This window comes from Lactuca saligna, chromosome 9 (genome assembly GCF_052625555.1).
Source record: "Lactuca saligna cultivar CGN05327 chromosome 9, ASM5262555v1, whole genome shotgun sequence".
In the NCBI taxonomy this organism is placed as follows: Eukaryota; Viridiplantae; Streptophyta; class Magnoliopsida; order Asterales; family Asteraceae; genus Lactuca; species Lactuca saligna.
Window position 1 is genome coordinate 61702799 of NC_136425.1, and position 72089 is coordinate 61774887.

At 35.7% G+C, this 72089-nt stretch overlaps 5 protein-coding genes across 9 annotated transcripts; 2 read left to right on the plus strand and 3 right to left on the minus strand.

The window, feature by feature from the left end:
• Positions 1–15812: 15812 nt before the first annotated feature.
• Positions 15813–17404, minus strand: LOC145014131 (protein CURVATURE THYLAKOID 1A, chloroplastic-like). The gene is made up of 5 exons (XM_078972505.1): positions 17125–17404; positions 16594–16691; positions 16375–16482; positions 16176–16247; positions 15813–16091 (listed from the first exon to the last, which is right to left on the minus strand). The coding sequence occupies exons 1-5, from the start codon at positions 17282–17284 to the stop codon at positions 16026–16028; spliced, it is 504 nt and encodes a 167-aa protein (XP_078828631.1). The 5' UTR covers positions 17285–17404; the 3' UTR covers positions 15813–16025.
• Positions 17405–21300: 3896 nt separating this feature from the next.
• Positions 21301–22337, plus strand: LOC145014209 (tRNA dimethylallyltransferase). The gene is made up of 2 exons (XM_078972582.1): positions 21301–21812; positions 22097–22337. Exons 1-2 carry the CDS (start codon positions 21427–21429, stop codon positions 22200–22202), a joined length of 492 nt encoding a protein of 163 aa, XP_078828708.1. The 5' UTR covers positions 21301–21426; the 3' UTR covers positions 22203–22337.
• Positions 22338–25035: 2698 nt separating this feature from the next.
• LOC145018291 (uncharacterized) lies at positions 25036–26761 on the minus strand. 5 transcript variants are annotated; one of them, XM_078976192.1, is made up of 3 exons: positions 26657–26761; positions 25455–26564; positions 25036–25390 (listed from the first exon to the last, which is right to left on the minus strand). In XM_078976192.1, exons 2-3 carry the CDS (start codon positions 26447–26449, stop codon positions 25207–25209), a joined length of 1179 nt encoding a protein of 392 aa, XP_078832318.1. In that variant the 5' UTR covers positions 26450–26564; positions 26657–26761; the 3' UTR covers positions 25036–25206. The 5 variants fall into 5 exon arrangements, with proteins under 5 accessions (XP_078832318.1, XP_078832319.1, XP_078832320.1 ...); XM_078976193.1 differs by having other exon boundaries at positions 25455–26525; positions 26615–26745; XM_078976194.1 differs by having other exon boundaries at positions 25036–25348; positions 25455–26748.
• Positions 26762–43546: 16785 nt separating this feature from the next.
• On the plus strand, positions 43547–44721 carry LOC145018359 (small ribosomal subunit protein cS23-like). Its single transcript, XM_078976256.1, has 2 exons — positions 43547–43825; positions 44342–44721. The coding sequence occupies exons 1-2, from the start codon at positions 43586–43588 to the stop codon at positions 44612–44614; spliced, it is 513 nt and encodes a 170-aa protein (XP_078832382.1). The 5' UTR covers positions 43547–43585; the 3' UTR covers positions 44615–44721.
• A 2257-nt stretch (positions 44722–46978) lies between these two features.
• On the minus strand, positions 46979–48988 carry LOC145014213 (uncharacterized). Its single transcript, XM_078972585.1, has 3 exons — positions 48786–48988; positions 47401–48690; positions 46979–47317 (listed from the first exon to the last, which is right to left on the minus strand). The coding sequence occupies exons 2-3, from the start codon at positions 48648–48650 to the stop codon at positions 47134–47136; spliced, it is 1434 nt and encodes a 477-aa protein (XP_078828711.1). The 5' UTR covers positions 48651–48690; positions 48786–48988; the 3' UTR covers positions 46979–47133.
• Between the last annotated feature and the right edge of the window lie 23101 nt (positions 48989–72089).

A 72089-nucleotide genomic window follows, 5' to 3' on the forward strand; every position in this document is an offset into this window, starting at 1 on the left:
CTGCCTCCGCCAGCTTCTGCTAGCACCGCAACAACGACAACCTCCTATTGCAGGTAAGTTTTTTTTTTTCATGGCTTGTTCTTTTTTCCCCTAAAAACCGATTCTTAGAAATACATGGATTTTTTTGCCCTAGAACTCGATTATCAGTCCTTGATTTTGATTTTCTTTGTATTTCATGCCCGATCTTGTATTGGATCTTCATATAATACATGTATTTCTTTCTAGATTTGTATCTTAAATTTTTTGTATTGAGGTTCTAATTAATAGTATCAAGGTTTTACAAAATATAAACATTGATTGAAATCTTAATATAGAAGATGATAAAACAACCAATTGTTTGGTGAATCCGAAATAGACCACACAAATACATATGTTTGGTGAATGAAACTGTATATTTGAACTCTGAAACTTTGAAAAATCGAGTTTGAAAAATATGTTGATACATAATTGATGGTGCATCATTATCTAACAATTATGCATGAACTGTGTGTGAATTGAAAGTAATTTAGACAATTGGAGTTTTTGACAATTTATTCGATTCTAGCAACATACTTTGAAAAGTTGTGATGGATTTGGTATGCAATTTATATATATGTGTTTAAAGTGATTTTTAGAATCACTTGAATTTCAACCCAAAGCTACAAATGTAAAGATCATTCATTCAACTCTAAGTTAATGATTATATAACTTGCTATTGAGCTTATTTGTTTCCTTGTTGAATTTGGATATTACAGGTTGAAATGTTTGAAAGAAAATTTTAAGAGGCTATCATGTTTGATGTAATGATGAAGAAGTAAAGGAGTACAAATCAATCATCAATAGTTCAGTTGCAAGTTCCTTGTCATTTATGTTTCATCATTCAATGTCAAATATGTTATTTTTTAACTTTGAAATCCTTGGGATATAAACAATGATGTTATTTTTGTAAATATATGTCAAAAAATCATTATAAATTGTTGAAGATAAATTTTGGTTTATGTTAGTTTTGATTTTGTATGTTTTTTATAATTATTCAGTAAAAATTAAGATAAAAGGGTAAAATGGTCATTTTTATAATTCAGCAAAATAATTCAGAGGTTCCAACCAAACAACATGTTAAAATTTAGATCTTAAAAATTCAGACCCTCTTATAAATTCAGACCTCTTAAAAATTCAGATCCTGCCAAACAGCCTCTAAGTCTCGGATAGAAAAGAAGATAAAAGTTTCGCAATTGATAGGATATGTCGCTTTCGTGAAGGTGGATATGCATTTGTGGAATCGGGTTATTAAAATGATTTATGAAGATAATGGTTATTTTAAACAATCGATTACTAGATTTTTTATAATGGTCCGCGGTTGACATTGTACGAGATTCCATGCATCTTCAAACTAAAGGTATAGATCTTTTTGTTTGTTCAAAAAAGATGGGTAATGGCCAAAGAACTAAACTTTAGAGAGACTTTTGGTTGGGAGATTTGGCATTAAAGATTGGTTTCTACGGAATTTTGAGTTAGATTTCAATAAAGATGGCGTAGTTTTTTAGCACGTTCCAAATCATTTTTAGCCTATATGTTTATGTTGAGGTTTGAAGTGTTATAGAATAGATTGTTTGATTAATAATGAGGGTTAGGCCTAATATAAATAGGGATACATAAGGATCTTTGGCCTAACCTAAACTCTAAAGGTCTTGAGCCTAAACCATAGATGCTAACTAGCTAACATGTAGGGGAAGCAATGGTCCGACCCAAACGAATGATATTCTTTAATTGGTGATCCTTTATAATCAAAACGACAATGGCACTAGGAATTTGATGTTTCTAGAAATTAATTGTTTTTTTTTTTGGTATGGAAAATTAGTGATAATGATACTTTGGTAATGGGGGATATTATGATATTACAACTAGATGAAAGAGTTTTGTTCATGTCAAGTTGCTAATAGGGTGTCTGCTGGGGTAAATCCGGATAAAAAGAGATTGAGTGGATTACATTCTCTGCGCGATTTGCGATTGTAGTTAAAGGGTTAACCATCTCTTAATGTGGTTTCTTTTCTTTGGTGTCAAATTGAAAGATGGTGGCAATTTAATATGAAAGATTTTAAATTGGTCAGAAATTTGATTAGGTTGAGAGGTCATGTGAAGATTAAAGCTACTCAAATGAAATGTTTGGACATGATTATTCTTATAACATTTTGGGTTATTTTGAATTTATCGAATTCAACCATTTCTTGAGCGATCAAACCAAGGAAAGCAATATGATTAGATAATATTAGTTCATACTGTTACTTTGGGTTTTTTATAATTGAAACATTAAATGTAAAGTTTACTTTGGTTACAATTTGCATGGCTTCACAACCGTTTTCTTTTTAAAAACAAATTTTATTAAACACTAGCAAAAAGCTAGAAACAAGAATTTACAAATTATACAACCAACAAACTCGATTATATTTACATATTTTGCTTTTATTTGTATTTCGTGTTTTTTTTTTTTTTTTTTTTTAAACATCATAAATGATCCATGTGGTTTCCCGAGATATGAAGTTTAGTTCCTGTGGTTTAAAAACATCATAGATAGTCTCTGTGCTTTCAAAACTTTTGACGATTGGTCTTTATTTCTAACTCCATTAAATTTTGTCTGTTAACTGAAGAACATTTTTATCATTTTACTACCACAGAAACTATTTATGATGTTTTCTCTTATTTAAAAAAAAGGAAAAAAATAAATATAGTTATTTAATATGTAAAATCTCTCTCTCTCGTTGAGTTTTTACCATCTTTTGAGTTGTCATTTTTCATGAACCGATTTCCTGTGAGGACAATCGATTGATTGCTAATAATTAGAATTGAAAACCGAATGGTTCCTGATATGCTTGTTGAAAATTGAATTGCTATTGAAAATCGTTGCATTCAATTCGTAAACCAGTCACCAACAACGATGTTTCTAGATTTTGTAATTCGGTGTTTCCCTTTCTCCAAATCCCAACAAGAACAAGAACATCAACATATTTCTTGCTTTCATCTACATATGTGATTCCTATACTTGTTGAATTGAGTACTTGAAGACATGGATGGGTCTATATATGTTCAGTTGTAGAAACTTAACAAAGGTTTTAGAAAAAAGAGGAAAATGAATCCCTAAGATTAGGGTTGAAGAGTCGAGACCCTCGAGGATATGATAGCACTAAATGGCATCACTTCAGCTGCTCCTTTTCTTTGGATTCCATTCCGGCTTCTTCGGCCGAGACATTCGAAGGGTTTTCTGAACTGAAGATAAACCTTAAATTGATACCCTTCCTTTGTTTGGCTTTCTATTACTACCCCAATTTTTATAATGTATAAAACGAAGAGCATTCCTGTTTACTCCCCCAATCGATCATATTTCATTTTAGAAGTTCAGATGAAGAAAAAACCCAAATTGTATCTCGATACTCAGATGAAGAAATAACCATGCTTGTATATGTGTCATTCGGCACCTCCAGTTCTAGATTTTGCCATCGATTTTGGGCCTTTCAGATTTAGGTTCATCAAGTTTAAACCTTCTTGCTTTAGGATTCATCGAGTTTGCTGGTAACCAGTGACACAACCCCAAAGCTCTTGGGGTTTAAAAAAAAAAATTAAAAAAAAAAAAAAAAAAAAAAAACCTTATTGTGGTTGTCCCTTCCCTATTCCGATTTGATATAATTTAGGGAAGAAAGTGGGGATATGGAGTAGCGCAGCTTTAAAAATCATGTAGATCTTATTTCCAACAACATTCCCTTTAAAAATCAGCTTTAAAGGGAACTATTCTTAAAGTGTATGAACTAGCGAACATGAATATCAAGATGAAGATGAATAAATTGTGGTAGAATCATGGCCCTAGCTACTACAAAATTTACCCTAACTTGTGAAAATTGTTGCCAGTGATTCCAAATATGGGCTCCAATAACCCAGCTTCAGATGACTGTCTGTTGAGAGAGAACCTTTTACATATTAAATAATTATATTTAATATTTTCTTTTTTAAAAAGTAAGAAAAAATATCATAAATTGTCTCTCTAGTAGTGAAATGACGAAAATACCTTTCAGTTAACGGATAAAATTTAACGGAGTTTGCAATAAGGACTAATCGTCAAAAGTTTTGAAAGCATAAGGACCATTTATGCTGTTTTTAAACCATGAAGACTAAACTTCAAATTTGAAGAAACCACGGATGTTTTTTTTTTTTGTCAAGTTTCTGGTTAGCAAATAATTTTTTTTTCCAAAGATTCGCATGCTATTTTTCATATTATATTAGAATTCATTAAATGTGTTGGATTATCGATTGTATATCAATGCTGACATAAATGTTACAAGCTATAATCCATACACACCCGTCAAATTTCATGGAGTGTATACTACTAATTTATGTTATTATTTGATATAAATATATATATAAAATAGATAGTGTTGTCTCTCGAGTCCTGACCTTCAAATCTTCAATTACATAGTTTAATAATCAAATTTGTTAAGATGCCATTACACATGCAAGTCAAGAGCTCAAGTCCCACGCTTGCGCCATACTTTACGGGATAGGTATCAAATAAAACATTAGGATAAGCCACAACTTTTGATTATTGTATTTATGAATAGTATATTATTAACAGTTTGTGTTTGTATTTGTTTAAGTTGTTTTGTTTTCTTCGATTTAATAGAAAGTTTGATGGCACCACATTATTATCGTTTAATGAGAAAATAACAAAATATTTTTTTTAACTTTTTCCAAATTTAACTAAAACTTTAGGAAAATTTTCCAATTACCACTAATGATGTAATGACAATGGCAATGACATACTGCGAAATAATGAATGACACTACAAAACCCAAAAAATATCGTTGTGTATGTAATGGGGACACCACCCAAGAAACCCGAATAACACAATAAATTGATGACCGGATATACTCAATCCGGATAAGAAGAATGAATATCGAATAGCAAAAGGATGACAAAAAGATAACATACGAACACACACATAACAACGCAAACAAGTTAGACAAACCTAATCAGTAGAGAATCCCACCAAAGATACTCAAATCCCACAAATCTAGCACAAAGAATTAAAACCAACATTAATTAATAAAGAACCCACAAGTTTAGGGCGAACTCCACCTATAAACAAATACTAACCATGGTACTATATGTCTCATCTCATGCAAAACCTTAGCCTATAAAAGGAGCTAGGAAGGATACAAGACAAACTCACAAGCAAGATATTCATCCCGACTCATTTACATAGTAATATCACCATCTGATTGTTTTAACTTAGGCATTGGAGAATATTACCAGAAGCCATTATGGTAGTACTCCTGACCCTTTTTCGCTCTATCATATCGATTCTCCATCGATGTTACCAACTTTAGATTACCATTAGGGATGAGCAAGAGAACCGAACCGGCCCGAACCGAACTGGACCGGGGAACCGGATTCGGCAAAAATGAAGAACCGAACCAACCCGGCGGTTCTACCGGTTCCGGTTATACCGGTTCCGGTTCCGGGTCCGGTTTTTGCCGGTTTTTCGAGTATGGAACCGGCTAAATTTTGATGTACCCAACGACTAAATTACTTTGCGTTTTATTGGTTTTTCGGGTCCGATTTTTGCCGGGTTTTCGAGTAATTCCAACGACTAATTTACTTTGCGTTTTATTGGTTTTTTATGAAGAAGTGGATGTTTAAATACTAGTAAATAATCAACATTTTAATAATAAACATTTTAATAAACGATTCAACATTGAAGCAAATTAACCATGGGTCTTTTATTTAAATTATTACAAGCAAATTAAACATGGATGTCGTCAAAATATACTTCAACATTTAACATTCAAAATACACTTTCGACATTCAAAATATACTTCCAAGTTTCACCAACAAAAAAAAAAAAAAAAAAAGTCTAATATGTGGATTCCAACATTTCTTTGATATTTTGACTAATTTTCCGATCTCTTCCCCATTAGCTTCAAGTTGTGTATAGCATCCACAATGTCTATATATAATTCAAAAGAAAAACGTTATTACTTACTAAAATGTAACAAATACTAATAAGAAGTTAAAAGTAAGATGTAACAAGTATTTTTGTATTACCGATAGCGAGATCATCGTCAGCTAACACATCGTGCACTTCGTCGTAGTCATATATAGGCAAGCTACTCTTTCTTAGCCAATCTTGAGTGCATATCAATGCCTCCACAATCACAACGGACAAATTAGTACGGTAGTCGGTAATTACTCGACGACCATTACTGAATGTGGATTCGGATGCTACGGTAGAAATTTGCATCCCCAAAATATCTATTAATAAACAAATTAGTGTATAACACACGACACAAATTTATAAATTAAAAATTTAAATTATAGTAAAAGAAGGTCGATACCTCTTGCCATTCGAGCAACGATCGGGAACCGCACCGCATTATTTTTCCACCATGTGAGGATATCATATCCTTTGTCAAATCCGATTGGGTCCTCGTTTAAGTATCGTTGCAATTGACTTTCTGACGAAGTTGAGGGGAAACTTCCCGAAGTCATATAGCTTCCAAAGAATTCGTTTTCGTCATCAAAATTAACAACTTCTTCGGGAGTTTCTTGTTGAGACGATGAGGTCATGTTTGACCTTTCCAAGTATGTCTTGAAAAACTTATCCAATTTGCATTCAATATCAATAACCTTTGCACGTGCTTTGGATTCTATCTCATCAGCGGACATCTTTTTATCTTTGTTTTTGGCTTTAAGCATTTGGGTAAAAACAACTTTCATAAACTTTGACTTGCATTGAGGATCTAACAATGTGGCAAAGAAGACATAATCACTTATAGTATCATAGTCACCCCAATATTTGTCATATTTATCTTTCATATCCGGTACCATAAACATAAAATCTGGGTTGGTTTCATGTTTCCTAAGATGTTGCTCTATATCTAGGATCTCCCGGGTATACGTATGGAAGATAGGCTTTGTTGAACACGAAACTTTTTCAGTTTTCTTCTTAAACTTCTCAAGGAACTCCATCATCTTTTTAATCATCTCAAAATCTGAATGTGATGGTACCCTTCCCACAGTTTTCTGAAACATTGGATCTACAAAAAAAGAACAACAAAATCAGATTACGTTTTATTGTTGTTAGAAAAAAAAAATCAGATTTGACACCCTTTCTTGCGGGGCTTGTAATTCATTCAATTTTTAACCAAATCAAGCGTTTTTATAGTCTAAATTCCACTACTAATCCTAATCTACATGTAGGAAAAATATTCAGGTCAAAACAAGTTAAATTGAATGAGTTATGCACATTTGAACAACAAAAGCACATCACGTTTTATTGCTGTTAGAAAAAAAATTCAGATATGCACAATTTAATATTTGGACTGATTGCTAAAGAAATAAATATTGCTAATTTTAGTGCTGAAATATATTTGATTAATTGATTTTATTTACCTTGATGGCTATATTCGAGAAATGCGTCTTTCACATCGTATGCTGATCTTAGCAATTCAAAGGTAGAGTTCCACCTTGTTGGAGTTTCACCACACAAAAACCTTTAACTTTCTACAGCCGCATCCTTCATGGCTTGTTTAAAGGTCTTGATCCGTTGCGGGGAGGCTCTAATGTATTTCACCGCATCTTGTAGGTTTTTTACATGATAAACTTCGTGTTTTAACCCCATTTTCACAACTAGGTTTATGATATGAGCCATACACCTAATGTGAAAATGTTTGCCATTCTCGTAAATACCCGGTAGTTCTTTCACAATGATGTTGATTGCCGCGTCATTTGTCTTGGCATTATCAACGGTCATCGTCATGACATTCTTCATCCCCCACTCGTTTATGCAAATTAGCAACTCCCGGGCCATGTCTTCAGCTTTGTGAGTATCAACCTCTCTAAAGTTGACTACCCTTTTGTGCATGACAAAATCTTCGGTAATGAAGTGGGCCGTGACAACCATATAATTTATCTTTTGACACGAGGATGTCCACGTGTCGGTTGTCAAGTGGATGGCTGTTTTGGGGTTGCTCAAATGTTTGTACAACTTCTGCCTCTCCATTAAATAGAATGACACAACATCACGAGAAATTTTATGCCTTGAAGGCAATTTCACCCTACCATTGAGGGCGTTCACAAATTCTATGAATGTCTCGTTTTCAATGAATTTAAATGGTAGTTCGCCGATAGTGAAAAGGCCTAGCAAGGCAAGTTGGATCCTAGTATCATCATGTTTCCATGTGTATACATGACCCTCACCATTAGGAGCTTTCGTAAATGACAACTTTTGTTGTTTGTCATCAACTTCTTTCGGTATGTTGTCTGGATTTAACTTGCACCCATTAAAATGCTTATTTATTGAAGTTGTCCCATTCCGGTTTGGATCCGCAGCTAGTAAATGTAAACAATAATTACATTCGGCCCACTTTCTTTCAATTCCATCGTCCTCCTTTATCCATTCTATCTCGAAGTATTTCCAAACAGGAGCGGTACAATTATCTCTACCCTCACCTCGTCTAGTTGGGTTAATCCGGTCCCTTAACTCTTTTTGAGTCTTTTTTTTGTTTTTGGGTTTTGGTTTTGTTGGGTATTTTTCTTGTGTTCGTTTTTGTGGTGGTGGTGGTTTTTTTGTTTGTGTTGGTTTTTTTGGTTGTCTTCGTTTTTGTGGGGTTGCAAATTTTCGTTTTTTTGAAGGTTGTTGTTCTTGTGGCTCCTCTTCTTGGTTTGATTCATCACTTGGTATGACATTCCATGCCGGTGTTTCTTCTATATAATCTTCTTCTGAATCTTCTCCATAATCCTATATTCTCAAAATAAAACATATAATAAGTCATATTATGTTTAAATGCTGAAAAATAAATATTAAAAAAAAATCAGATTTGACACCCTTTCTTCCGGAGCTTGTAAGTCATTCAAATTTTAACCAAATCAAGCGTTTTTATAGTCTAAATTCAACTACAAATCCTAATCTACTTGTAGGAAAAAGATTCAGGTCTAAACAAGTTAAATTGAATGAGTTATGCACAATTGAACAACAAAATCAGATCACGTTTTATTGCTGTTAGAAAAAAAAAATCATATTTAACACCCTTCCTTGCGGGGCTTGTAACTCATTCAATTTTTAACCAAATTAAGCGTTTTTATAGTCTAAACTCAACTACAAATTCTAATCTACATGTAGGAAAAAGATTCAGGTCAAAACAAGTTAAATTGAATGACTTATCAACAATTCAAAATTTGGACAGATTGCTAAAAAAGTAAATATTGCTAATGAGTTAAATGCTAATCTTACTTGATCATCAAAGTCTTTTCCAATCCAATTAGCCGGATTACCATCTTCAATATTGGCATCATGAACATCCGAGTTTCGGTATCTTGATGATGGTACATTTGGTAACCCATCTAAATCCTACATTGTCAATTTTACACATTAATTATATAACAAAAGTACTAAACAAATTTGTAGTTTTGACAATCTTACATAATTACATTCATACTATAAACAATAAACTAATCTAACAAAAATCTTGCATGTATGTCTACAAAGTACATTGTTAAATGGAGCTTAAAACATGAAACATATATTATATGTACAACCTTTCATCCGTAAAGGAGTACTCCACTATGAGAGTATGATCAAAAATCAAGATCTTTTAATTAACTAGGGATAACAATGCATATATTTGGAATGGATACAACAAAAGCAAAGAAAAAAAGCTTGCATGCATGCCATTATTTGGAGAATCATTGAAGCATTGAAACAAATATTGAAATATATAATCTTAAAACATGAAATATAAATATATGCTCTTACTTGATCTTCATGGACATCCATAGTTTGAATCATTGAAGTAATTGAAGATGAAAATCAATGAAGAATTGAAGGATGATAAAGAATTGAAGATCGGTTTAAAATTGGAGATGGAAACTTGTAATCGATGGAAACTTGGAGATGAAGAATTGATTCAATTGAATGATGATGAATGAAGAGATGCCGATTGCCAATTGATGAAGATGATAGCGAGTAGGGTTCGGCAGTGGGGGAGTTGCGATCGTGGCCGACTCGATTGCGTGTTTTTTTTTTTTTTTGTGTTACGTGAAGATAGCGACAATGCGACTAGAAGATTGCCGCATGCGTGTACAAAGAAGCTGCGAGTTGCGACAGTAGGGATATGGGGTTTTAAGCCGGGCCGGTTCCCGGTTTTGGGCCGGTTCCAATAGCCGGTTCTTTCCGGATCCCGGTTCCAAATAATCACAAATTTATGGTATAGGTCCCGGCCCGACCGGTTCCGGCCGGTTCCCCGGTCCTTTTGCTCATCCCTAATTACCATTACTTGACAAAGTCGACTTGTAGCATCATTATGATCCCCACTAACAAAAAATGATTGCGAAATACCGTTCATGCAAAATCAAAAGAAAACAAATAGTATTATTGAATTTACTATGTGTATTGCGAACAGGGGCGGATTTAGGGGGGTTCCGGGGTGGCATCAGCAACCCCTAAATTTTTCAGCCGCAGTGGAAAAAATTTCGAAATTTTTTAAAATTTTTATTTTTTCTACTATCGTGCAAACCCTAATTTTTCCGTGCAACCCCTACTATGAAATCCTGCATCCGCCCCTAACTGCGAAATTGGTCCTTGTAATGAGAAATTGTCCATACTTTTACAAAAATATTGCTTTTTTTTTTCAAGAAAATATGTTTCTAAACCTTCATTTTTTTGTGGTATGGTTCTCAAATATAATTTTCACAGGAAAAGGAAGATTTATATTGTGAAAATGAAGTCTACCTAAAGTCCCGTTTTCGCAATATGAATCTCTTTTTACAATGAATATGCTCCTTGAAGTTTGAACAACAAAAAACCCCCAAAAAAAATGTTTTCTTAAAAATATGTTCGTAATAAACATAGTAATTTTTGCAATACCAAATTTCTTTTATCTTGTAGTAATTGTTTTATGGGACCATACAAATTCGTAGTGTTTTTCACCATCTCAAAGTTAGCATAACTAGTTGCATCTATACTACAAAAAGGTAAAGAGTAAAGTGCATCTTATTGTCTACTATGAGGGTAAATTGCTAAACATTAACAATATTTGGACGTTTAATGTTTGAACATTGAACATTGAACCTTTTTATAAAATTCTACACCAAAAGATTGCATTTATGCTAACAGCACTCTTTGACACACTTGCACTAGACATTTGATCCGCTCATTAAACAAATACAACTGCAAGCACGTTATATCCTACCGTGAAAAAATTTCTCCCTCAACTCCTTAGACGTGTAACAATTAATAAAAAAAAAATGTTACACCATCTTAATGTCCATATCACATATAGGACAAAGCAATGAAATTTATATCAATTCATTATTTATCCATATTTTTCCAAGTAGGCATCCGATCCAAGTTCATTCTCGATGCTAGAATATTAATATTTATTGGGTTAATTTATTCTAGCGTGTGATACACCCATAAGTACTGAGTTCGGTCATCCACCAACTGACGCAAAGAAGCAACAAAATTATCTCTTGAAAAAGAAAGGTCCCAAACTCATGTGTCATTTATGTATGAGAAAACAAACCTTCAATGTGGTTATAGAAAGTATCCAATTCGGCTTCATCTCCCCCAAATTATAGTTGTCGCTACCCCAAGACCAATTTCTTAAATTAAAACGATCAAAAATAGATCATATTTGACCGTCTCAAGGGCATAAAGTCTAGGGAGATATGAGGAGGTCTATCCCCAACCCAACGACTCCTCCCAAAAATGCATACTATACCTATTATTAAGCTCCATTTACATAAAAGAAGCAACATCAACCTCTTTTGATTGAAGCCGGTTAATCATGTTTAGAGTAAATTACATGATCCGTCCCTCGTCTAAGTATCGAATTGTTTGTTTAGTCATTATTTTTAAAAATTAAATCGAACAATCCTTAATATCGTTAAAAGTTGCACGTTTCATCTCTTAAATCACTTACCATACATAAAATGTTTATTTTGCTCTTATTTATTTTTTATTTATTTTTAGATTGTTATTATTATTAATTATAATTTTAAAGAAATAATTAAATAATTGAGCCCCACCTTCATATATCCTTATTCTTCCTTTTTCTTTCATGAACCACCACCACACCACTCACCTGCATCACCGTCGGTGCTCCACCACCACTACATCATCGTTGGTGCTCCACCACCACCATATAACCGTTGTTTTGCAACCAATAAAGACACCATCTGGCATTGCCTCCCTCTTTCTCACCCACTCCCAACTGGAATCCAAAACGCTATCTAACCAACGACGTTGCCGACCTTCCTTTCCTGCCTCCTTCACCCTAGAACGTCGGCGATACCACCTCTAACCTCCTTTACCTATATCATCACTAAACATTGCCTGAGATCTGCAAGTAATCGTCACCTCCAAGCCTTTGTACGCTAGGTTTCCTCACATTTACGTCATCATCTCCTTCGGTTAGGGTTTATCTCATTAATAACATATTTGTTGAAACCACATGAAATAATTGTCCATCTCCACCCGATCTGTTGGGTTACCACCTGATACGTTGGGTTTTACATTAGTGAAGATGGATTTAGGTGAAGATGAAGCCACCTTCAACAACCACCACTTAGAGTTTGGATTTCTGAACAAGTGACGATGGCGGCTCTATCTCCGTCTCTCTTGCTCTCTCTTTATCTGTATTGCAATAGTAAACACAAAAAATGTGTGTTTTTGTTCCTCTGCTCCACCTCCACCCGGTGTTTCTACAGACCTGGTGGTCGGCGGTGGTGGCTTAAGGACTAACTGGGACGAAGAACGAGGGAAGAAAGGGTAGTCGACGGTGTTTCTGAGATAAAAAGAGGCGGTGGTCCAATGGTGTTGCACGGTGGTCCGACGGTGTTGCATTGTGGTCCGGTGGTGTTTTGTGGTGGTCCAGCGGTAGAAGATGAACTCATGAAGATAAAATGATGATAAATGATTAAAGGGTGTGAGGGGGGTTAGTGTAGATGATATGTGTTTGTAGTGGTGGACCCCTTTTTTGTTTTTGTTTTTTTTTTTTTTTTCTTTTTAAATTTTTAAATAACAAACAAATCAAATATATATTAAAAAAAAGTAAAATAGTCATTTTATGTTTGTCGGGGACGGTCCGAGTGAGAAACAAACATTACAGGGATGGTCTGAATTAATTTTTGAAATTAATGACTAAACGATCAACTTAACACTTAGTCGAGGGACAAATTGTATAATTTACTCTCATGTTTACTACACCTTCTCACAAGGTTGTTGAAGGTGGTCCCAAGTAGCGTTATTGAACCTACCTTTCAAAACCATAAATAACTTTAATAACTCACCCAAAACGCATAGAATTCGTATGAAACCATCATCTCCATTAAGATAAGAGAGCTTTATTAGACACAGACAAATTACCAATCTCAAGGCCTCCGGTATCTACAGACGTAAGCACATGATCTCATTTAATGCAACACATTTTTTGATCATTCATGTCACCTCCCCATAAAAAATAAAAAATAAAATAAAATAAAATAAACTACCACCTTCCATCTTTAAAACCAATATATGGGCACTCGACTGGTGTTGCAGTCCCGTCCTTGAATGTTATGCTAGAATGTAGTTAATTCTCGTTTGTATTGTTTCGTTTTTGTTTCCTTTTTCTTGTCTGTTTCTTTTTCCTTGCAAAGTTTTTGTACCTCCTAACATCTGGCTAGTTTTCTGTTAATGTCAGCTTGCCGTTCGAAAAAAAAAAATATGGGCACTCGAAAAATAGAGAAAATAACAAACTCCTAAACTTCCTAAAATCGCTACAAGAAGGGTAAGATGACCCCCGATTGAAAAAGAATTAACTTCCATCGCAAAAGTTTTTGATTAAACTTTTCAAGGACTAGTATCCAGGCTTCCATCTTGCACATATTACACCAAACCGGTAATCTCCAAGTGCTCAAAAGGTAATTTTTATACAAAATCATTGACTTTTACCGATGTAATAGTCACTCCATAGACTACTTTTTGATAAATTCATTCGAAGACCATAATCTAAATAAAAAATACACAAAATTCGCCCCTTACCATGAGCATTTTCAATAGACCACTCTCCTAAGGGATAATGACTCTTTAGAGTAACTAACTTTTTTGTTTGTTTTCATTTGGTTCCTTTTTTTGTACTTAATATACCATCGAACTTGTTGTTTCTGTTCACCATAACCCTTTTGACCGGCTTTTGACTTGTGATAGCCGGTCAAAGGGTTATGGTGAACAAAAACAACAAGTACGATGGTATATTGAGTATAAAAAAGGACCAAATGAAAACAAACTCAATAGTTAGTTATCCTCCCGAATCATTTTCCCCGAAAAGGTAAATGAAATTAAAGTTGCAAAATTATCAAAGACTGCAACCTTCTGTGGCCATAACGTATATGAAGAGCGTTTCAGAGGGTAACTTCGTTAAAACATGGTCTATGATATGCTTACTGTGGTTAGCTGTCAACATCTCTCTGCAAAAGGATATGACTGTGTATGAGAGGTATATTTATCAGCATAAACGTTTACCTTAAGGTATATTATGGTGATGTGTCTGCAAAAGTTGCATGGTATTATACATATTAATGTTGTATCTTATCCCATGAATTCAATCTTAAAACTAAGTAAACTAAAAAAAATCACAACACTTGTGATTACACTCATTTGTAGACTTGTCTAGAATTCATGATACGATAAATCATTTGATTGGAAATGTAAATGTAGTCATGAAATGCACCTGCTTAGTCAAGATTCCTCTAACAAATATTCAAGTGCATTACGAAGTTGTACATGTATGAATAATGTTTTTTCGTGGGTTATGTTTTGAAGAGAAGCAAGAATGAATTTCATAAAGTCATTAATATCAGCAGGAGATAATGTGAGATTTGTTGTGAATGAGTAAAGGGAAAATGATCAGGAGGGTAACCAACTGTTGCATTTGTTCTCAATTTGTTCATTTTCTTTTTTTGTACTCAATATATCATCGAACTTGTTGTTTGTGTTCACTATAAGCCTTTGACCGGCTATCACAGGTCAAAAGCCGGTCAAAAGAGTTATGGTGAACACAAACAACAAGTTCGATGGTATATTAAGTACAAAAATAAATAAATAAATAAATAGATGAAAGTGACCAAATGAAAATAAACACAACAGTTAGTTATCCTAAAAAGTCATTATCCCCTCTCCTAAAATAATAGCATAAGCCAAAACAAAGATTGAGAAGTTAGTTGATTTTGCTGTATACCACATTGGTGGGAAATTGAATCCAAAGTGGATATATCTTACATTATCCACACTAAGATAATTTACTTTTGAAGTGCCATGGTGGAGGCTATAAAGGTTACTTTAATAAGTTTAATGTTGAAGAGGACTAATGAGTGTTACAAAGGTTACGCATGCCTTGAGTGTTACATAATTCTTTGATGTTGAACTTTGCATCAATTAATTTTTTAATAAAAAAATGAGCTCACTTCGTTTACATCCAAGTTTTATATGATTTAGTAGTTATCCTCATATAAATAAAAGTGTTGGCGTTTACTTTTTATAAACACATAAAGCCCATATACAAGGGAGCCATTTCCTGACTCTTCAAAAAGGGAATCAAATACCAAGAAATAGCAACGTACGTTCATTTATTTCTTTATTTTAGCATCTTCTTTTATTTCTTTTTATTATAACATACTTTCAAAAAACATCTAAATTATAAAGATATATCGCACACGTGTTGTAGCAAAAAGTCATAGTTTTAGTCATTGTATATTTGTATTTACTATTTAATACGAGTTCAAATGTGCAATTCAAGTAATAGTATCAATTCATAAAGTTGTTAATTTATTTCCAATAAAAGTTAGCCAAAATACAACAGGAACAAATACATGAAAACAATTGATACAACATATTAAAACACTTCACACTACACAATGTGCACATTATCAAGCATTATGGTGGAAGGATGCATATAAATAACTTTAAAATCAATAATATAAACTAAATATGGACATAGAAACATGTTACCAATTACAATCCTCTATTCATTTCCAACAATCTTCTTCTTCAATGCTTCAATATCATCAGCTAGTTCTTTTCTAGTTGACTGTAGACAAAGGCCCAATTTTTAAAAAATAAAAATAAAATTAAAGAAATTACACTTATACCCATGTCAAATATAAATATTCACCTTAAAGAGAAGATAACGATAGATAAACCATCCAGTGTATCCAAATCCTACAAGTTCCAAGAACTTTGGGATCTGCTTGCACAATTTAGTTGATATATTTATAAAACTAAAACATATCATTAAAGATTTACAAGAGTTTAAATAAAGTTTATATATTTTGATGTAGATGAAGTTTAGTTTATATTTATATATGACTTACCACAGGAACCTCATTGATGGCATTAAGAACTGTGGAAGATAACCAAACACCAACAACTGCTCCTCCTCCATAGACAAGAGCAATGGGTTTGTTTTCAAGTGCATTCCACTGTTAAAAGATGCAAAATATAATCAAGTTCAAGAGCATCAAGAAACAAGAACTTCAAGGAGCATTCAGATTCACAAGGTAGGATTTAATGAAGAGTAAATAGTGGCTTACCTTTTCCTTTAATCCCGAGAATACCTCCCCGATTTCTGAAGTTTCAGATGTATCCTCTGAAGATGCCATGATGCGATATGATAATGATCTCTTGGATGCTGTTTCAAAGAGATTTTGATGAATATCAGGCATGGAAGTGATTATTCATCGTTATGTAATACCCTGGTCTCCATTAATCTCAATCGTCTGATTGAGAGTCGAGAGAAGCCATTTAACATCAGCTATTGGGCCTAACTCAAGTCTAATCACTAATTTACTATGATCATATATGCTCTATTGGTCCATTTTGTAAACGTGTATGATGAAATCCTTAATGTAAACGAGACCTGTGTGAAGTCTCCAACGAAGGGGGTAATAATTTAGATTATTCAGAACGATGAAGACGCGTCAACAAGTTTAGGGCACCAAAACATCCAATCAAAGCAATTTCGACAAATTGAAACATATAAAAACTCATCGTGGATCGGATCATATCGGTTGTAATTTTGTTGGAAGTAAGAGAGGGAAAAAAAATACTTTGTTGTATTGTACCTGAGGTTTGGAGCTTAGAAGAATGTGTCAACGGAGAAGAAGCTGAACGAGGTAGAAGATGAAGATGAGGCAAAGAAGAACGGAGACTAAACGGCGCCATCGATGATCGAGGTGCAAGCATAGCTTGCACCATTGAAGAAGAAGCCCCTACAGCTGCCATGTCTCGCCGGGCGGTTGGTGATCGGAGTTGACCTGCCTGTAGAATCGGAGAATCAGCCAACTTTCAAACAGAGCGGAAGAAAATGAAAATGTGCTTCACGCAATTGCAGCTTCCCTTATTTTTGTTATTTAATCAAGAAGCGAGCAATAATTTACACGTTTTTATTTTATTTAATAGTTCTGTCTTATTCAAAACACATAATAATAATAATAATAATAATAATAATAATAATCGATTCTAATGAATAAATATTTTTTTCCCTCATTTATCATACTTTTATTTAATTTGTTAAATATGTTATTTTGAATTCATTTTTATTTCATATATTATTTTGTAGTTATTTTGATTTAGTATTTAAATCGTTTGTTCTGATAAAATAATAGGTTTATTCTTCTATTGACAAATATCATGTTATTAGAACTTCTCATTAATATTATATGTTACTTATCATGCCACTTGTTAACATATTAATTATCTATTTCAAAATTTAAATTTCTCACTCTACTTACATTAAATTAATAATTGATTTTTCATTTTAAAGTTTAAATTTTCTCACTCTAATTATATTAAATTAATAACATTAGATAATAAAATAAAATAAAATAAATATAAATTTTAAGGTGATATAACTTCACGTATTTATTTAAATCAAATATTATACTTTTATATAATTAAAAAAATATATATCTTAAGTAATAATTTATTTAAAATAATTGATTAATAATTTTGATATTTTAATATAAAATTTTAATTAATTTTATAACTGTGGTTCTCACGGGTTATAAACTAGTACAATAATAAATACATATTAATTTCCTTAATAAACTTACTTTTAATTTCAAAATTACTAAATTAAAGCTTTATTAATTTCCTTTATTTATTTATCTAAATTATTTGTTTAAATTTAGAAGAAAACAAAACACTTTAATTTTTATAATTCAATATTTTTCTTATTTTATTTAGAAATTCAAACTTCTCAAATTTTTAGAATTTTATATTTTGTTTTTTCTTTTATATAAACTCATGTAATAGATAGGTTACATACCTAGTAATAATGATATAATCCATTAAAACATCAAAGAAGAACTTACCATCCAAAATACATGTAAAAGTTGTTAGACATACTTATTAAAAAATAACACGAGAGGACGAACGATATTGCTTTCAAATATGCTTTGTTTACATCAAATCCAACCTAAATGACCAAAATATCCTATATTTTACTTGTTTAATGGTAAAACAATATAAACTTAAGCTAGAAGTTTTTATAGCTTATATTTGTTTTTTTTATCTATTTAAAACAATTAGTGTATATAGTATATTTGCTTATTTTCTTGATCACTAATGCAGTGTCAGCAGAACGTTATAGTAGTGGTGACACAGAATTTTTTTTCCAAACAAATCTAAAATAATAGCAATATTCATATTTCAAGTCGTTACACCTAATAAGAAAAAAAAAATACACTAACTATCGAAATTGGAGTGGTGGCCCGAGACCCCCTGACACCACATAAGTCCACCCTTATACTTAAGAACTATTTGATAGTTGTTGATCTAATCAGTCTGAATCAATGTCTAATTGTGTCTGAAACTTTGACTATATCTGTTTTTGACTGAATCATGTTGTTTGATTACAAATCTGATTGACTGTACTGATAACTGAAATGACAATTTTATCTTTATTAATTGTTTTGTGCCGAATAATATATATATATATATATATATATATATATATATATATATATATATGATAAAATATTTGAATAAAAATGATGAATAGTTATATAAAATATACAAAATCCAAATTAAAATAAACAATTATAAAATCTAAAAACAACAATGATTGTAAAGATGAAAGAACAGATACAATTTCCCAACTACTTCAAAAAACAGGACCAACAACCAGTAGCAGATATTAGTGGAGCCTGGGGGTACCGGGCCACTACTCTGATTCTGACACCTAATGTAATTTTTTCTTATTAAATGCAACGTCTTAAAATACGAATGAACTACTAATTTAGATTTATTCAAAAAAAAAAATTAATGTCATTAATATTCAAACTTTCTGCGTTTGCCACACTCAACGTCTCTAAAAATCACAATCAAATGTTTCTTAATAGAATCTAGTGTTGCTCCTTGTTTTCCGATCAAGCTAATATATTCTTATTTTTCCACTTACTCTAATTATGTTTTCAATATCAATACAATTATAGCTGCTTTTTGGTGTTAATCTTTAATAGTTTTGATTATCATTGTTTAAGATTGTCATTATATTTTAATTATCTTAAATTATGATAAAATATTATTTTATCATTTAGTGTATATTTTTCACTGTATACTCTTTAACTAGCGGAAAAACTCAGGCTTCGTCCACGTCCAGACTGTTTTTTGTGCTTTTTATGAAATAATATAAAATATTTGACTATAAGGACCAAAAATATCAAAATGACTACAGAATTAAAGGGGTTGAAATTTGCAAGTTTTTACAAAAAGAACCAAATTTGTCAATTCTTTAAAGTGTTGTGACCAAACTTTGAATATTAAAGGTTCCTAAAAAATGTAAAAGTTTTAATTCAAAAATTAAAGGATAAAAATAACAAAAAAAAAAAAAAAAAAAAAAATACAACTTTACTATTCGTAAGGGGACATTTTTTTTAATATATTATATAACTTGCTTGTTATAATTTTATTTTTAATTTCTTATTTTGTTTCTAATTTTTTTTTATCTTTTTATTCAATACTATTTCATTTAATCAATTTAATTATATCAAAATTTAAACACTTTTTATGTATATGTTAAGTAATTTATTTTAACTAACACTTAATAATATTTTTTATAAAATATTAAATTTATAATACTTTAAATTTTATAAACATGATATATATATATATATATATATATATATATATATATATATATATATATATATATATATATATATATATATATGAAAACTCAATATAATTATATTTAAATAAGAGAATTTTGTTAATTTAACCAAATTTGCTAATTATTTTGTTTATAATAGCCTACAAAAACAATATACGCAAAATAGCCACTACAATCGTAGATGGTTAGATCACATCTGTGATTTCGGCATTTCATCTATTATTTGATGAGGTTAATCTCCTATTTGGTGAGTCCATCTATTATTCCTTCAATATTTATCTGCTATTTGCCGAAGGTTATATAAAAGTCATTTTTTCGAAATTTATTCCACAAAATCACATATGGATTTTGTTCCATATGCGATATGCTCTAATCTCATATGCGATTTTACGATGATTTTGTTCCATCTATGATATGCTCTTATCCCAAATCGAATCTGAGTTTTGTTCAATCTGCGATATGCCATTTTTTTGAAATTTATTTTATCAATACTTAGGTTTGACTATGAATTTGGTAAGGTTGACTATGCAATCTGGAATTGTTGACTATGCATTCGTACAAATGGGTAGATTTTATATAAAAATTTGCAAAAAAGCTTAGCTTACTAGTTATTTCTTTAGAAATATTGTTTAGGTTCTCTATACTAAAATGAACGAATATTTAATTGGTTTGAGAGAGTTTTCTCAAGTTCGAAGATGGAAAAATAAAGGTTTTGCAAAATAATAATAATAATAATAATAATAATAATGGGAGAACAAAATTGCAGACCTTGTCAAACTCTCATGAAATCCATATGTAAATGATTTATACGTTCGCAGATGGAATTTCGATTTCATAGATGGTCCTAATTACCTACGATTTTAGAGCAAAAATTAAGTAATTTGCTAATTTTTTGCTATTTTGTGCAAAGTAATTAATAAATTTGACTCTAAATAATAATATCGTGTTAATATTTTATTAAAATATCGATTTAAGCGAGTTGTTTTTTAGACATTGCATTTATTTTTAAGTATATATGAATTTATGTCAAGTACATTACGAATTTATGTGATGATTTAATATTATCTTTGATTATAAAACTCTTTTACCAAGTGTATAATAGTTGTTTTTATATCCGTAACCCCTTATCCTCAAAACACAACTTACACTGATACGACGTAGTTCCTTAGCCCGTCTTTCTTGCCCTTCATCATCGTTATCTGCAAATCTCCATTAAACAAGAAGTTCGTTTTTTCTTTATTTTGCAATAAAGATGGAAACTTTAATGGTTTCCTCAATCTCTTATTGTTGTTTAACTAAACTCAACTCAAGAAACTTCAATCTATCTTCTTTATTTTCTCCAAGTTTCCCCAATTCAATTTCCCCAAATTCATTTCCATGTTCTAATTTTTCAACACACAGAAGAGCCAGAACAAACAAAAGAACCCTAATTATTTCTAAATCCGCAACTCAAGACGAGTGGCTCAAGAGTTTACCCGACAAGAAGAAGCCATTATACTCACACAGCTTACCTTGCGTCGAGGCGTGGTTGAAGCAATTAGGGTTTTTTCAGAGCAACGACGATAGAGCTGTTTGGTTTATTGAAAAACCAGATTGGCATGCGAAGCTCTCTCTTGATGTCACAGACCTTTATATCAGGTATCTTCTTAATCACCTCCATTTCACTGTTTGCCTAATTGAGCTTGTTTACAGTTGATAACGAATAATTCCTCTGGGTTTCCGATGAAATTCGTTTCTTTCGTAGCAACTTTCTAATTCATAATTATTTATGGGTTTAATTGTAAAATGTCTAAGCTTTCGTAATCCAGACGAGTTCAAATCCAATCTTTGGTATTGGTCATCGATATCTATAGATTTCATTTGAGTATTCAACATATCATTTGATGTTCTTGATGTTCATATGATCAATACGTTAATCGCAGGTATCTAAAGAGTGGGCCTGGAAATCTGGATAAAGATATGGAGAGAAGATTCAGTTATGCATTAAGCAGAGAAGATATCGAGAATGCTATACTTGGAGGACCTTGATCTAGTTGAAAATTTGATTCCATAATTTCTGAGCTTTTAGTTGTTTGCAGATCATTAATTGTCTGTTCATTGGGTTGAATGAATAATTATTTGTTTATGGTTGCTGAAACATGAGAAGTCATGGCATTACATCAATTCAGATTTGAGATTCCCATAACAAAGAAATGTTACATAAATGACGATTTTTTATCTCAAAATTCAAAAGTCATACCGAATAACCTTGCATAAAATTTTAAATTTGAAGAAATGATAAATTTATTTGTTTTTTAAATATTAAATAGTGTAGTCTAATCGATTATATCTCGCAAAATCAACCATCGGTGGCTTGCTTTTGTTTACTTCCTTTCTCAAAATTCGTAATACATTCATATTCTAGTTTATGATTATGAGGTATTCTCGTTATATTTCTTATTTCATATTCTCGATTCTTCAAATTTTCTTGTTTCAGAAAATGACATGAATAAATGCCACGTTGCAATCTTCTGTAAATGGAGCATTGACAAGGTACAATATAACTATGTGAAAGTAGTGCCTATGAAATGAAATCCGAATATTTGGCTACATCGACTAAATTATTTGAATTAGAATTAGGGAATATACCACATTGGAATCCACACAAGTATATCATTTAAAGGAGTGAAATATGGCACGTACTTTATTCAAGCAACAATGACCTCACAATGCAACATTTGGACATAGGAGCCCTAATTGGTTCAAGAAATGATGGTGAAGTCCTGATTTAAAAAAAGTTTGTCATTTGACCACTTTCATAACCTACGATTAATGATTAACGAAGTTCATCCAAACAACCATTCAACCATGTTATTGTCATGTAAGTCTTTTATTACTCTTGGGATACAGCGAAAAGTGAAATGATTCAAGGTCTTGAAAAAATTGGAATATGAAGTAAATTAACATGCGATATTTGGACATCTTGACACGATTACCAAATATTAAATGACAAAATATAATATTTTTGAATTCTTTTGATAATATGTTAGAGTAATGGCAAGGATGGGGTACAAATAAAAATAAAATATAGAGTAAATTACTGAAATCGTTCCTGTGGTTTGGTTAAAATTGCACGTTTGATCCCTAATTGAAAATCTACTACTATTTTGATTTATAGGGTAATAAATTTAGTTTTTATCAATTTAAAGCCGATTATAAGTGTTTGCAAGCTAAAAGTTTTAATTGAATATATAGACTATGGTTTGAGTTTACATGACCACATCATTAATTTGCGAGAAATATAATATCGTCTTACTTTTTCTTTCTATCTATCGTTCTATCATTTTTAGATGATGACAAATGTAATACAAAATTATTAATTTTATTAATTCTGACAAGTGTTATAACGTTAAGTGTGTAAGAAGATTGTAGGAAAAAAAATAGAAGTAAATTTGATTTCTCTAAATTTTCCAAAAACGAAAAGGTAAATTTAATAATATTTTAACAAATACAATCTGATGTTTATGTAAGAAATAAGGTTCAAACATAGCTTGGTAACAACTTAAGTATCAAATTTGAAATTTATATTGGAAATAATTGTCTAGTGCATATGATTATAACCGAATTTCAAATTTTTGGTTTGATGAAAAAAACACACAGAATTTCCAATTATCTACACAATGACCCGTAGCTAAATTTAGTAACTTGACTATTAAGCGATAACTAATCATTTTTACTATTTCTATTTGATGTCATTTTTTGCATTTTATAAAGTTCAAAAATAATACATCTTTCAAACCGGTTCCTGTCCTCTCTGTAAATGGTTATATAAATCTACTCTTTATTATTGGATCAAAACCTATTTCAATCTGATCCTGTTTTACCCAAAACCTATTTGTTCTTGACTTCTTGTTGGAACTTGGAAGAAAAAAACCGATAAGAATTGGGTTATTTATCCGCTTTGCTCACCTCTAATACCATAAAAACAAAGTGCGTCTAATATTAGGCTAAGAACTTCCAAAACCCTAAAAACAAAAACCAAAAACCAAATTCTGAAGCTCGAAATTACACTTATTGAACAAAATAAACATATTTATATTTATATTAATATTATTTTTAACATGAGAAGGTTTAATTAATGTTTGTAAGTTGTAAATTGTAACATTTGGGCTTGAACCCAAATCAGCCCAACGGTTTCAGTCCAGTTTGATTGGGTTTGATTTTGCTACCTGTGACTGTGATCGTTAATTTGATTATTTGATATTCAATAAATGCGTTTGTTTTTAAATTCTGATATAACCTGAACATTTAATTCTTCATAATACAATACTTAATATAATATATTTAACAAAATTAAACAAAAATCAGAGTGGCGCAGTGGAAGCGTGGTGGGCCCATAACCCACAGGTCACTGGATCGAAACCAGTCTCTGATATTTTAGCTCTTTACAAATATTTTCCCATAACACAATCTTGTAGTCGTTCCTTATTTATTTATTTATTTTTTTAAATCTTATAAAAGGAAGTATTTTAATAAGAAATAAATTCAATTGCTCTAGTTCTAAGATTTAAACATAATGATTTCAACATGAAAACTGATATAGGTATCATTTTTACTCTAAGATGGATTACATATTACAATCAAACTAACCACTTGGACAAATCAACGATTATCGGACAAAGAATGGTTACTTGAAAAATCTCTAAAATTTGGATTTATTTTGGGCCCAATGGAACATTGTTCGTTGTTCATACAAATTGAATCCAATATGCAACATTCTCCTTTCTCGAAAAAATAAAATCATTGTAAACAAAATTGATGGTATTTATTGGCTCACAAGGCATGTGTTTTTTGTTTTCTTAATGTATTTTAAAGAAAACCCTGACAAGTAATTATATATTTTCTACATACTTACCTATAAAAGATTTGTAACTTTTTTTGCAGGTTTAACCAAAATTAAAAACGACATTATCTATCAAAACATTTAGTGCTAGATATGATAATATTAACCGAATAAACAAGTGAAAATTAAACAGATTCACCTATTTTGTAATTAAGGCATGAAAAACGGATCTTCTTTGTTCTTGTAAATCTCAAACAACTGATTTGAATATTTAACTGCAAGTGTCATGCATAATTCAATCCCTTTTGTGTCATATCTTCTCAACTCTTCAACTGTTTTGTTCAAATCACCACTTGAATCTCCATCAGTCAAAAATTCAGCGACCTTATTAGCCCTAGATACAATATAAATTATAAATTATAAATTATCAATCTTTGTTAAAAAATAAATAAACTCACCTTAATACATCAGTCTGACTAAACCCTCTTGCATTTTGTTGTCTATGAAGAACACAAACAGCCTTCATACACAATTCAGGATCCTTCCCAAAATCATCTAACATATCTCCCTCTAAATCCCACTTCAAATTCAAATCCTTTTTGCTTCTAATCTTGTTTAAATTTACTTTAAATTCATTTGATCCATCTTCATATTCATCATCATTTTCAGAATCAAGAATGATGTCATCTAATTTTCTCAGCCTCTTACTTTCATCTTCTTTAACTTTCTTTATAAGTGAGCAAATTGGAGCATTATCATCATCATCAGTACTTGTTTCATCATCGCTTGTAACTATTCTGCAAGATCTTGTTCTTTTTGTAGAAACTTGAGAATGCAGTTTAGAACAATCCGTATCATCTTCATCAGTGTTCGTCAAGATTGAATTAGAAAGATTTTGAACTTTTGGGATCTGATCATCGTAACTTACATCTTCATCACTAATATCGATAATTACAGAAGAAAGGGGAGGGGCAAAACCTGGAGTTGATGGAGCAATGTTCTTATTGAAGCTTCCATCTTCTTCAAATGGTAATCGCTTTTTAACTTTGCTACAATTTTCATTCATGCCCTTCATGTTCAGCTTTGACTCCAATTCACAAACTTGTGACACCAATTGTTTGACCTTTTCCTTCCATAAACGAATCTCAATTTCAGCTTTTGCTTTCTCACGTTCCAAAACCTTGTTTTTGATCGTTAACCGAAGAAACTCATCTTTTTCGTTTTCTTCACCTGTTAGATCAATTATCGTCATTTTCCCCTTTTCTTCATTGATCATGACCTTCTGAAACCTTGCGATCTGCTCCTCAAGTTCCTTGTTCCTTTTCTTTAAGTTTTCGACCTCAGCTTTCAAAATCAAGCACCTGATTTCATCCATTATGCTCTTTTTTTCTAGTTCTAGGCATCTTTTTCTGTTATTGTCTAGCTCCTTAGCAAAATCAGTTACGAGAGCCATCTTTTTAATCACTTTAACATTCTCGACATGGCTTCCTTCATCAAGGAAGTTAACAATCACTACGTTCCAACAAACCCTAAGTCCGAAGTTCAGAAAAACAGAATAACCATAATGCCTACAAAGATTAAATAAAGAAATAAACAAAATTTGGACAGCTGAACATACAATAATAGTAACCCTAGTCGCTTAAGAGTGAAGATTACAAACCATCAACCATCCCCTTCGATAAGTCTGTGAATCAAGCAAAACATCATCGGAGTGAGTGTGTTTACTTTTTCACTTTTAATTCTAAATTTAGTAATTTATAATTTTTGAGTTTTTTCTTAGTTTTGATAAGGAAATTTCCATGAAATTTCAATATTTTTGTCGGTTTAGTGCCTATTTGTTTCCTTCTTAATACCTCTTAATAGAATACCTCTTAATAAGGGGTATATCTGAATCTTTAAGATATGAAGATTCAAACTGTTTGTTTACCTATAAGTTTTGGTCTGAATCTGAATTTTAACACTTACCGAATCAGATTTGAAACTCCATCTGAAAAAATAAAAGACACCCTATGCCCTTAACCCCAAAACGCGTACTCTCTTTCTCGCCCCCTTCTCCTCTGTCTCACCCGCTTCTTCTCCCTCACTGATCTCCAATAATCAACCACCTGTGACGACGCCGCCGTACCCCAACACTGCCGCCTCCGACGTCGCCGCCTTCTTCTCTGACACCTGCAACATGCAACAGTGCCTCCTTTAACTCCGACAATCCAGGTTCGTTCTTCTTCCTTCTTTATCCCCGAAACTCATTTTTTTTTCTTTTTTTATGAATGAATTGGTCAATGAATCGATTTTTTTTCTCCTCAAACTCACGCCTCCTCCGATTCTCTCTTCTCATCAATGCACACAAGCACCTCTGCTCCATCTGTTGTGTTCCCCTTGAAACTTAATTTTTTTTCCTGTTTTTATAGAAAATTTGTTTTTTTTTCTTTTCCTTTATCTCTTAATTCATGTGTGGTTTGCAATCTGATGTTGAATTCGTGATTTTCTTATGTTTTTTTTTTCTTCTGAATTCATATGTGGTTTCAAACTATTGAAATGGTGAAATCAGAAATCTAATTATAAAGGTTTGAATTTGTTTTTTCTTGAATGTTTTGCTTCTAACAGATTTGGATTGGGTTTTAAGTGTTGTAATATATGTATAAATTATGATAAAGGTGTTATTAGAAGCATCAATTTCAGTTTCTTAAAATGTTTAAGGTGGGTGATTCTTGAAATCTGATCGATCTGTTTGATAACCTGATGCTGAAATCTTGATACTTGAAACAATTATGAACTTGGATTTTGAAATTTTTGTTAGGAACTTTGATTATTAAATTGTGTACCTGTTGCTAATTGGCAATTTCTTGCTTAAATGGATGATTTATATTGATTTGTGCTTAAAAGTTTTGGTTAATTTTTTGTTGATAAAAGAGTGATAAATTGTTTGGTAGTTTCTTAAGTGTGCAGGAAGTAGAAAGTTTTTGGTTCACTAGTTGGATACAAATATATTGAAGACTCAAAGCTGAAATTAAAGTATACCCCATCTTAAAAGATCAAAGCTCATAACTCGGTGGGAAAGATTTTGACCTTCAGTGTCAAAAATGATGTATTTTAACTTTGAAACCCTTGGGACATACAAAAAATGATTGTTATTTTTGTAAATTGATCTCAAAAGATAATTACAGATTAATGAAGATAAATTTTGATTTATATTAATTTGAATTTTGTATGGTGCTTAACTTTTTTTTATTATTATTCAGCAAAAAATAATATAAAAGGGTAAACTGGTCATTTTCATAACTCAGCACAATAATTTAGAAGTTCCAACCAACCAATATTGAAAAATTCAAATCTTAAAAATTTAGACCCTCTTAGAAATTCAGACATCTTAAAAATTCAGATCTTAAATTTTCAGATCTTACCAAACAGCCCTTTAGTGTTTAATTTCAAATAAATTATTTACAAAAAAGACGTAACTCTGGAATAACCACTTTTTGTTGGTTTTACAGATTTAATGATATCCTGTTTTTTTTCCCGCTAATTTCATAGAAATGAGAATTTTTCAGAAAAATACCTTATTTTTAATCTATAACCAAAAATTATGAGTTTTTTAAAGATTAACCAAAATATATAATTATTAAAAAATCATTTATAAACACAACATATCTCTTTTTATTATAAACAAACGAAATACAATTGTTGTTAATTTTTAGGAATGAAAATGTGGACTAAATACTCTTATATTGTTTGTTTGTTATTTCAAACTCTCTATGTTCTTTTTGTAAACTAACAAGTGAAATACATATAACGGCTAGGGTTTCATATTATTATCAAAGAGAAGTGCAAATACAATGAAAAGGGAAGACATAATATATAGACAAGCTAATTAGGGTTTCCTAGCGAAAAGGCTCAATCATAAAATCCAATAGAAAATAAAGCCCAAAATCTTATTAGGCTAACATCCCCCTTCAAATTCACAATGCAAGAGCAATAAGCATTGAGAGTTTATCAGACAGAAAATGAAATCGAGGAACAGTCAACGGCTTCGTAAGAATATCAGCAATCTGCAAAGAGGAAGGAACATAAGGAAGGGAGATAGTGACCTTCTGGAGATGATGACGTGTGAAATGACAACCAATCTCAATGTGCTTTGTGCGCTCATGAAACACTGAATTCTTGGCAATCATTATCGCACTCTCGCTATCACAATACAAAGGGGTAGGCTGAGAGATGTGAACACCCATATCTGCAAGAAGCCATCTCAACCAAACAATCTCACAGGTGGCAATAGCCATGGCTCGATACTCATATTCTGTAGAAGATCGAGAAACAACATCTTGTTTCTTGCTTTTCCATGATATCAATGAATCTCCAAGAAAAACACAATACCCAGTAGTGGACTTACGATAATAAATATCACTATCCTAATTTGCATCATTATAGGCATGCAACTTAAGAGAGGATGAAGAAGGAAACATAAGAGTGTGGAATTGAGTACCACGTAAATATCTCAAAATACGAAGAACAACTCCCTAATGAACAGTAGTAGGAGCAGTGACAAACTAGCTAACCACATGAACTGCATGAGCAATATCCGGTCTAGTGACAGTCAGGTAAACCAAACTCCCAACAATGGTATGATAAAGACTTGGATCTGATAATGGGACACCATTAGTTGGAGAGTACTTTACATTACTCTCTGTAGGCATATCAATTGTTCGATTATCCGTGCGTCGTGCACGTTCAAACAAATCTGAAATATACTTCGTTTGAGATAAAAGATAACCATTTGGAGATTGAGCAACTTCAATCCCTAATAAATAATGAAGTAATCCCAAGTCTTTCATAGCAAAATGGTGAACCAAATCACACTTTAAAGACTCTATACCATCATGATCATCACCACTAATAATCATGTCATCGACATATAAGGAAAGAATAATCCGACCTGCATTCGTACATCGAATAAATAGAGCCGAATCATGGTTACTTGGTTGAAAACCAAGAGAAGCAAATCACCGTAGAAAATTTCTCAAACCAAGCATGAAGGGCTTGTTTGAGGCCATATAGAGCCTTCCGAAGTTGACAAACTTCACATGGTCGGTGAGCAATACCAGGGGGAGGAGACATGTATACTTCTTCATGAAGATCACCATTCAAGAAAGCATTCTTGAAATCCATTTGATAAATCTTCCATTGGCGAATGGAAGAAACTGCAATCAAGGTGCGAATAGTCGTCATTTTTGCAACAGGAGCAAACGTCTCCTCATAATCCATACCATACTTTTGTGCGTACCCTTTCGCAACAAGTTTGGCTTTATAACGCTCAACGGACCCATTAGACTTTGTTTTGATTTTATAAACCCAACGACAACCAATCGTGTGTTTTCCAGGTGGAAGCGGAAACAGATCCCATGTATGAGTCTGATAAAGAGCTGCAAGTTCCTCAGCCATAGCGGTCTGCCAAAGGGGATCAGAAATGGCCTCTTTATAGGATGTTGGCTCAGAGAGACGATGTACATTAGCAATAAAAGAGGCAAAAGCCGCTAAGTAAGAGGAATAGACAAATTCATGAAGATTTTTGGACTTCTTATTACGATAAGGTCTCGATGGAGGCGAGTCTTGATGATTTGCAGGCAGAGGATCAACGATAGGTGCTGGATCAGCCACATGTGGTGGATCAGTGACATGTGGTGGATCATCAATGTCAATGCTAAATAAATCAATAGTACGAAGCTCCTCTTGGGTTGCATCATGTGACTGAACATGAATGATATAGAATGGAATATGCTCCAAAAAGGTGACATTGCGAGATACATACAGTTTCTGATTTGAAGGATCATAGCACCGATAACCTTTCTGACCAATACCATATCCCAGAAAAACACAAAGAGCTAATTTTGAAGACAACTTATCTCTCTCTACATGAGGCTTCAAGACAAAGGCTTCAAGACAAAACACTCGTAATGAAGAATAATCCGAGAGTTGTCCAAACAACATTTCATAAGGAGACTTCCCCAAAGTGTACTCAGTAGGAATGCGATTAATAACATAAGTAGCAATATGAACAAATTCTCCCCAAAACATATTGGGAACTTGAGCAGAGAGTAGTAAGGATCTAGCAGTTTCTAGAAGATGTCGATGTTTTCTTTCTGCAACACCATTCTGCTGAGGAGTGTCTGTACAAGATGATTGATGTATAGTGCCATCAGATGCCAATAATTTATTAAAATCATTGGAGGTAAATTTTCCTCCCAGATCACACCGAAAACATTTTATGATATCAGAGTGTTGAGTCTTGACAATAGCTTTGAATTCACTATATATGGTGAAAAAGTCAGACATGCGCTTCATAAAATAAACCCACGTATAACGAGTGTAATCATCAATGAATGAAACATAATAGTTAGCTCCTGACTTGGAGGTTATCGGAGAGGGACCCACACATCAGAATGCACAATATTAAAGGGAGCAACAGAACGAGTGACACTTTTATTAAACGGTAAAGCAGAAAATTTTCCCAGTTTACAACCACAACAATCATAAATATCATCAAATTTCAAAGAGCCTAACACACTAGTGGAAACCAAAAACTGTAAACGAGACGTTGAAACATATCCCAAACGAGAATGCCAAAGATAAAAAGGAGACGATGAAGGGTTTAAACGAAAAGACGACAAATCGACACTAGATGCAGCAACATCAGCAACATGTAGCTGCTCCAAGACATAAAGCTCCCCAAGTCTACGGCCTATCCCAATCACCCTCTGAGACCGAATGTCCTGTATACAGCAGAATGAATCAGAAAAGAAGACCCAACAACCAGATTTACACAACTGACTGACTGATGCAAGATTCAAAGCAAGTGTAGGAATGTAATACACATCTGTTAAAGATATATAAGGAGTGACAATAGAACCAACACCCTCTACTGACATGGGTGTAGTAGTAGCATACATAATAGAGACAGGTGTACGAGAAGATAATGAAGCAAAAGATGAAAAATGTGGTGACATGTGATGAGATGCACCAGAATCCAATATTCACAAGGATGAAGGAATACCTGACGTGTTGGATGAAGACAGACCTGAGTGAGACATGGAAGCTGACGTGGCAGTTGGATTGGTAGCTAAGAACTATCTGATATGCTCAACAATCTGTGGATCCAACATCCAAGGCTGATGGTGGTGTGAAATCTATTTCATTCTCAACTGAATGTGTAGCAACAACGTACTGTGGTGGCCTAAAAAATGAAAAAGAGGGACGTGACTATCCAGAAGACTTGTTCTGCTATGAAGACAGAGAGTGTACTGGTGATCTTGTTTGTTGTTGCTGCTGATTTCCCTTGCTTGTCAGCAAAGGAAAATTTTCCTTCCAATGGTTCTTCTTCTTACATAAAGCACACTCATCAAATGCAACTCTGGGACGATTTTGGTTTGATGATTGGGGTCGTTGTGAAACAACAAAGACAGCAGGAGTGGCTGTCTTGGGAGCTTTGTCAGCATGGGACTTGATACGAGTTTCTTCAGCAATCAACTCGTAAACAACTACATCAACAGTGGGAAGAGGTGTACGATGCAAGATTGATCCACGCAGACCTTCAAAATCTGAACGTAATGCCATCAAGAACTGAACCAAACATTTCTCTTCCTTTCTATCAATATAAGGCTTAAAAGCCTTCAACACATCAGGTTCTGTAAGAGCTAACTAATCCCACAAATCCGACATAGTTGCATAAAATTCCTGAACACTGAGATTTTTCTGTTGGAGGGCTCGAATATCAAACTCTAACTGATACTGCTTTGCAAAGTTAGACTGAGTATACAACCTAGCCAAGTGATCCCAAACCTCCTTTGTCGTGTCATACTTCGCCAACTGAGTACCAATAGACTGGATAACAGAATCCAAGTAATGATCTTGGAGTTATCAGTCTCCCATGAATCCAGTAAGGTTGCATAATTAGCGGCCTTCTCGTCTGTTGGTTTCTTCTTGTCACCTGTAACAATCCCTCACATAGTCTTGCCCCGCAAGAAATTTTTCATAACATAACTCCAATAGGCATAGTTTTTTCCATCAAGTTGAATACTAATGGACTGAAGAGAATCATCTCTTGGGGCCATATTTCAATATCAGTCAAATAGTAAATACGAGTAGCAGCAAAAAACGATCAAGATCTCGAAATCAACAAAGCTAGACGAAAACGAAACCCTCAAAACCGACAAACAAACAAATCAAACCAAACCAAATACAGAAACGAGCAAAAAAGGCATACACTAAAACTGCAAATGATGGCAATGAACAGTGCAAGTGAACAGTACCGATGAATAGTGCGATGAATAGTAACTGTGAACAGTAGTGTGATGAACATTACCTGTGAACAGTACTCGTGATGAACAGTAACGTCGATGAATAGTAATCGTTGGGTGAATAGTAACACCAATGAACAGTAATCGATGAATAGTACTCCGATGAGCAGTAATCGCCGATGAACAGTACTTCCCCAACCCCCCCCCCCCCCCAAAAAAAAAAAAATGAAAAACTACACATAATCAACCGAGCTCTGATACCATGTAAACTAACAAGTGAATACATATAACGACTAGGGTTTCATATTATTATCAAAAGAGAAGTGCAAATACAATGAAAAGGAAAGACATAATATATAGACAAGCTAATTAGGGTTTCCTAAAGAAAAGGCCCAATCATAAAACCTAATACAAAATAGAGCCCAAAATCTTATTAGGTTAACACTTTTTATGCATCGTTGTGGATGTTATGGTGAGATATAGTATGTAGGTGTTCCTCTTGTGTTCTTTAACCTAACTGTCAACTAATCTTCATACCTTACCCGGTGACAACCATCGACTAACAAAAACCATCGAGTGTGGGAAGTGAAATTTGAATGAGAGTTTATGCAAATAATCACTCTTTATTTGTTTCCATTTAAACTATCACTTAATGTTGGTTATTCACTTTCGGTGGATATATGTTATCCAATGGTTGTTACCAGGCAAAGTACGGAGATTTAGTTTATAGATGAAAGAGAAAAGTTTGAAATGTTTAAATCAATTATTCTCATTTTCTTATTTTCATCGAGAAACTTTTTGTTTGTTAATGTGATAACCTTAAACTAAAGATTTCCTTTTCGGTTAGATGCGAATATAGGAAATATTATTTTATCCTATTAGTTTCAAACGAACGGCTTATCTTTGTCGATTAGGCTCAACTTTTTGTATTTCATTTTGGTCGATAAAATTCTTTTAGGGGAATTACATCAAAATATTGTTAGTATAATGTCTTCGTTTTTATCCTTGAAAGGTGCCTATAAAGAAAAAAAAATTAGATGCAAACGATGTGGCTGAGGGTCGAGTTGGACTCGATTCCCTTAAACAGATTTGCCGTCTGTTCCCAAGGTATAACAACCTAAAGAGTATTGTGTACTTCCGGATATCACCACTTGCCTGAAAGAATCGTTGGAAGCAGGAGTCTAAAGAAGGAAGAAGAAGAAGAGTAATTTCATTCGCGTGTTTGAATAAGAAGGCAAGGTCTTCTTTTATAGTTGAATCGTGAAACGGAAACAAATCACTAATTGATTGAGCATTTAATGGCAATAAATCTCATTAATTACACAATTAATGCATCCGTTACAAAATTCAAAAATAGGGAACAAAACTGTCAAGTTTAGCAAAAATGAGGGTAGTGCGCGCCCGGGTTTTCGGAGCTGCATTCGTGTCCGCAGGTCGTGCTTATGCACAAGTTTGGGGTTTTTGGTCTACGGAACCAAGATTTGCACCCCCCCTACGCACGGGTAGGAATTGTAGCAGAACCATAGACACAAGCTTGTAAGCCTTCCATGCAATGAAGCTTATTAACCTTGTTGAGTTTGGTCTCTCTACCGATGTGGAACTCATTCCCACATTCCTCTCTTTTGCTAAACTTATTCTCAAATACCCATCTTTGAGTATCGATATCTCATTCACTTATACTCTATTTTGGACATATAATATATCGTTTCAAAGTCCTCATGGAGGAGAGCACAAACCCACTTAGAGTTCGTTATATATACAACATATGTATATATTTATATTTGTCCAAAGTTAGTAAAAAAATATAAATATTTATACTAAATTTCCAACAATCCCCCACATGAATGGAGATCGATCTCTGCACATCCAATTTTCCAGACGAAATTTTGATCAGTTGAATCCTACATAGGATAGGTAGGTATTACCCTTTGAACCCTCCCTTAAGAAGTTACACTTAATCTCCTAGCAGTTAGTAGATCTCGATGTCTTTGAACTAAGTTTCCATTTATGTAGACGAAAATGTAAATCTCACAGGACTCTCCCCGACAAGGTCATATCCTCATAGACGTGTTCGTTTTGGTCATGAACACTAACTTGGTTCTGTAAGAGCTTTAGGAAATTTTGCCCCTATAATTCCCTTCGAAGCGACCCCAATTCTCTCTCACATAGGTGATTCCAAGAATCATTAAAAACCATATGTTTAGCCTAATTTTGTCACTACATAACGGAATGGACTAGGAAGAAATGTTAACTCCCCCACAGTGACCTGCCCCACTCATACAATTAGGTTATCCTTTTGAACCTAGATATTGGGATCTCCAGTCTTCTGGGTAAGGTTTCCTTTGTATGAATTTATTCATTCATGGGCTTTAGTCCTATTCCTCTTGATGACTTATAAACTACATCTCTACTCAAGCCTTTTGTAAGCGGATCCGCAATGTTATCCTTTGACTTCACCCAGTCAACCGTGATAACCCCCGTAGAGATTAGTTGTCGTATCGTTTTATGTCTACGTCTAATGTGCCTTGAGTTCCCATTATACATTGTACTTTGAGCTCTACGAATTGTCGATTGGTTATCATAATGTATACATATGGCCGTTACCGGCTTAGGCCATTCGGGAATGTCCTTTACAAATTGACGTAGCCACTCCGCCTCTTCAGCACAGATATCTAAGGCAATAAATTCAGATTCCATCGTGGATCTAGATTTAACCGTTTGCTTGGATGATTTCCATGCTACAGCAGCACCTCCAATTGTAAACACATATCCACTTGTAGATCTGGAATATTTTATGTCAGATATCCAATTTGCATCTGTGTATCCTTCGATAACTGCTGGATGTCTGCCATAATGCAGTCCATATTCTCGCGTGTATCTCGCATACCTCAGCAACTTAGTAATACTCTTCCCATGTTCAGAACTGGGTTTACTAGTGTATCTACTTAGTCTGCTCACAACATATGCTAAGTCAGGTCTGGTACAACTCATTAGATACATCAGATTGCCAAGAATTATTGAATATTCCACTTGATTAACACTATCACCTCTATTTTTACGTAGATGTTGACTAGTGTCAATTGGAGTTCTAGCTATGCTAGTGTCTCCCTTAGCAAAATTTTCAAGAATTTTATCCATATAGTGTGTTTGACTCAAAATCAAACCACTTTGGGTTCTTGTGATCTTCACTCCAAGAATCACATCTTCTAAACCCATATCTTTCATGTTGAACCTTGATTTCAACATATCCTTCGTGCATCTTATTATCTTGTCATCACTACCAATGATAAGCATATCATCAACATACAAACACAAGATGACATAACCATGAGTGGTGTTTTTCACATAGATACACTTATCACACTCATTGATTCTAAAGCCACTTTCCATCATGACTTGATCAAACTTTTGATGCCATTGTTTAGGAGGTTGTTTTAATCCATATAGAGACTTAACAAGTTTACAAACCTTGTTCTCTTGTCCTAAGACAATGAATCCCTCAGGTTTCTCCATATAAATTTCTTCTTCCAACTCCCCATCCATTTGATGAACTTGCAAGTTTCTGATAGCTGCAATGGCAAGAACTAATATAATGGATGTTATCCACATTACCGGCGAATAGGTATCAAAGTAGTCTAGACCTTCCTTTTGTCTATAACCTTTGATTACTGGTCTTGCCTTGTATTTATCAACACTGCCATCAGGTTTCATCTTTCTCTTAAAAATCCAATGGTAACCTAGTGCCTTGCTACCTGGAGGTAGATCTACTAGTTCCCATGTATGATTTTGTAAGATAGATTCTGATGGGTTTGAGCCATAAGAACTTTCCTATGTGCACATGTAAACCATAATGCTTCGATCTAGGTTTCTCTAACTGAACATGCTTTATATCCAAGACTTTGAATCATAGATCTAGTGAAAACAAATAATTCATAACATATGAAAACAGATCTAGAAGAATAACTTGAGTTACTTGCTTGAAAACTTCTTTTCCTTGGAGCTTAGAGTCACAATTGTCACTCCTTTAATGTCTTACAAACACCTACTAGTAAGAAGATGATTTGAGAGAGGGAGAGAGGTGAGAAATCGGCTCTAGGGTTTCCTCAAACATAGAGTATCCGATTTCTCCAACCCTAAGGGTCTATTTATATTATGAGCTCCTAGGGTTTCACCTTAAACCCTAATTGAATAACTTAGCCTTAAATCAATCCAAAGATCCTTCTAGATAAGGCCTTGGATGATTTCTAAGATATCTATATACTTAAAATCGTCCCTTCCCATTGATTAATGTTCCAAATTCAAATGGGAACAATGTTATCATAATATAATACATCTCAATGATCATAAAATAGTTTTCCTCCGACAATGTGTACGATCACGCCGGAACCTTCCCACGGTCCTCGCTAGTACCTGAAACACATAACACAATAACTGTAAGCATAAATGCTTAGTGAGTTCCCCAAAATACAACTTACGCACATACGCCTTTCCAGGCCCCGACCTTCCGGTCCATGTGTCTCAGGGGACTTCCGTCCCGACTAGGTAGACCTTCCGGTCCTAACCACGTCAACCTTACGGTCCACATTACAATGCCTTCCGGCCCATAACATATTCGCCTTCCGGCCCATAACATAATGCCTTCCGGCCCATATCAAGGATATCATACATGGCACATATAAACGGTTAACTTATCACACACAATACATATATCTCATAACATATCCGACCTTCCGGTCACACAGTCAAACCCTTCCGGGTACAGTATAGTGAGAAAACTCACCTCGTGGAAAGTCTAAGATCTCGCGTCCTCACTATCTCCAAATCCCAACGACGACTCTACCTCGCCTAAACATAAAAATATCATTTAATACTCAAAGACTTCCACCACTAAGACTTTACCCCTTATCATCATTCCTCAGAGGGTAAAAGACCATTTTACCCTTCCTTGACCTAAAGTCCTCATGTTGACCAAAACCCTAAAAGTCAAAAAAAGTCAACCCTGAGAGTACGCGGGGCGTACTGCTAGATGTACGCGGGGCGTACATCGCCAACCCATGGATAGGGGTCTCCACCCAGTACGCCCAACGTAACCATCAAATTCTAACACTCTTCATTTCTGGTCTTAATCAGTTACGCCATTACTCCAACTTCTAGATCCAACTCTGTTAATGTGTCTAAACCCATAAAGTCGAGACCTTTAAGCCTTGGCATGGCTGTAAAGGCTCCAACACCTCTTAACAACATTCTATTCCAACTCAAGGACCTAGATCTCATGCATGGAGCAATATTCACGTCCAAGATGTCATTTTTATGAGTCTACAACTCCAATAGACCAGAAATATAAAAGATCTAAGCTTATGGAGGCCATTTGCACAAAAAGTCTCCACCTTTGGGACTAAAACCCTAGAAAATGGTACTTGAAGCATATATCATGAACCAAATAACAAGATCCGAACTTTTTATCTGATAATCAAGCTTTAACCCTTGCAAAGCTTAGATCTACACTTGAACACCACTTCTATCCTTTCCAATGATCTCTTCTTCTCTTTGCAACCTTGGGATGGCACCACCAAGCTTAGAATATACACCAAATGGCTTAAGAACGAAGGCACACTCTATTTAGGGTTTCACTCTGAGGGATGGTGGTTGAGAAGTTCAGCCACACATTCCTTTTATAGCCCTCCAAAGGAATTAGAGTTTTTAGATTTGGGCAAGTTACGCCATGCGTAACCTTGGGTACGCCCAGCGTACCTAAGGGTGAACGCGTCCAAATGAGGCGCGCGAGTACGCGCATCGTACACCTTGTACGGCCTGCGTACTCGCTTATCATGAAAACCCTAAAATGACAACATAACCAAAATAGAAGAATACCTGGATTTCAGGCTGTTACACCCATATCTATAAGGATTCATAGCCAAAAACACAAATATCACACATTTGATAGTTTATGCCCCTTTATTCAATTAATCTCTTTAAGTCACCAAATTAATTCTTAATTAATTTATGACTTATATCAATCAAATAATATTACTATTCATTTAACATATTATTCTTATAATACATTAATAATAATAATATCTCTTCTCTCTATATAAATCACCTTGTCAAATTGCTATGGTGAAGGCAACCCAAAAGGACCATGCACAACCGGGTCAAGTACTTACCAAATATAGTTACTGCTTTAGACACTAATCCAATAGATTCTACCTCAATTTTGATGGCTTCTTTCCATTGAGGTCCCTCAGAAGAAGTAACCACCTCTTGGTAGGTTTTAGGTTCACTTTCCACCACATAGGTGAAAAAATCATCAGTAAATGATTTTTCAACTCTAGCCCTCTTACTTCTTTTGGGTTCTATCTCTTCCTCCTCGGATTGAGCTTGTTCTTCCTCTCGAAGAGCTTTGTTATTTGGTAAAGATGGGCTTTCAACTTTCTTGTTCAAACAGGGAAACACATCTTCAAAGAATGAAGCATTCCTTGATTCCATTATGGTATTCTTGTGTATTTTAGGATTCTTAGATTCATGCACAAGGAACCGATAAGCACTACTACTTTGTGCATACCCAATGAATACACAATCCACTGTTTTAGGCCCTAACTTTTGTACCTTAGGTGGTGGCACTACAATTTTAGCTAGGCACCCCCACACTCGTAAGTACTTATACGATGGCTTTCTTCCCATCCAAAGTTCATACAGTGTTTTATTCTTTTCTTTGCGAGGTATCCTGTTTAAAAGATAGTTAGCTGACAAAATAGCTTCCCCCCACATTGACTGGTTTACACCCGAACTAATTATCATGGCATTGACCATTTCTTTCAAGGTGCAGTTCTTTCTTTCAGCAATTCCATTGGATTGAGGTGAATAGGGTGATGTGAATACATGACGAATTCCATTTTTAGCACAAAAATCAGCATAGGGAGAAACATGTTCCCTACCCCTATCACTTCTAACCACTTTAATTCTCTTGTTGAGTTGATTCTCAACTTCATTTTTGTACAAGACAAACTTGTATATTGCTTCATCTTTACTCTTAAGTAAATATATGTAGCAATATTTCGTGTTATCATCGATGAATGTAATGAAGTATTAGTTCCCACCTTGAGTAGGAATTGACTTTAGATCACACACATCAGTGTGAATTAAATCAAGAGGTTCGGTGTTTCTTTTGATTGTTTGGAAAGACAATCTAGTTTGTTTGGCTTCAAAACATGTGGGGCATTTGTGATTTGAGTCAATATTAAGTTTTGGTATGTATTCTAGTTTAATTAATCGCTTAATTGAATTGTAATTTACATGTCCTAAGTGACCATGCCAAACATTTGAACACTCAAGCAAATAAGCAGAACTAGAACTTTCATTATTCATTTTGTTTGTCACCATTACATTCAATTTGAACATGTCATTCAAGGCATATCCTTTTCCCACAAACATACCATTTTTGGACAAACAAACTTGTCCGACTCAAATACTAGCTTAAAACCAAATTGGTTCAATAAACCACCCGACACTAGATTCTTACGAAGTTCAGGAACATACAAAACATCCTTAAGCTTCACTTTTTTCCCCGAAGTCATTTTTATAATGACATCACCAACACCTTTGATATCCGCGATAGCTGCATTTCCCATGTAGAGCTTTTCACCATCTTCAACTTCTTTATAGGTGTTGAAAACACTTTTGTCATGACACATATGACGAGTAGCTCCCGTGTCAATCCACCACTCATTTGAATTTGTATTCATGAGATTCACTTCAGAAACCATAGCCGTGAGATCAGTTATCATGGCCACCAACTCCATGTTATCATTCACCATGTTTGCTTGACGGTTTTCCCTCTTAGTTTGAGGGCACTCTGAAGCCTTGTGACCCGGTTGGCTACAGTTGTAGCACTTGAACTTCTTCTTGAAAGTTCCTGCCTTGGGGCCTAGGTTTTTGCCCTTTGCTTTCCCTTTGTGAGGTCCTTTGCCTTTGCTTTTGGAAGTTTGACCAACTTCCACCATATGAACCTTAGAAGATTCAACTTCACTGCCTTTCTTCAAGGACATTCTATTGTCTTCTTCAATGCGAAGATGCACCGTCAGTTCCTCCACAAACATCTCCTTTCGCTTATGCTTAAGGTAATTTTTGAAGTCTATCCAACCAAGAGGAAGATTTTCAATCATTGATGCAACTTGGAATGATTCATTAAGATCCATCCCTTCTGCATTGTTATCATGTATGATGACCTGAAGGTCTTGGACTTGACTCATAACAGGTTTCGAGTCAACCATTTTGTATTCCAAGAACTTAGCAACAACATGCTTCTTAGTTCCAGCATCTTCTGTCTTATACTTCCTTTCTAACGACTCCTATAGTTCCTTAGCAGTTGCAACTTTACAATAAACATTGTAAAGTGCATCTGTTAGCCCATTCAACACATAGTTGCGAAACAGAAATTCTGAATGCTTCCATGCATCCATTGCATTCACAGATTGAACATCAGCCTGCCCCTCAGCAATTACAGGAGTAGTTTCTGTTAGGAACTGAGCCAGGTTCAAGGTGGTCAAGTAAAACAGTATCTTCTGTTGCCACCTCTTGAAGTTCAGACCAGAAAATTTTTCAGGTCTTTCAGCATGATTAGCCATGATGTTTGGAACCGGTGCATTTGGGTTCACAGCAGGGGTAACACCAACAGCAGGAGTTCCAGTACCAACGGGAGTTGCAGACATTCTGAAAGAATCGTAACCACAATCAAATATATTATTACAGGAAAAAAATCGATACAAACTCGATTTTAGAATAAAAGAACAGAAAACGAAAGTATTAGAACAAAGAATAAATCTGTTTAAGACTGTTAGTATAGTGTCTTCGTTTTCATCCTTGAAAGGTGCCTATAAAGAAAAAAAATAGATGCAAACGATGTGGCTGAGGGTCGAGTTGGATTCGATTCCCTTAAACAGATTCACCGTCTGTTCCCAGGGTACAACAACCTAAACAATATTGTGTACTGCCGGATATCACCACTTGCCTGAAAGAATCGCCTGAAGCAGGAGTCTAAAGAAGGAAGAAGAAGAAGAGTAATTTCATTCGTGTGTTTGAATGAGAAGGCAATATCTTCTTTTATAGTTGAATCGTGAAACGGAACAAATCACTAATTGATTAAGCGTTTAATGGTAATAAATGTCATTAATTACACAATTAATGCATCCGTTACAGAATTCAAAAATAGGGACCAAAACTGTCAAGTTTAACAAAAATGAGGGTAGCGCGCCCGAAAACTTAAGTGTAAGAAGAAGAAAGAGAAAGCTGGGACACTTTTATGAAAACGAAAACTTAAGTGGAAGAAGAAGAAAGAAAAAGAAGTTTCCTATTCCTTAAAATTTTAACAATTAATAGTATATATAATTCATTTTAGTCAATAATCATGACATACAACCGTGTACACAAATAAATATTACGTCATTATGTATTTCATTTGTTATAATATTAGATATGTAAAATAAAATATCGATACTAAAATCCTAAAATTTAATTACTTTTAAGAATAAATAATAAATATGAATGATGATGTTATAAAACAAAATTAGCAAGTAAAGTGTATAAAAAAATAATTGATTATCGATACCATAGCTCCCAAATCCGATAGTGGTGAATTTTAATCACATCTCATCTCATCTCATCTCTTTCAATTCAATTCAAATTTTGAGTTCATATTTTCATCATCCATATGTTTTTAAACCCTCTCCTGCGCAGGAATCATGCTTAACTTGGCCTCAACGAGGTAAAATTCAATTGTAGTTACAAGTTCATTAATCGAGGTTTTTATTCAATCTGCATGTTTTTCCATACATAAAATAGTTTCACATTTTTTTTATATAAGTGAACATAAATACATATATAATTAAGGTTAGATGTAGCTCAATTTTAGAACTGCAAACATGGCAATGGCTCTCAGTTTTAGATGATGATGACATCAACTAAGATTTCTTCTAACTAATCCCTCGTTTTATATAAAATACAAGGCATGAATTTGATCTTGATGTCTAACCCTTTTACTTTTATTGGCTTTAAGAATAGTGCACAATTGCACATTGTGTGGTGAATTAAATTGTATATGTATACGTTTATCTATCAGTAATAATTTAACTTGCTGCATTAACATAAAAATTTGGGCCTTCATTTATTTGTAGTGGGCCTAAAGGCAAAACGAAATCAATGGCCCAAAAGCGATAACATGTGGATGTCATATCCTCCCTTATCCAAACAATCAATCGAATGCTATATACCTTCTTTCCAAACTTTGATAAATCTCTAAAACAAACAAGATGTTGTCGATGTCTATTCATCAAGGAATCAATATCATCGGCATCACATCACCAACTTCGTCTCCCCAAAATACCGTTGCTCTTGGATTCTTGAAAACCCCAGCCCTACCCTCCTCGTCTTTCTGCAACAACAACTCCAAACTCCTTCATAGATTCCATAACCTCTCCATTTCAGCAGCTGTCCAAGAAGCCATTGCTGAAGAAACTCCATTACCCACTCCTCCTGATCAAAAAGACGAGGTCTCTCTCTCTCTCTCTCTCTCTCTCTCTCTCTCTCTCTCTCTCTCTCTCTCTCTCTCTCTCTCTCTCTCTCTCTCTCTCTCTCTCTCTCTCTCTCTCTCTCTCTCTCTCTCTCTGTGTGTGTGTGGATATATACGTGAATATATATGAATCATTGTGTTTCAAATTATATTATTAACAAGTCTTATAAGCTTGTTGGGGTATTAAAGCTTTAAATAATTAGTGTTAAAGCTACAAGTAAAGTATAACATCGGGGTACCAAGTGAAAATATTGATATGGTTCAACAAAAAAGAAAGAAAAGAATAGTCATAAAAAAAGGTGTCTAGTGTAAAAGTTGCTATTAAGTATGTTAAACGAAAGAGAATAGTATTTACTCTTTTAATTTGGAATTCAATAACATATTACTATAATTAGAAATTGATAGATAAATACAATACATATAGTTATTGAGTAATAGTCTATCTGATTTTTATTTTATTAAAACGGTTAGTTTTTTTTTTTGTAAAATTATATAGGTGAAGAAAGTGGTGGAAAAGCCAAGGTTAGTGTTGAAGTTCATATGGATGGAGAAGAACATAGGGCTTGGGCTTGATCAAGTGATACCAGGACATGGGAGTGTCCCTTTGAGTCCTTACTTCTTTTGGCCAAGGAAAGATGCTTGGGAAGAACTCAAGACAACTTTGGAAAGCAAGCCATGGATCTCTCAAAAGAAGATGATCATCCTCCTCAATCAAGCTACTGATATCATCAATCTTTGGCAACAAAGTGGAGGAAATTTGACTTCCTAAACATTTTCTAATTCCCAACCCATTATTAAGTTGTAATTGTTTGTTTCTTTTGTTAAGAGAATTTTTCATTGAAAAAGTGAGTTAAAACCTCAAGTTCCTATTTACCATATGGAGGTTTTGACCAAGAAATTATATATTTTTAACGATTGCCGAAAGTCAACCTCCAAAATCACCGGAGCTGGCTGGTGAACGTTTTTTTTTTTTTTTTTTTTTTTTTCACAATAGTGTGTTGATGTGTTTTCGGTACTTATCAGAGATAACATAACAATTAGTTGAAACGACATATGCACAATATGTTGTAGAGATTAAAAAAAAAAAGTAGTAGATAAATATAATTTTTTTTCTTATATAATACCCCAATTAAAAAAATGTAAATTACACTAACCTGAGCGGCTCACATCAATCGAGGGCTACGTGGAAAATTAATCACGAAACATTAGTAATATCCCTATTATATAATACCCCAATTAAAAAAATGTAAATTACACTAACCTGAGCGGCTCACATCAATCGAGGGCTACGTGGAAAATTAATCACGAAACATTAGTAATATCCCTATTATATTTGTATTAGTATTATTTTTAAAGAAGAAAGTTTATTCTTGTCATTTCTACATTATAACATTTTGGTTTGAACCGAATGAGAAATAGGGTTTTAGTCCAATTTGATCGGGTTTGATTTTAATACCACTATACTAATCAATCCTATCTAATAAATGAATGTTTTTAATCACATATCATTACCTAATTCAATATCCTTATTATATTTGTATTAATATTATTTTAAAAGAAGAAGGTTTATTCTTGTTATTTCTACATTATAACATTTGGGTTTGAACCAAATGAGAAATAGGGTTTTAGTCCAATTTGATCAGGTTTGATTTTAATACAACTATACTAGTCAATCCTACCTAATAAATGAATAGTTTTTTTGTTACATGTTATCACCAAATTTAATATATCATATGACATTTTTTACATTTTTTTTTCAACGTCATTTAAATCTACTTGGCAAATTGTGGCTTTTTTGGTTTTGCTATTAAATTATAAAAAATATAATCTAAAAATATAATAAAGAAAATAAGGAAACTTAAATGTCTCCATAAATTCTCACGTAATTTGTCGATTAATGTATTAAATTAAATTAATTCAAATCAACCTTCTTAATTGAAAAATATAATTTTCGGTCAATCCTTTTTTAATTCACAATAATTTGTAGAAATCTTACAAAAATTTGTTTATTCACGACTAATATTGATATTTTTTCTAAACTCAGTTTTATAAATTATTAAACATTTAATGCTTAACAAAATATATTACAGTAATATTTAAAAAAAAGAAAAAAAACCCTCATATATCACACGAGTCTCATACATAGTTGTCTTTATTATAACTTTCTAGTCGATTAGTTACATCATTGTGTTTTTTTAGTTTATTGCTTTATTTGGTTTTGGATGTTACAACTTACAAATCTGTTGTAGTAACGGGCAACCTTATATTAATTTAAACCGAATAAAAAATGATACATGAAGAAACAAACGTCAAGACTCAAGACAACTGAAGTAACTATGTATTGATTAACAGAATAAGAAGCCATATAAGTTATTGTGAATTTGTGATGTTCAAATAAATTAATATTAATAAGATATAATATATAATCCAAACCCGGTTTACGAAATATGAACCATGCAAATCTAATTATCAATACTAGAAACTGAGAAATACGATCAAAATTCTTGAAAAATAGTGGGTTTAATATTGAAAAAAAAAAAAGCAAAAACCGTATCAGAGACTAGTTTCGATCCAGGTCTATGGGCCCACCACACTTCCGCTGCGCCACTCTGATTTTTATCTTTAAATTTCGAAATTTTATTGTGATAAACTTAAAGCAAACGCATACCAGTTACCATTTTGATAATAAAATTTCGACAATTATCGTTTTGATAATAAAATTTCGACAATCATGGGCCCACCACACTTTCGCTGCGCCACTCTGATTTTTATCTTTAAATTTCGAAATTTTATTGTGATAAACTTAAAGCAAACGCATACCAGTTACCATTTTGATAATAAAATTTCGACAATTATCGTTTTGATAATAAAATTTCGACAATCAGACACAAAAATCAGAGTGGCGCAGCGGAAGCTTGGAGGTCACTGGATCGAAACCAGTCTCTGATATGGTTTTTGCTTTTTTATTTTTCAATATTAAACCCACTATTTTCCATGAATTTTGATCGTATTTCTCAGTTTCTAGTATTGATAATTAGATTTGCATGGTTCATATTTCGTAAACCGGGTTTGGATTATATATTATATCTTATTAATTTATTTGTCCATTACTACAATAGATTTCATTTCTAAAAGTATAACATCCTAATAAAGCAATAAACTAAAAAAACACAATGATGTCATTAATAGAAATAAAACGACATAATCTATCAAAATATTTACTTACTAGATACACTAATATTAACCACATACACAAGTAAAACTAAAACAGATTCACATATTTTGTCATTAAGGCATGAAATTCGGATCTTCTTTGTTCTTGTAAATCTCAAACAACTGCTTTGAATATTTAATCGCGAGTTTCCTGCAATACTTAATCCCGTTTGTGTCATATCTTTTCAGTTCTTCAACTGTTTTCTTCAAATCACAATTTGGGTCTTTTTCAGTCAAAAATTCAGCCACCTTACTAGCCCTACAAACATTATAAATTACAAATCATAATTAATATTCATAGATTATCAATCTTAATTTTAAAAAAAAAAAAAAAAAAATCACCTCTTTGCATCAGGATGACTAAACCCTCGTTCATTGTGATATATTGTTGCTTTACATTCTTTCTCATCTTTTGTTTGTTGTTTATAAAGAACACACACAGCCTTCATACACAATTCAGGATTCTTCCCAAAATCAGCTAACATATCTCCCTCTAATTCCCATTTCATATTCAAATCCTTTTTTCTCCTAATTTTATCTAAAGTTAATTTATATCCATTTAATCCATCTTCAGATTCATCACATCCATCAGTATCACTATCACCACTTCCAGATTCAGATTCAGAACTCTCAACAATAAATCCACCCAAACTATCATCATCTTCTTCATCCTCACTTAAACTATTCCCACTTTTATTCATGTCATCTAACTTTCTAAGTCTTCTTAAAGGCACCCTAGTTCTATCATCTTTATCTTCATCTTTATAATCTTTCTTTATGAGTGTGCAAATTGGAGCATCATCATCATCACTGGTTTCATTATCACTTGCAACTATATTGGAATATCTTTTCCTTTTACCACTTGTAAATCCAAACATATCATCTTCAATTTCATCAATATGTTCAAGATTAGTGCAATCAGGGGTTGAATCAGAAAGCTTTTTAACTTCTGGGATTTGATTATCACTTACATCTTCATCACTAATATCGATAACACCAGAAAAGGGTGGAGCAAAACCTGGTGTAGATGGAGCAAATTTCTTGTTGGAGCATCCGTTTTCCTCAAATTGTAAACGCTTTCTAACTTTGCTACAATATTCCAGTTTTGCCCCTGTCTCTAATGTTTCATTGGCAGATTTGGGAGTTGAGATCGAATCATCTTTTTTCAAATGAAGAATTCCATCTTCATTCAGCTTTGACTCCAATTCACGAACTTGTGACATCAATTGTTTAGCCTTCTCTTTCCAAAAAGAAAGTTCACTTTCTGCTTTCGTTTTCTCACATTCCAAAACTTTGTTTTCAATCATCAACCCGACATTCTCGTTTTCATCACCTGTAAGATCAACGATAGTAACTTTCCCCTTTTCATCATTGTTCTTGACCTTCTGAATCCTTGCGATTTGCTCTTCAAGTTCCTTGTTCCTTTCCTTTAAATCTTCAACCTCCAGTTCCAACATCATACACTTGATTTCATCCATTTTGCTCTTTTCTTCCAATTCAAGACATCTTTTTATATTGTTCTCTATATCCTTCGCAAAATCTGTTCCACTAGTCATCTTTTTCATCACTCCAATATTGTCGACATGGTTCATCTCGTTAATAGAGTTAACGATAACAGCATTCCAGCAAACCCTAGGTCCAAAAGTTCAGGAATCATAATAAGCATAAATGCCAACAAAGATTCAGCAAACATAATAAAAAAATCAAAGTTGAACAGTCGAACTTACAATGAAGTAAACCCTAGTTACTTAAAGCGGGAAGATTACAACCCATATCCTTCGATAATGCTATGAATCACGCAAAAGAGAATCTGAGTAGAGTAAAATTCCTTAAAGTGGTTGATACGTGATAGACAGAAATTGAAGAACACCGTAGTAGAAACTAGAAAGATGGGAGTATCTTGATTTGAACTAGAACTGCGAGTTTTGGGGTTTCATCGGTTTCTAAAAAAGTCTATACAAAGCAATTAACAAAAATTACAATATCTTAAGCTTGATGTACAACATATCAAAGCTACAAAACTTAACCACCTGTCCCGCCTTACGGTGTAAGCTTTCATCTTTCGCCACCTTTCATCCTCTGTCATATTTTTTTTCATTTTTTTTTAACTAAATACATATAATATAATTATAACTTAATAATTTTATAAATATTCAATATAATAAAAGATGAATATTTCATTAATTCAGTAACAAAAAATATTACATTGACAAAAACCAGAATTAAATAAAAAATAATATAAGGAAGTCTATTTAAAATATTTTATCATAAATTCTTCTATTGCCCTTAAAATCATAACGAGTTTGTCTTCCGAAAGATGGTCGACCTTTTATGATAGAATTTTCATATGGATTTTTATTTTTGCAGTGCAATTTTTCTTCTCTTCTTGCGCTTTTTTTTTTCTTAGTCAATTTCTCTTTTTGAATTGCAAACGAGCTTGGAAATTCAAATTTTATAATTCAAAGCTATTTGCCCCTTGTGTATGTCATCAACTTTGTCGAATTCCGATCCATTTGACAAATAGCCTACCTTTTTTTCCTTATCTTTACTTATTAGATGGGTTATCTCTTCGAGTTCAAGCTCATCATCCTGGTTTAAGTCAAACCTCAAACGGGTATCCGATGAAGTTGTGTAACTCGTCTAAATTATTTTTGTTCTTTTCGAACCACCTTCTTCGTCTTTTCTATAAACATCTTTCCATTTCCAAATGTCGAAAAAATGTCGAAAGTGTTTCATATCACTTTCCATACTTGTTCATTGATTTTCCAGGTTGTTGTACATCTTATTGAACATTGTAACCGTCTTGTTCATATATATATATATATATATATATATATATATATATATATATATATATATATATATATATATATATATATATATGGCGGCCACCACGTTACGATGGTGGTTTTGTGCTTCTTTTCATTATTCTTTTGTTAATTACAATTACAATGCTCAATCTCAATAACACACACACACACACTAAGCTAAACACACACACCACAACCACCCTAGTGGTGGCCGACGACGGCTCGTTGGTCGGAGAAACAATTTAACAGTGGCGGTAACACCCTCGCCGACAGATGGGAATAATGTTGGTGTTTTCCGATCTCCACGATGATGGTTGCGCAACGTCGGAAGTTAGGAAGGGGAGGTGGCGATCGGTGGAGGGGATATAAGGTGGGTTGGCGGCTGTTAAGGGCTCCTAGGGTTAGGGTTCTCGTAAAGGTTATATACTCGGTTCCCCTCTAAACTTATTTCCATAATAACAGGATCAGCCCCTCCTTCCCTCTTTTCTCTCTAAACAAGGCCAATATTTACCATTTAAACCCTGCCCCTTGAATCCCTTTACAAAATAAGTTCGGGTTTTTACTAAACAACCCCCATCTTCTAAAATCTTTACAAAACTAATCCACAATTTACCTTTTTAAACCTCCAACCCTCAAATGTGACATATTCAGCTTTCCCTTCTCTTTTTCATCCAAATTAAGTCCCAATAATTACCACGGTGCCCCAGCCTTCATAAATATATACAAAATAAGTATCGAATTTATACTTTAACCCACGAATAATAGTCCCAATAATAACTTTTGGCTCCCAAAACCAACACATGGCTATATAATGATTGATTTTAGGGCTACGATTCATTCGTTTATTTATTTATTTAATAACGGGGTGTTATAGTTGTTTAGGGTTAGGTCCAAATGTCATAAGAGTGTTTAAATATGGTCATGCCCAAAAATTAGGGTTTTTGTCTTAGGCCACGTACGCCCCGCATATGCCTTAGTATGCCCCGCATACATGGTACATGTCCGCGTCCAAACCACCCAAGTACGCTAAGCGTACACATATGTACGCCCAACATATGTAGGGACCTCCTGTGAAAATAAGTTTCATTCCAAGGGTTAAAAGGGTAAATACCTAAATTCCAAATGTTACAAATCTCCCCCACTTGAATTAGACTTCGTCCGCAAAGTTTGTTGCCTCAGATAATTCTGGGCAGTACTCCCTCATTTCACCCTCGGGTTCCCATGTCCACTCAGATCCCTTGCGGTTCTACTATTGCCCTTTCACTAGAATCACCTCCTTGTTACAAAGAGTCTTAGTTTTCCTATCCAAAATCGCCAATGGCTTCTCCACATAATTCAGGCGCTCATCAACCTAAATGTCATCTAATGAAATCACTACAGAAGCATCGGCTACACATTTCCGCAACTAAGATACATGGAAGGTGTTATAAATCTGACTAAGCTCATCGTGAAGATCCAACCGATATGCAACCCTGTTGATCCGGACAAAAATCCTGAATGGACCAATGAATCGGGGTCCCAGCTTGCCCCTCTTCCGGAATCGGATGACACATTTCCAATTTTGTAGAGCAATTCGACGAGTTGGGAGCCCCAAACTCGTTGAGTAGGAACCAGATCTGACGTGGGATTTTAAGTCACCTACTCGACGAGTTGAGAGCCTCAACTCGACGAGTAGGACTGCTAGAGTGAAACCCTAATTTTGGAGTTTTGCACCTTATTTAAGCATCCTAATCCCCACTTATTGGCCTCATTTCCAGCCTCCAAGTCCCAAAACCTAGTTTCAGAAACCCTACTACATTTGTGAGTTTGTGAGACATTTTTGTTTGAAATTTGTGTGTTTTGAAGCTTGTAAAGAAGAGGAGAAGCTTGAGGATTCAAGGAGAAGATAGTAGATCCAAATACTTCCTTTCATCCTCATCATTTTCTGGTAATCAAGTCTCTAACTTGCTTAGTAGTTTCTCAGATCTCCTTATTTTCACTTTATTTGGTTTTTGGTCCAAGAAGCTTGATCTTTGGGATATGGACGTCCCAAGTGAGTAGACCTTCAAATATGGGATTATAGAGGGCTTTCATGGCATAAAGGTGCAAACTTTATGGCCATTGAAGCCCCATGCAAGCCATAGGATGTCATTTTGTCCTTTTAAGCTCCAAAAAGCCATGCATGAAGTGAAAGGTGGAAGATTTATGTGTCCATGTAGTGTTTAGGGTCTATATCTCTGTTTGTAGGCTTTAGTTTGGAGTATGGATGGCTTGTGGACCAAGATCTAGGTCCTAAGGAGTTAGGGTTTTAGATAAACCCATTAAGAAAATGTATTAACGGGTAAAGTTGGAGACTTTACCCTTAAAAGGACATTTTCAAGGTATAAGAGAGGTATGAAGCTTAGATCTGAAGAGTAGGGGCTTAATCCATTAAGATGGCCCAAACAGATTGAGGAACTCGATGAGTCCAGTGAGGGACTCGCTGAGTTGAGTCGATTTGTCCCGATTTTGTACAAGGTAGAACTCAACGAGTTGGCTCGTGTTATCATGACTATGAGTAGAAAGGGAGCTCGGCGAGTCAGGGGGATGACTCGACGAGTTGAGTCAACTCGGATTGTTGACTTCGACTTTGACTGAGTGTTGACTTTGAATTTGACCTTGACTTTGACCAAGGTTGACCTATGAAGGGGTCTTGATGTAAGGAATGGTATCTAAGGGGCTGTTTTGTATAGGGCGTGAGTAGAGCCGGTTGCAGGAGCAGATACCTCAACTACTTCACCCAACATTTGAGGTGAGTTTTCCTCCAGTAGGAACGGGTCGAAGGCACCAATGTCGGCCCGTTTATGTATGATAGCGTATTCCGGACTTAGGTCCAATGTCGGGGTTAGCCTGATGTAGTTTATATGTTTCCAGACTTTGGTCCGATTTTGAGGAAAGCCCGAGGAATATTTTATGCTTGATTTCTTCCTAATTCTTGCATGTGTATATTTATATGTTCCGGACTTCGGTCCGATGCCAGGGCAAGCCCGAGGAATGTTTAGCTTATATGTTATGTGTTATATGCGCCAGGCTTCAGTCCGATGTCGGGGAAAGCCCGAGGAATGTTTATGTTATATGCTTGTTGATATGTTATATGTATATCGGACTTCGGTCCGATGCCGGGTGAGGCTCGATACCGGGCGGGGCCCGATGTATTGGGCAAGGACCAATGTATGTTATTATGTGATTATATATATGGTATGTGGTAGTTTGGGGAGACTCACTAAGCTTCGTGCTTATAGGTTTCAGTTTTGGTTTCAGGTACTTCCGCTAGTAAGAAGAAGAGCTCGAGATGACTGCATCACACACACCACAACATTTAGCTTGTGATGATTTACTCTGATATTTGGACATATGATTTTGATACAGTGTTTGATATGATGTTTTGAGATATTTTCACTTATGTTTTTTGAGATGATTTGGATGACTCATGGTTTTCTTAATAAATTAAAGTGAAATTTTTGGACCATATTTTTGGGATGTTTCACGAACGATGTCGGTCAACATAACTCTTCTGGCGACTCTGTGTGACCCGCAATCTGTCACGCATATAACATATCGAACAGTGGCCGATCAATACTCGCATGATAACTATTATTGTAGGGGAATCTGCTAGTGGAAGGTAAGTATCCCAACTCCCTCTGAAATCCAACACACAAGCTCTAAGCATATCCTCGAGTGTCTGGATCGTTCATTTACTTTGACCATCGATATAGGGGTGGTACGCTGTACTGAAATGCAGTTGAGAACTTAACTTCTCATGGAACTTCCTCCAAAATATGGAGGTGAAACGAACATCTCGAGCTGAAACCACAGATACTGGCACCCCGTACTTGACTACCACCTCCCGAACATAGATATCCGCTAACTTTTCCGTGGATATGCTCTCGACAATCAGAGTAAAATGCACACTTTTGGTCAGTCTATCCACAATAACCCATGTAGAATTAACACCTCGTACTGTCTTGCGTAACTTGGTGATGAAGTTGATAGTGATCTCCTCCTATTTCCACATAGGGATGGGTAACAGATGCATCTTGTCGTGAGGTCTTTGATGTTCGGCTTTGAACTTCCTGCAAGTCAAACACCGTTCAACAAACCACACAACCTCCCTCTTCATGCAGGGCTGCCAATAGCTCAACCTCAAATCCCCGTACATCTTCGTGGCCCCTGGATAAATAGAAAATTTGGACTTGTGTGCTTCCTCCAAGATTGTCTGTCTCACCCCACCTGTCGTTGGAACCCAATCCCTACCACACTAAGTTAATAACCCCCGATTGGCTCTAACAAATAACAAAATTTGTCCTTTGATTCGCTTCGTCTTCCAATTTTTTTTCTTCAATCCTTATACATGAGCCTCCTTGATCAAATCCATCAAAGGTGAAGTAGCTGTCATCCTCAAACAAATATCTCGGATCGATGAGCACACCGTCTTACGGTTCAAATCATCGACCACCATGTTAGCCTTCCCGGGGTGGTACAAAATCTCGCAATCATAATCCTTTACCACATCTAACCATCTCCGCTATCGCATATTCAAGTTCGCCTGATCCATCAAATATTTCAAACGCTTATGGTCGGTGTAGATTGTGCATTGGACCCCGTATAAATATTGCCTCCAGATCTTGAGGGCAAACACCACAACCCCCAATTCCAAATCATGCGTGGGGTAATTTGCCTCATGAGGCTTTAGCTGCCTTGAGGCGTAAGCAATCACATTCCCTCTCTGCATAAGGACAACACCCAAACCCGGAATAGAAGCATCGTAATACACCACAAATTCATCCAATCCCTCGGGTGACACGAGAATCGGGGCCTCACACAACCTGTGCCTTAGAGTCTCGAAGGCTAACTGTTGATATGGACCCCACCGAAAGGTCACATTCTTCTTGGTCAAACGGGTTAAAGGTACTACAATCTTGGAAAAGTCATGAATATATATTCGATAGTACTCCTCAAATAACAAGAAACTCTGGATCTCAGATGTGTTCTTGGGAACCTCCCAACGCATCACCACCTTAATCTTGGCCGTTTCCACCAAGATACCCTCTTGGTTGATGATATTCCCCAGAAACAGCACCTCATGTAACTCCCATTTGGAGAATTTGGCATAAATCCTCTCTCTCCTCAAGGCCTGCAACACTTCTCACAAATGATGTTCCTTGGTCTTGGAGTACACCAGACTATCATCAATGAAAACAATCACAGAACGATCCAACATTAGCCTACAAACCCAGTTCATGGGACCAATGAATGCTGCTGGTGCATTGGTGAGCCCGAATGGCATTACCACTAACTCATAATGCCCATAACGAGTCTGGAAGGATGTCTTCTGCACATCCTTATCACTGATCCTCATCTGATGGTATCTCGACCTAAGATCAATCTTGGAGAACCAGGATGCACCCTGAAGTTGATTTAATAAATCGTCGATCCTTGGAAGGGGGTAACGGTTCTTCACCATCAGCTTGTTCAGTTCCTGATAATCGATACACATCCTATGTGACCCATCCTTATTTTTCACGAACATGATTAGTGCTCCCCACGGGGAACTGCTTGGTCAAATAAAACCCTTATCTAGTAGCTCATGTAGCTGCGTAGACAACTCCTACATCTTAGGTGGGGCTAGGCGATACGGAGCCTTGGCAATAGGAGCCGAACTAGAAATCAAATCAATCCAGAATTCAACTTGCCTCTCAGGAGGCACTCCCGACAACTCCTTGGGAAAGACATCAGGAAAATCTCATACGATGGGTACCCTTCTTAACTCTGTCGTGGTCTTAAATCGTGTATCTAAAATGTAAGACAAAAACCCAAAATAAGCCTGCTGGAGAAGCCTACTAGCCTTCTCAGCTGAATAGATAGCTAGCCCATGTGAAGATCTCTCACCATGAATGACCGGTTCTACCCCACTTGGAATTTGAACCCTCACCAACTGCCGCTCACAATCAATCACAACTCCATTGGGTCCCAACCAATCTATCCCGATATTACCTTCAATCCCATCAAAGGAATCGGTACCAAGTCGATCGGAAACCTCTCATTGAACATGTTCAGAACACGTCTTCGGAACACCGTTGCAGCACTCACAGTATGGTCATCCGCAATACCCACCTCAAGAGGGGAATCCAAAGTCCCTGGAGCCTCTCAAAACTTGTTGATGAGCGCAAGAGATACAAAGGATCAGGTAGCCCCTAAATAAAAAAGAACATGATTCAAAAATCCATCGACCAAAAAGGTCCCTATACAAGATCAAAACAACATAAGCATAACAAAAAAGCAATAAAAGATAGAGATAAGTCACATACCAATAACGACATCCGGAGCTGCCCGATCCTCATTAGTGGTCAACTGGAACGCTCTGCTCTTCATTGCAGGAGCCTCCGTGTTGCCCTGGTGGCCATTAGTAATCCTCAAGGTGGCTGGCATAGGTGTCACCACTGCCCCGCCAGACAACCTCAGACATTCGGCCTTTTTGTGTCCAGTCTGGTTGCAGTGGAAACAAATCAAGCCCTTCTTGGAGCACTCCTTCCTCATGTGGACTGGTTGGCCACAACCATAACATACCGAGCCTGCTACATGACAATATCCACTGGTGCGGCTTGCCGCACTTTGCACGACGGCCTCGGCCTTGCTAGCCTCTTTTAGAAGGATTGGAGATCTTAGGCTTCTTAGCCTGTCCTACTACCGTCTGAACCTGCTTCGGCTTCCGCTTCGTCCGGAGCTCCAAATTGATTTCTCGCTCACAGGCCTTCTCAATCATGCCATTCAGGGTCTTGTACCCTGAAAAGTGTTGGTTTTTGAGCATTATAACACTTCTATGGTGCACATGCAACCCTAAATGCTTTGGATCTATGTTTTCTCTATTATACATGCATATTTTCAATTTTTCCAAAGCATTATCCTAATTAGCATACAAATTTCCAATTGAATAAAACATCTAGATAGATGACATAACTTTTGAAGGACTTGTAGTTCTTGACCCTTGAAAGCTTGAGCACCTCAAGTGTAATGTCTCTAATGGTTCACAAACACCAATATGCAAGAGGATAATTTAAGAGAATAATCTATTTATCTCAAAGAGAAGAGGCAACCGATTTTGGTCTATGGAGGGTTCTATTTATAGTGTTGGACATGCTAGGGTTACACTTGGTAAACCCTAATAACCCATGACTTTCCATATTCTCATGCTCCATGGGTTTAACCTCCATGTACTGGTTTAGCCCATAATCATGGATCATTAGCCCACACTACAAGAATGATTGATTTACATAATTAATCCCCTTATATTTAATTAGTCTCTTTTGATCACAAAATTAATAAATTAATTATTGATCAATGCTAATTAAATAATTTTGTATTAATATATTATACTTGTAATATATTAATAAACCATAAATAACCTTATTCTCAAAAATCATCCTATCAAATTGCACCGGTGAAGGCAACCCAAAAGGACCATGCTACAATCGAGTCAAGTACATACCCGTTATAGTTATGGGCTTAGACACCAAATCTAACAGTCTCCCACTCGGATAAGTCTAGTAACTATTACTGCTTATGCACTTCAGGATCTGACTTAGCAATCGTAAGCTTTCAAAAGCCGTTGTCAAACTCTGACCTAGTCAGTGACACGTCCTTCAGATAAGTGATCATATACTCCTCTGTTCTCAAGATATCTATGCGGAAAAACACATGGAACATTGTCATACTTATTGTCATGCAATTTGTTTCCTGATTTCTGATTCTTTTGACATAGAACATAACTGAACACATCAATTTAGTTCTGACCGGGCCTGGCACATAAGTCAAAACAGAATCAGTGAGGGGCCCAAGATATTGCTTTTAATCCTCTTAGGATAAAAGGAACAGATAAACTTTGAAATTATATGCTTGTACTGACTACTCATCAAATCATGCACAACGACACATTTTATAACATCAAGTTACGGATGCGTTTTCATGCCATAAATGCGCAACAAACTTGGGGTCAACAACTTATATATCTTGGTTTGAATATTATATGATATTATCGTCTCACAATTACTCGTGATAAATTCCATGAAGTAAATTAGGTGAGCGCGGGTTGAATCCAATACTCAAATCTTATTTCAAGAGCACTCATGAATGGTGTAGCAAACCTGTTGCTATGCCTAACTCCTTAGACAATCTTACAAGCCGACTCATGACAGTCTTATTTCATACTTACTTCTAATGTATGATCAATTATGGATAGTTTGAATAATAATAATAATCATAATTTTATTATTCTAGAAGTCAAAACACGCAAAGTGAAACAATAGTAAATAATTGACACAAGAGAGTAGCTTTACTTATAAATAAAACTCCTTTTATTCATCATCAAATGTCAATTACGATTTAGCTATTACAGGTTTCGATTTATCTAATTACTAAAACTAATATCGTCATTTAGCCCACTGCTCCTCGCATGCTGCAAGTGCTTAACCCTAGTTAGTCCTTTTGTAAGAGGATCTAATGGGTTGTCCTCTGGCGATATCCCCTTTACCACGAGGTGCCCTTCTTGTACGTGATTTCTTATGAAGTGGTATTTTCTGTCAATATTCCTAGATCAACCATGATCTCTCGGTTCCTTGGTTAAGGTAACCGCACCTTCATTATCGCAGAAAATCTCCATAGGATCCTCTATGGATGGAATAACTCCAAGGTCTCCGATGAAGTTTTTCAACCATATCGCTTCCTTCGATGCTTCGCTTGTTTCTATGTACTCTGATTCGCACATTGAATCAGCTAAAGTTTTCGTGCTTGGAACTTTTCCATTGCACTGCTCCTCCATTCAGGGTAAATACCCAGCCTGACTGGGAACATAAATTATCTCTGTTGGTTTGGAAGATGGCATCGCTATACCCTGTCACTCTCAAATCATTACTCCCACTGAGGGTAAGGATCCAATCTTTAGTCCTCCTCATGTACTTAAGAATGTTCTTAACTGCCGTCCAATGAGTTTTACCAGGATTCCCTTGATTCTACTAACACTTTCTCTTTTTCTGGTGACCATTGTTCAAGGGCTTCCTTTTCTTTTTTAGCCGACGTTTTTCCCATTCCTTATCCTTTCAGGTCAGATGCTCCGTGAAACGGGTTCATGTACGGGTACATGTGAGTTTGGTTGCTTTTCCCGAATAAACTCGATTTCTGGCTCGGTAGGGGGTTTGTTTCCCGGAGCGTATTTCAGGAGAAGGAAAAATATTTTGAAATAAGATTGGGCTAATGGGTTTCATATATTAATATTATGGTAAATTTTTATAGTGAAAATTGTTGGGTTTGGGGTGAAAAAATAGAAGCATTTAGTTATGGTCGATTAACAGACAGATCAAACGCAAAAAATATTTTGAATCAGTGTAGTTGAACAACTTCCATGGGACTTGTTTCGACCATATCTTAGGGTGAGATTGGCAGGAGGGTTATTCAGATTCATTTTGGTAAATAGAGGTTTGAATAGTTGTAGAAATTAGTAGAAAGGTGTGTGTATTAATGAGTAAATGATGTAATATCTATAGGGGTAAAAAAAAGAAAAAAGAAATAGTCGGTGGGATAGCTATTGGAGAAGAAAAGAAACATAAGGGCGCAAGGTATTCTTCTTCCTCGAGGTACCTCACAACACCACCGTATACAAGGTAATGTGGTGTTCACCGCATCATTACAATGACACCTCATCTCACTGTAGTGCGGGGTGCCAGTACACCTCAAGGCTTAACTACCTTCCCCCACCTCCCATTTTCGGTAAACCACCCCTCCCTACTTTCCATGATTGATAAGCAGCCTCTCCCCATCTTCCACTTTCATTGTGTAGAGTTTATAACAACATAAATTTTCAACCAAAATTTTCATTTTTAAAACACATAAAAACTCATAATATATTTCGCAAAATCATAATTGTTTCACGTGTCAAAACAAATCCACATAAAAATGTCGCTATCCCGGAATCATCCACATAGTCTCCAATCGGTGTGTACAATCAAGTCGGTGCCTTCCCGCGATCCTGAGAGGTACCTGAAACATATATCAAACAACACGGTAAGCTCAAAGCTTAGTAAGTTCCCCAAAATACCACATACACAAATAATAAGCCTCTCATGGCTATAACTCGGCATGGACCCTCCGGTCTCATGCGTCTTGGTGAAGACCCTCCAGTCTCACGACTCAGTGTGGATCCTCCGGTTATGTGTCTTAGTGAGGACCCTCCGGTCTCACAGCTCGGCTTGAACCCTTCAGCCCTATATCTCAGTGAAGAACCTCCCGTCTCACAACTTGGTTTCGACCCTCCGGTTCGATCTCAGTAAAACACAGGATAGCATAACATATAGCACAAAGACATAAATGTATAATATCATATAACTCAATATAAGCACATAGGATCCTCCGGTCGGTAACTCAAATAAGACCCTCCGGTCACTCGATATTACCACTCAGGTAAGTATAGTGAGAAGACTCACCTCGTAAGCAAGCAAGGAAACTGGATACCCCTCAAACAACCTAATCTCCGCCTACACGTAATAAGCATCTCTAATTAACACATTAATATCACAACTTTATATAAACTCATGCTAATCCCTCTCTAACTTTTGGGATGGGTAAAAGACCATTTTACCCCTCCATGGTCCCCATAATCCCTACCTTGATCAAACCCTAAAGTCAACAGAAGTCAACACTCACGTTAACTGTCTATGTTGACTTGACTCGCCGAGTGCATCTATGTGACTCGCCGAGTCCCTATTGTTCCTCAGAGCATTGCGGAAACCCAACTTAACTCGTCGAGTTGTCTTATCAACTCGCCGAGTTACCCATGTCCAGACTTATCGGGGAAAACTCTAGCCGACTCGTCGAGTCAGCTCATTGACTTCACAAGTCCATTCAGTCTGTATTCTCATTCAGACGTTTTAAGGAAGATTCACCACTCCAAAATCTAGATCTAGTTTCCTAAGGCTCGAATGTCACGTAAGACTTCAATCTTTATGTTCATGCAGGGCATATTTGCTCCATAATGCCAATACAAGCTCCAACAAGGGTTTGGTACTCAAGGCTTGCCTCTAACTCCTTGAAGCTTGGGTCTTTGGGCTCCCAAGACCTCTTACGATCCAGATATGAGGTTTCAACCTCAAGGTCTAATCAAGGGACTAAATGACACAAAAAGGATGGGAGAAAACCTTAGAATTCCCTAAACCAAGATCTCATAAGGAAATGATCAAGTTAGCATCTTTTTACCTCCAACTGAAGCAAAACCCTAAAGAACCTCTAGATCCAAAGCCTCCTCTTGATCCAAGCTTTAATGTTCTCCACTTCTCCTTCAAAAGTGTACTGAGAGTCAGGATGTTACAATTCTCCCCCACTAGAATAAGACTTCGCCCTCGAAGTCATGCTCCGGAAATAACTCTGGATACTGATCGCGTATCTCGGGCTCGATCCCAAGTCCACTAAGATCCCTTCCGATGTTGCCACTGAATCTGGATTAGGGGCACCTCTTTATTCCTCAGAACCTTCACTTTTCAATCCAAGATAGCTATCGGCCTCTCAATATAATTCAGGCTCGCATCCACCTAAATGTCCTCTAATGGTACCACTGCCGTCTCATCGGCTACACACTTCCTCAACTGAGACATATGGAAGGTGTTATGAATCCAACTCAAGGTAGCTCTAGCCGGTAAGCTACCTCACCCACTCTGGCGATCACTCTGAAAGGACCAATGTATCGGGGCCCCAACTTGCCCTGTTTCCTGAATCGGATCACCCCTTTCCATGGGGATACCTTCAGGAGGACAAAATATCGAACCTGGAACTCTAGCTCAGATCATCGTCGATCTGCGTAACTCTTCTGGCGACTTTGGACTGTTAGTAACCTCTGTCTAACCTGCTAAATCTGCCTAGTCATCTTCAGCACTATCTCAATGCCACCCATCACTCGCCACCCTACCTCTCCTCGATAGATGGGAGTCCGACACCTCCTCCCATATAAGAGCTCGAATGGAGGCATGCCAATACTGGAATGGTGGCTGTTTTTGTAAGAAAACTCAGCTAAGGGCATATAGGTGTCCCTACTTCCTTTGAAGTCCATAAGACATGCACGTAGCATGTTCTTAAGTGTCTAAATCGTCCACTCACTCTGCCCGTTGGTCTGTGGGTGGTATGCAGTACTGAAATGCAACCGGGAACCCAACTCCTCATGAAATTTCTTCCAGAACCTGGAAGTAAAACGCACATCCCGATCTGACACTATCGAGTTCGGTACCCCATGTCGTGCTACCACCTCTCTCACATAAAACTTGGCCAGTTTCTTTGCAGAAGAGTTCGTACTGATAGCGAGGAAGTGATCACTCTTCGTCAATCGGTCTACAATCACCCATATCGCGTCAACCCCACGTACATTCCTTGGTAGCTTGGTGATAAAACTCATCGAAATCTGCTCCCACTTCCACTGGGGAATCTCTAGAGGTTGTAACGGGCCATGTGGTCGTTGGTGCTCCGCCTTAACCCGACAAAAGGATAAGCACCTCTAAGCTATCCATGCCACGCCCTTGTTTATATAGAGCCACCTGTAATCTTTATTCAGGTCCGAATACATCTTAGTGGCCCCCAGGTGGATCGAGAATCTCGATCTATGTGCATCCTCCATCAATATACGACGAGCTCCACCTGTATAGGGGACCCAAATCCGCCCTCGGAAAGTCATAAGCCCACGAATGTCTATCTCAAACTCCGAAACCTGCCCAATCACTAACTCCCTCTTGTGGTTCTCCGGTTTTATGACCTCCATCTGGGCCTCTTGAATGGTATCTAAGACTGGGGTCATCACTTTCATCCTCATGCACACATCTCAGATCGGCGCACTCACTACTCTATGACTCAGGGCGTTGGCTACCACATTAGCCTTGCTCGGATGATATAAGATCTCGTAGTCATAGTCCTTCAGTACATCTAACCACCCCCTCTGCCTCATATTCAGGTTGGGTTGATCCATGAGGTACTTCAGGGTCTTGTGGTCCATATATATGGTACACCAGACTCCATACAAGTAGTCGCGCAAGATCTTGAAGGCGCACACCACCACCCCCAGCTCCAGGTTGTGGGTGGGATACCTCGTCTCATGAGGCTTCAGCTGCCTTGATGCATATGCTATCACGTGTCTCCTTTGTATCAACACCGCACCCATTCCAGATATAGAAGCATCACAGTAAACCAAAAAGTCCTCCACTCCCTCGGTTAAGGCTAACAATAGGGCTTCGCGCAATCTCTGGAGAAGGGTCTTAAATGAGGCTTGCTGCTCGGGCCCCCAAGTAAAAGTAACACCCTTCCGGGTCAACCTGGTGAGAGGAACAACAATCTTGGAGAAATCTCTGATAAACCTCCGATAGTAGCCGACCAAACCCAGAAAACTCCTGATCTCAGATGAGGATCTCCGCACCTCCCACCTCATAACTGCCTCAATCTTGACTGGGTCGACCAATATATCATTTTGATTAACGAGATGTCCCAGGAACTGGACTTCTCGCAACCATAAATTATACTTGGAGAATTTGGCGTATAGCCTCTTCGTCCTTTGTACTCCTAGGATCTCTCTAAGATGCTCCTCATGTTGCTATGTGGATCTCGAATACACCAGAATATCATCGATGAATACGATTAGCGATCGATCCAACATAGGCCTGCACACCCATTTCATGAGGTCCATGAATGTTGTCAGTGCGTTGGTGAGTCTAAAAGGCATCACCACAAACTCGTAGTGCCCATAACGAGTCATAAAGGCCGTCTTCCGGATATCCTCCTCGCAAACTTTCATATGATGATATCCATATCTCAAAATCAATCTTGGAAAACCAAGATGCCCCCTGCAACTGATTGAACAGATTGTCGATCCTCGGTAGTGGATAACGGTTCTTGACCGTCAACTTGTTAATTCCTGGTAATCAATACACATCCGGTGTGAACCATCCTTTTTCTTGACAAAAACGATCGGTGCTCCCCATGGTGAGCTACTCAGTGTAAGAAAACCCTTCCCCAGCTGCTAATGGAGTTGTGAGGATAAAACATGCATCTATGGTGGTGCAAGGCGATAAGGTGCCTTGGCAATAGGCACCGCTCCCAGAACTAAATCAAGCCAGATCTCCACCTGCCTCTCAGGAGGCACACCCGAAAAATCCTCAGGAAAAACATCCGGAAACTCGCACACTATCGGAACCTCAGCGACATAACTCGGTCTCTCTGTTGCAACCCGCGTATCCATCACGTACACCAAAAGCCTATACAACTCTACTGTAGACTCTGTCTCGCTCTGACAGCAGAGCAGAAGGTAGATCCAGATCGGGTACCCTCGCCATATACAGTAAACACTCCCCCACTACGGTCTTTTATGGTCACCATTTGATGCTCGCAGTCGATCACAGCTCTAAACCGACTCAAGCAGTCCATGCCCACTATAACACAAACATCACCCATCACGGTCGGTATCAGGTCTATCGGGAAATCGACACCAAAAATCTCTAGTACACACCCCCGGAATAGATCAGTAGCATAAACCACATGCTCATCGGCTATAGAAACTCTCAGAGGTCGACTCAACGCCTCACATCGAATACTGATGTGGTGAATAAAAGCTAAGGACATGAAAGATCAACTCGCACCCGAGTCAAACAACACCAAATCAGGTACAAAACTCACAAGAAAAGTGCCTATACACAATACAATGTAAGTATAAAAAATCTCAAAACAACATAAATAAGGAGATACGTATCAGCATCAACATCAGGTGCGGCGCGAACCTCGTTTGCTGTCAGCTGAAATGCTCTCCATCGAGCCCTCGGAGGCTCAGCCTTCCCCTGGTCGGCCATCAGTAACACATAAAGCAGCAAGAGCGGTACTCTGGGCTGGTCCCTAGGTAAGTTGGGGACACTCGGCCTTTTGATGGCCTGTCTGGTTGTAGTGAAAGCAAACAAAAAATCCCTTGGGGCCAGTCCCTCGCCATATATCCTTCCTTGTCGCATTTGTAGCAAATCCCTGCCCGACAAGATCCCTCGTGGGTCTTTCCGCACTTGCTACAAGTGAGGCCCTTTTGGCCTCCATCTCTCGAATTAGCAGGCTTAGCCCGCTTAGCCACCGACTGCGACTGTTTCGGTCTCCTATCTCTCCATTGCTACTCTCCCTCCTCTCTGGTCTGAATCTCCAACTCAATCTCCCTCCTCATGGCATTGGTCTGCAACTCATCCAATGGCTGATAAGACGAGTTCGCCATGAACTCCTGAATATCCCTCCTCAAGATGCTCAAATACCAACTCACACGTGCCTGCTCCGTGGATGCGTGCTCAGGGCAGAACATCGCCCTCTTCTGAAACATCCTCGTAATCTCAGTCACTGACTCTATCTTCTACTTAAGAGACATAAAATCCTGTGCCAAACATTCCCTTTCCACCTAGGGAACACACTCATCTTGAAACAACTTGGTGAACCTCTCCCAAGTCACTGCAACATGATCTGCAGGGGTAAAGTCAGTCGTCAAAAACTTCCACCAGTCATTCGCTCCTAAGCGAAGCTGGTTCAGCGCAAACCGGACTCTCAGATGCTCTGGACATGAACACATATAAAAGCATCCATCAATGTCAGTGATCCATCTCATGGAAGAAATCAGATCATGTGTCCCATCAAACTCTGGTGGCTTCATGTTGCTGAACTCCCGAAACAACAACGAGTCACCTCCCTGTAGCCTAGCAGCGACAACAACTGCAACAACAACCTTAGTAATGACAACATATCGCTCATCAAACATATCAATCAGTGTGGTCTTAATAAATCCAAACATCTCCGATATTGCCTCTCGAATGGTTGCGGCCACCTCATCATGGATAATCCTATGGATCTCCTCATCACTAGTCCCACTGTTCCCGGGGTTGTGGCGTGTACCCACCATGATGTCTCTGAAACACAACACAAAAAAATCATTAGATACTAGGTCGAGTATACTCACACTCGATTACCTGTCCCTTCATGCTCCTTAGTATCCTAAAGATTCTTACTTGGGTTGCTTACATATCCGATGCTTTCAGTAGTACGGGTCCAATACTATCTTCCACACCAACCCGTAGTCACCCCAAGTCCTCCTCCTAGGATTCCAATTCGCAAGTACTCTATCATCCACGAATATCAAACTACTCTCTCATTAGACCCCTCATAAGCTCATCTAGTTATCTCTCCTAGATTATCTCTCGACTCAGAACTCTCTCTCTCTAAGTGATTCCTGCTAGATACTCTTACTCAACACATACTCAAGGCACCTAACAGCTAGCAATGACTCCTAGGCTAAGGCATCACAAATCAGGCAACTCTCTCCCTAAATATGAATTACTTAGCCTATCCTCTAGCATGCATCACTAATATCTCATAACACAAATAAGTAAGGGTATCTTGGAAAATCACAGTTTGGTCCCTGGCTGATTGTACGCACTGCTCCAACTCGTTTTCTCTTAAAACTCTTTCTTATTTTGGAAAAATCATTTCTTTTGAAATTTTTTCTCAAATCCTCAGTCTAACTTCAGACATACCCGAAGGTACACCCTAATCCCTCAAACCAAGGCTCTGATACCAACTTGTAACAATGTAAATTTTCAACAAAAATATTCATTTTTAAAACACATAAAAACTCATAATATATTTCCTAAAAACATAACTGTTTCAACTGTCAACACAAATCCACATAAAATGTCACTATCCCAGACTCATCCACATAGTCTCGAATCGGTGTGTACAATCAAGTCGGTGCCTTCCTGCGATCCCGAGAAGTACCTGAAACACATATCACACAGCACGGTAAGCTCAAAGCTTAGTGAGTTCCCCAAAATACCACATACACAAATAATAAGCCTCTCATGGCTATAACTCGACATGAACCCTCTGGTCTCATGCGTCTCGATGAAGACCCTCTAGTCTCACGGCTCAGTGTGGAACCTCCGGTCATGTGTCTTAGTGAGGACCCTCCAGTCTCACAGCTCGGCTTAGACCCTCCAACCCTATATCTCAGTGAAGAACCTCCAGTCTCACAACTTGGTTTGGACCCTCCGGTCCGATCTCAGTAAAACATAGAACAACATAGCATATATCACAAAGAAAAAATGCATTATATAATATAACTCAATATAAGCACATAGGACCCTCCGGTCGATAACTCAAATAAGACCCTCCGGTTACTCGGTATTACCACTCAGGTAAGTATAGTGAGAAGACTCACCTCGTAAGCAAGCAAGGAAACTGGATACCCCTCGAACAACCTAATATCCACCTACACGTAATAAGTATCTCTAATTAACACATAAAGATCAGAACTTTATATAAACTCATGCTAATACCTCTTTAAGTATTGGGATGGGTGAAAGACCATTTTACCCCTCCATGGTCCCCATAATCCCTGCCTTGACCAAACCCTAAAGTCAACAGAAGTCAACACTCGAGTTAATTGTCCATGTTGACTTGACTAGCCGAATGCATCTATGTGACTCGCTGAGTCCCATTGTTCCTCATAACATCGCAAAAACCCAACTTAACTCATCGAGTTGTCTCATCAACTCTTCGAGTTACCCATGTCCAGACTCATTGGGGAAAATCCTCGCCGACTCGTAGAGTCAACTCATTGACTTGGCGATTCCATTCAGTCTGTATTCTCATTCATACGTTTTAAGCCAAATCCACCACTCCTAACTCTAGATCTAGTCTCGTAAGGCTCGAATGTCATGTAAAGCTTCGATCTTTACGTTCATGCATGGCATATTTGCTCCATAATGCCAATACAAGCTCCAACAAGGGTTTGTTACTAATAGGCTTGCCTCTAAATCCATAAAGCTTGGGTCTTTAGGTTCCCAAAACCTCCTACAATCCAAATATGAGGTTTCAACATCAAGGTCTACTCATGTTACTCAATAACACAAAAAGGATGGGAGAAAAACCTAGAATTCCCTAAACCAAGATCTCATAATGAAATGATCAAGTTAGCATCTTTTTACCTGAAGCAAAAACCTGAAGAACCTTTAGATCCAAAGCCTCCTCTTGATCTAAGCTTTGATGCTCTCCACTTCTCCTTCAAAAGTGTAAGGAGAGTCGGGATGTTACAGAGTTACCATAACTTCCAATTGTTGTTTCAATCTCCATTATACACACCCATGTTTTCCCTCTTCCTCACCTCCTATGATCATTACCACCCTCCCACCTCTAATTAGCAGAACACCCATTACCCACCTCCTACGGTTGGTAACCACTCACTCGCCCACATCTTACTTTTTGTAAATCACCCATTCCCCACCTTCCTAATCGGTAATCACCTTGTCCCCTAACTTCCCACTTTCGATAACCATTAAATTATAAACCATATACAACATTGTAGTTGTGGGGTTGTACATAGGTTGGGTCTCTCATTGTTTCTTAGTGCATCTAAGATAATTAAAAACCTCAATATATGGCTGTAAAGGATATTAAGAAATCCAACAACATTCCTCTGTTCTTCTACATCATCTTCTTCTAGACCTTATATTCTTTTAGCATACAACCATATCATAAGTTTCATTCATCCTCACATAATTTTAAATCTATCGGTATATCCCTTATCCTCATACATTTCCGTTTTGCATTCAAGTTTATCGCATTTATACTAGGTGCAATATCATACAATTTAGCCGGCGACGATTAGTATATTGTTGTATTGGTTAAAAATAACAATATGTTGTTTTTGGTTAAAAATAAAACGTTAATGTTTTAATTTAAAAATATAATATTGTGTTTTGAGTTAAAAATAAGAGTGCATTTCTGATTTTGAATTGCAATATAAATACATTGTTGTTTTCAGTTAAAATATAATTACATTATCATTTTAATTTAAAAATAAGATGTGTTGCTATTTAGGTTAAAAGATTAAAAATATATTGTTATTTTCAGTTGAAAATGTAACACTTGTTCCAAGTATGTTTCTTTTGAGATTATATCTTGTTTTAGACTCTCAAAATGTGGGATTTTGGTGACCACAACGTGTTGGTGGAGGAGCACCACGACATGATCACAATAAAAAAAGGAACACACATTTTAAATCAACCATGCATGGCAAGGCCTCTACCAGGATGTGGAAACAGCTGGAGTCAAAACCCTAATCCTCAGGTCTAGAGCCCTATTTAAGGGATGTGATGACTAAGGTTTTCCCACCCTCAGCCTTCATCACTCTCGTAAGTTTAGAAACCAACCCTAGCCTCTTTGTGTTCATCTTGAAGCTTATTTATGGTGTTTTGTAGCTTTGAATAAGGAAGAGAGATACTCTAAGTGCAAGGATTCAGCAAGCGAAGCTCTTCACTACCTTTATGTGGATATTCTGGGCCTTTCTAAGTCCACAAGCTCTTAACTTTTTGTCCAACCCTAGATTTAGGTTTTGAAGCATATTTTTTCATGTTTGTGTTGGTTTGAGTGGATAGATCCAATAAAGATGGCAATTTTATAGAACCTTGAGGTCCTAATGTGGCCATATACTCCAGATATGATATTTTGGTTTCATGTATGGGATTTTGACCTTATTCTTCTCTTTTGACCTAACTAGAATGCATGACATGAATTAGATATGCATGTCCATAAAGCAAGGATTTTTATGATGCTTATGAGTGTAAGCAATCCTTCTGGAAAATATGAGTATGGGGCTTAATGGATTAAAGGCTTAATCCATTAAGATATCCTATGCAGATCCCACGATGTGGTGGTATGCTCACTACGACATGGTAACGAGACTTCTCATGACTATTTTGTTGTGAAGCTATCATGACCTTGCAGCCAACTGAGGTTGACTTTGACTATTGACCATTGACTTTTGAGCAGGTTGATTTTTCTTTAACTTGAGGGTTTTAGGTTGTAGATTAAGGATTTACCTCTAATTGATGTATAGGTGGTTCATAACACTAGTCTTTACTTCTACGTGAGTTGTGGTATTTGTCTGCTCGTCTGTGAGGTGAGTTTTCTCACTATACTTTGTACTGCAGTATGTATCCTTTGTGTACTATGATGTTGATATGTTTTAGTGATCTGTTAGATTGGTAGATTATTTATGATTACCTGGTTTTGCTTGCTATTGTTATTACATATGTTAATATATTATGGTTGGATTGAGGTGTCCAACTGTGTGTTGCAGGCTAAGAGACATGGGCGGTCTGGTTCATACTGTAGGACCAAAGGGAGTGACCTGGCTTGGATGTTGAAGGATCCGGATGGCAGTCTAGCCTCGTGATATAGACCTTATGTGCATGCATTGTAGGTGTACTGTTGTGTGGGTTATTTTGGGAAACTCACTAAGCTTTAGGTTACAATTGTGAATTTGAATGTTTAAGGTATTTCTAAGGATCAAGACAAAGCAAATGCATGAATGTGCACATGATCCAATGGTCATTATGTCTTGAAAGATGTTATTATATTGATACTCTACTTTTATGTTATATTGAGAAACAATGATTTTGATGACTTATAATTTATGAGAAATAACTTTTATTTCTTCTAAAAAATTACTATGATTTTTGAGACGTTACAGATTAGCATATGTTATATTTGGTTAAAATGTTAAAAATATATTGAAATTTGGTTAATAGTTTCCATTTTCAAATAACCTTTCTCATGAATTGGCAATTTCAATTGATAATTGTTATGTTTAATTATTTTATATTTGACGTTTAAGTAATAAATTATTTGTTTAAGTTTTAACTTCGATGATGTTTGTTGGAGTTTTAATTTTAATGTTTTTGTGTATTTTGTTTGGTTCATGTTTTTTTTTTTAATATTTAATTAACTAGGTGTCCTTTTCTTATAATCAAATTATCTTAGGGAAAATTGTAAAAACTAACAATATATATCAACTAAGTTATAACCTGTAGAAACTATTGTTAACCAGTTAAAATAATATTGATACTTCATGGATTATTTAACTATCAAGCAAATATCAGTGTTTTCATAATGGTTATTGGGAACTCTGAATGATATATATATACATGATATTCGGAAATCTCAATGATATATAAATACATAGTATAAAATACAGTATGAATTGAAATTATAATTAATGAAGGCCTAATCAAACCATCAGTTATTTAAATGATAATATTAATGGGAATATCAACAACAAACTTTTTTTAACTACAGACTTAAAATAGTAATATTATTTAAGTTGGTATATTACAATTAAATATATTTTTTATTTCAAAGGTGGATATACAGTAGGTAACAGTTCCAAAAAATGACAAACAAAACCAGTCTCTATTGATTCCAACCTTTAGGAAACGAAATCAGTTGCATCAATTCCGGTTCCGAAGCAGACGGTTCCAAGAACGGGTACCTGCTTTCATTGGATCGTACTTCTGTTTCATCTAGACCTGACAATCCATGTCTGCGTGTCGTGTATTCGTGTCAGACACAAATTTACACGATAAGAATTTGTTAAACATGAACACGAAACACATTAAAAAACGTGTTTGGGATATCAAACATGAACACGACATGTAAAAAATTCGTGTGACACGTGACACGACACGAATAGACACGTTTTTCAGTCGTGTTACATGAAAACACGAAAAAACACGAATATACACGTTTTTATTGACTTTTTTTAAGCTAGGGCTATAAACTAATTATTGAATTTTACGAAATTGGTCTCTAATAAATATAAAATTTAACCTTAAAGTATATATGTGTATATATGTGTTTATATGTGTTTGTACGTGTCACTTGTCAACAGGAATTTGTATCGTGTCTTATACGTGTCTAAATAGGTAAATTCATGTTGGACATGTATAAGACATGAAACACGAATTTAAAATACGTGTCAGACACGAATAAACACGAAACACGAATTTCTAAAACACATACACGGAAAACTCGTATTGTGTTCGTGTCATGTATTAAATTTCCAGGTCTAGTTTCATCCATTCTTCCATTTGCAAAATTAACAATCCAAACTTTGTTTCATACTTCTGTGTCTTTCAATTAAAGCGTCATACATTTGTTTCACATACACTATTTCGTGTATGATAGCATTTCACTTTTAATATACAATGCTTAAATAAGAAAAATAGTTAATTAAGAAGAAACGAATAAACATAATTTAAAGGAAAATGCTATATTAGACAAATAAAGGAAAGTGTATTGTTATTTATTGCATTTGGGTATTCAAGTAAAAGAAGC

What these genes read in the sequence shown, in the direction of transcription:
- LOC145014209 (XM_078972582.1), top strand. Translation starts at nt 21,427, where the DNA reads ATGGAAACTTTAATGGTTTCCTCAATCTCTTATTGTTGTTTAACTAAA. An exon ending in GTCACAGACCTTTATATCAG is followed by an intron (nt 21,813 to 22,096) that starts GTATCTTCTTAA and finishes CGTTAATCGCAG; the next exon opens with GTATCTAAAGAGTGGGCCTG.
- LOC145018359 (XM_078976256.1), top strand. Translation starts at nt 43,586, where the DNA reads ATGTTGTCGATGTCTATTCATCAAGGAATCAATATCATCGGCATCACA. An exon ending in CTCCTGATCAAAAAGACGAG is followed by an intron (nt 43,826 to 44,341) that starts GTCTCTCTCTCT and finishes AAAATTATATAG; the next exon opens with GTGAAGAAAGTGGTGGAAAA.
- LOC145014213 (XM_078972585.1), bottom strand. Translation starts at nt 48,650, where the DNA reads ATGAACCATGTCGACAATATTGGAGTGATGAAAAAGATGACTAGTGGA. An exon ending in AGTCATCCTGATGCAAAGAG is followed by an intron (nt 47,318 to 47,400) that starts GTGATTTTTTTT and finishes TAATGTTTGTAG; the next exon opens with GGCTAGTAAGGTGGCTGAAT.
- LOC145018291 (XM_078976192.1), bottom strand. Translation starts at nt 26,449, where the DNA reads ATGGCTCTCGTAACTGATTTTGCTAAGGAGCTAGACAATAACAGAAAA. An exon ending in AGTCAGACTGATGTATTAAG is followed by an intron (nt 25,391 to 25,454) that starts GTGAGTTTATTT and finishes TATTGTATCTAG; the next exon opens with GGCTAATAAGGTCGCTGAAT.
- LOC145014131 (XM_078972505.1), bottom strand. Translation starts at nt 17,284, where the DNA reads ATGGCAGCTGTAGGGGCTTCTTCTTCAATGGTGCAAGCTATGCTTGCA. An exon ending in TCTCGGGATTAAAGGAAAAG is followed by an intron (nt 16,483 to 16,593) that starts GTAAGCCACTAT and finishes ATCTTTTAACAG; the next exon opens with TGGAATGCACTTGAAAACAA. An exon ending in CCATCAATGAGGTTCCTGTG is followed by an intron (nt 16,248 to 16,374) that starts GTAAGTCATATA and finishes TTGTGCAAGCAG; the next exon opens with ATCCCAAAGTTCTTGGAACT.